At 40.2% G+C, this 72,089-nt stretch overlaps 1 protein-coding gene across 1 annotated transcript; it reads right to left on the bottom strand.

Annotated features, from left to right (window-relative positions):
• Positions 1–13,912: 13,912 nt before the first annotated feature.
• GAL (galanin and GMAP prepropeptide) lies at positions 13,913–24,378 on the bottom strand. The gene is made up of 6 exons (XM_073350611.1): positions 24,228–24,378; positions 23,708–23,788; positions 22,902–22,956; positions 21,072–21,158; positions 17,690–17,767; positions 13,913–14,118 (listed from the first exon to the last, which is right to left on the bottom strand). Exons 2-6 carry the CDS (start codon positions 23,786–23,788, stop codon positions 14,066–14,068), a joined length of 354 nt encoding a protein of 117 aa, XP_073206712.1. The 5' UTR covers positions 24,228–24,378; the 3' UTR covers positions 13,913–14,065.
• Between the last annotated feature and the right edge of the window lie 47,711 nt (positions 24,379–72,089).

The raw sequence follows: 72,089 nt of genomic DNA on the forward strand, positions 1-72,089 counted from the left end.
AAAGGCTTTCCCTACCTCCCCCCCCCCCCGCCCAACCCCAAAACATCTCTTGTTTTGTGTAGCTTAATGAAGATACAATTATTCTAAATGAGGTTAATGAGTCATCATATTAATTAAAAGAGTGAGCTAATAATGGCTGGAAACCAACAACTATTCCTAGTAGTTTTTACATTGTTGTGGAAAGAATGTGGAGACAAATTGTCTGCCAGCAATACATCATCTTAATGTATGTGTTAGAGCTGTGGAAATCACCAGTTGACAAGACCACTTTTTGTAGAAGCAATACATCTCCCTAGGATCTCTGCTTTGGTAAGTGAAAAAGTTCACTGATGACAAGGGTCATCATCAACTCTAATCTCTGCTGGCATTCCTTATTTCCATCAGCTTCAACAGTGAGATTTGTGCCTAGTTTTAAAATAGTCATTTTCTCATATATTCTACTATCCCTGCCCTTAAAAATGGCTTTTCACATAAATCAAGGTGAAACATGAGCTACACTGGCATTCATAGAGTGGTAGGGACTGTGACACTATACCTGCACGCTCTCTGCAGATTGAGCAATAAGAGTGAGGCTGGCTGGCGGTAGACAGTAGAAGTGTCATGTGGTTACATTACACTGATACCCACAGAGGAATTTTAGACACTTCATAAATATTTCAGAAAGACAATCTAAAGTCTTTTCATCTCAAAGAGTATCACAATTTTTAGCTAAAAAAGGAATCAAAATTAGCCTGAATCATTGTATAAGTAGGGGCATAGCGAGCAGATCGAGGGATGTGATCATTCCCCTCTATTCGACATTGGTGAGGCCTCATCTGGAGTACTGTGTCCAGTTTTGGGCCCCACACTTCAAGAAGGATGTGGATAAATTGGAGAGAGTCCAGCGAAGGGCAACAAAAATGATTAGGGGACTGGAACACATGAGTTATGAGGAGAGGCTGAGGGAGCTGGGATTGTTTAGCCTGCAGAAGAGAAGAATGAGGGGGGATTTGATAGCTGCTTTCAACTACCTGAAAGGGGGTTCCAAAGAGGATGGCTCTAGACTGTTCTCAATGGTAGCAGATGACAGAACGAGGAGTAATGGTCTCAAGTTGCAGTGGGGGAGGTTTAGATTGGATATTAGGAAAAACTTTTTCACTAAGAGGGTGGTGAAACACTGGAATGCATTACCTAGGGAGGTGGTAGAATCTCCTTCCTTAGAGGTTTTTAAGGTCAGGCTTGACAAAGCCCTGGCTGGGATGATTTAACTGGGAATTGGTCCTGCTTCGAGGTGGGGGTTGGACTAGATGACCTTCTGGGGTCCCTTCCAACCCTGATATTCTATGATTCTATGATTCTATGGAAATGTTAGCACTAGAAAGGGTCAAAAAACAGTACAGTAACCCATGAAAAATTGTGAACAAACATTTTTCATGGGAAATTTCTCAGCAGATTTTTTTGTTTTGATTGAGTTTTCAAAAACTGGAAAAAAAATCAGGTCCTTATTTTTAATCTTTTTGGATGTGGGTCTTCCCCTCCGCCCTTTCTCTTCCATTTTTACTTTACCCTCTCTTTTTTCACACTGGAAAAAGATTTTTAAAAAAACAGAGAAAGTAGGGAAAACCCACGTCCTTTCCATTTTAATTTTTTTCCCTCCAATTGAAAAATTTGAAGAAATTTTTTTTCCTGAAAGTGGGATAAAGTGGGGAAAAAGCCACATTCACACTTTTTTACCTTTTTCATCCTGAAAATTCTGAAAAATAAGATTTAAAAAATGTTTAAAAACTGACATAAAATAACACTTCATCTCACTTTTCCACACTTTTCCAGTTGAAAAAAGTAAACAAAAAGTGTGAGATTATTGTCCCCCCACTTTATTGCACATTTAAAAAAATCTTCACCTTTTACCAGTGGGGAAAAAAGGTTTACAAAAAGAAAAAGTGTGTTTTCAACACTTTCTTCCAGTGTTTTCCCCTTTTCCCTTCTTTTTCTAGTGGAAAAAGGGGTAAGGTGAGAAAAGGTGGGGAAAAATCCAGAATAAATTTTTAAAAATGAAAACAGAAATTTTTTTTATAACTAAACTGAAATGGACAAAATGCAATTTAAAACAAAATATTTCTTTTGATGTGGAAATATCTCAATTAAAAAACAATTAAAATTCTCTCATGATTTTTTTTTTAACTAAACTCCATTTTTCACCAGGAAAATGTTTTAGTTGAAAAACTTTCATAAATTACCCCTCCCTGCTGCCACCTAGCAACACACAGCTCTGGAAACACTGACCTGTACTTTGTGAGCTAAATGACAGTCTTCATTAGCTACTGCTTATAGAGGATCCTTTTGGTCAATCTAAGCTGCAACCAGTATACTGAGAAAAACATAAAAATATATAGTGCCCAGTCCTGCCACCCTTGACATCAATGGGAAAAAAAACTTCACACTGACATCAGTGAAAGCAGAATTGAGGCCAAAACTTTACAACAACAAATCATTAAAAACTTTGCTTAATTGCCGCTCATTTTCTTTTAAAATACACTGCACGTATATTTTCAAGATTTAAAGGAATACGCTGTTTTGAGTTAGAAGAACACAGAGATACTAGACGAGTGATATTCTCTAATCAGCTAATTTTTTAATGATCTGAAACTCAAACAGAGTTTGACCAGTTTTCTCTATACTTTGCAGAAACATTCTCCTTTGCCTTACAAGCCAAACCAGTTTTCCAAATGAAAGTTTTTTAGCTGGCAGAGGCTAATATACGACTTTATAATACTAATAATAAAGGAAACTGGCTGCAACCTTAACTACAGGGAACCTAATGCCTCTCCATAATATTACTGGAATGCTTATTGTTCCTTAGTTATTTTACTATAGTGGGATCATATGGATGCCTTTGTTATTATTATGAACATTAGATTCTTGAGTGGTCCTGACTGAAGATAACTAGGTCTGTTGTCTATAAATTATTGTTCCTGGACATTACGGTACTACAAGAGTACATTTTTTTCAATTAAAAAATAAATAAGATGAACCCCAGGATTCTCGCTGGTTGGATATTGACCCTTATCTCAGATCATAAACATAACCTGCAGAAGCAGAATCTTTCTGGGATTCTGATTCTAAAGGAGATATTGTTTAGGTACCTTGTTGTACGTGTCCTCCCCAGCACCACCTTTGGATGAATGGAGGAGAAAAGGCTGCCAGCTAGAAGACCCAACATATAATCATTGCATTGCTGCCGTCAGTCACACCATCTGCAGCAGCCAGTGGTGGTGGCCACAAATGCAGCGCAACAGCAATGGCAGGTGGTAATGCTCACCTCTGCAGCAGAAGCCTGGAGCAATACGCAGTGACGACACAAAGCAGCATCAGCGGGCAGGGCTCAATGACACAGAGCAGCAGCAGCAGTCAGCGGTGCCCAAGGAGACAGAGTGACATAGCAGTACAGGGCGATGGTGCCCAATGATGTAGAATAGCAGCAGTCGGTGCCAAAGTCCATCAGTGAAGCACATCATCACCCAGTAACTGTGTGCAGAAATCAGCAGGAGGATACAGAAGAGGGGGAGCAACAGCAGCACCCATGAGAGGAAGAATGGAAGCAGCGATAGCAGTTGGCAGCACTCAACAGAATAAAGGAGGGGCAGTAGCACCAGGAAGATGCAGATTATGGTCTGGTATGTTGTGCCTCAGCTCATATATATTAGTCTAAAGTTGCTCTTAATACCTACATATGTTTTAATCCCTACATAGCCTTCTGATAATATGTCTTCCAAAATCCAATCACCCCATTATGCCTTTTAATACAGATTACAGTGACTTTAATGAATCAGCAAAACAACAACAAAATAAGTAACAGCAGAATAATCCTGTTAGCCAAGTGAGAAGTCCTTGTTTATAAGCAACACTCAGTCCTCTCCATTCTTATGTTCACTCTTCAGGTTGGATACTCAACTAGTGCAAATCAGTAATGCTCCACTGAAGTCAACTGAGTTTTGCAATTTATGTTAGGTGAAGCTCTGGCCTTCAGCTGCAACAACTTCCAGCTTGTCTTTTAAACTCTGCCATGCAACTGTTCCTGTCCTTAAAGCGGCAGTAACAACACACAGGTGCCAGAGTTCTTAAATCTCAATACACTACTAATATCAGTGTGGATTAGGCAAATGAATTAAGCGTGACTTGTGACTCTAAATTTTTATATTGCCTCTATGGTGACACTTTTCAGAGTAGCAGACGTGTTAGTCTGTATTCACAAAAAGAAAAGGAGTACTTGTGGCACCTTAGAGACTAGCCAATTTATTTGAGCATAAGCTTTCGTGAGCTACAGCTCACTTCATGGTGACACTGAACATCAAAAGTCCAACATTCATGGTGAAAGCTGACACCTGCCCTGAAGTGGGGCTATTTTGAGAAGAGATGTTAGGGTGAATAGGAAAGCCGTGCAGTGCTGTCAGTTAAGGATGGAACGTCCACATCCACTGTGAGTTGCCTGGCTTTTGTCACAGTGTTAACATAAATTAAACGTGCATTTTTGTATTTCTGTTTTTAAAGGGAAATATTTCTCTAAAGGTTATTCTTAAGTGATTGCTATAAACTGCAGCTGTGTCTGGTTCTTTGTTTGGGATTTTTTTTGGCCTTAGTCTAAATAGAAACAGGCCCCGAAAGAAGTTTTCTTTCTAAAGTAGTTTGGCAAAGAGTACAATTTTCAAAAACACCTAAGTGAGTTGGAAGCATGTCTCATTTTCTAAAGTGACATAGGCTCCTAATTCGCATTAACTATTAATGAAACTTGGACTCTTAGGATGCATCCATGAAGCAACTCTCCACCCTACCCTTAGAGTTCCTATGGGTACTGCTCCCCTGTCCAGGGTTAGAGTTCCTGTGGTTAGGGTACTTGGATCTAAGATTAGGGTTCCTATGCTTAGGGTACTTGGATTTAGGGTAAGGTTTCCTATGGGTAGGGCTCCCCAACATATGGTTAGCATTCCATTCTGGATAAATGCTTCATTGTTGGGCCAGAGAGTGGGCAAGTATGTGAGGATGACTCTTTTGCCCAGTGGTTAGGGCACCAAGGTGGGATACCCTGGGTCCTCCTGCTCCAAATCACTCTTTCATTATTTATATCCCAAGGAACAGTTAGGTTCCCAGTGGGATTTACAAAGCAAGTAAGCAGACTAGGTGCCTAATTCTCATAGAAGTTCAATACCTTTGAAAATCTGGGCCTAAGTCATTTTTGAAACCTCTTATGTCACTTCAGTCTTCTGAAAATGGTACCCTAAATCTGTATTCCACAAGCAAGGTGAAATTGTATAGGGAGATTATCTTAGTTTTCCGATGTAAGCTGCCTTTCTGCTTGGCTGACAAAATGTGGAAAGCATAGGCGTAGTAGCTATTGTAGATCAGAGAAGGGGAAATGTATTTATATTTTTAACACTACTCCCTCCACCTAAAAAGTCTGAATTACCAACACTGGCATGAGTCACCAGTTGTTGGGAGCTACTGATGTTATAGGCTAACAGAGTGCTAGACCCAGAACATAATAGTAATAAAATAATGGTCACCATGACAAAAGAGCTATGTCCTGTCAATGTGACTTTTGAGGACAGATGTTTGAGGCCTGTGGGGGGAGATAAAGAATTGTCTATAATGTGTGGTGTAAAAGAAATGCAAATGACTATAGAACAAAAGCAGTGAGAGGATCTGCTTATTTTGGTTGAAATAACTTCTTATGTATGGTTTGTACTGCATAACAATAATTAAGGTTGTATAGATTTGGGAGTAGTAGTGTAATAATACAGAGAAATAGAATAATTTCTCTAATGGCTTTCTTGATACAGAAGAGGATACTTAAAGCACAAAATGACAGAAGGAGTTCATGAATAATGTACTTTGTAGCAGGGGAGAAGGAGGAAAACAATTTACGGAATGAGGGTGACTGTAATTTTTTTTTCTAAAATTATATTGAATGCAAAATCTGGGATTACAAAATTGAAGTGTTGTGATGGCAATGCTGTAAATAAAGTGGGAACTCAGATGTGAAATGTAAGAGAAGAAATGAAAATATAGGGCCAGATCTTCAGCTAGTATAAATATCCATAGCGCCAGTGACTTCAGTTTAACTATGCCAGTTTACACCAACTGAGGATCTGACCCATAACATTTAGCTGTAAAGAACTACATTTTCAAACACTGCTATGTACAAGTGTAAGCAAGTGCCAATACAAAATGTGCATGTGTAATTTCTGAGGCTTTGTTTGAAAATTAAATAAAAAATAACACAACTATAAACAATTATATTCTCTCTCTCTGATCCCACTGGTTTGTTAGACACTCAATTTGTACATACAAATACCAGTTTGCATACACAAATGAGTGTACACACAATTTTTCATATACAGTTTTGGAGACCAGTCAGAGGCTGTTTAAAAATTTAGCTGTGAATAGGATATAGGAGAATATACTATATAATAATTCCAAATGAGATCACCTCTCTAGGGTGAAACATGGCAGCTGCCACATTGCACCTCAAACACTACATAACAGGACAAATAGTGGAAAGGAATATCCTATCCAATTGAACCTACAGAAAGAATGTAGAGAGGCAAGAAATAATTACCTTACACTGGAATTTGAATAGGTAACTAAGTGAACAACACATATTTGGGGGGGTTATCGATCTAAGACACGCAACTTCAGCTACAAGAATAGCGTAGCTGAATCTGACATATCTTAGATCGACTTAGAATCACTTACTTCGCGTCCTCACGGCGCGGGATCGACAGCCACCGCTACCCCATCGACTCCGCTTCCGCCTCTCGCCGTGGTGGAGTTCCGGAGTCGACGGCAGAGCGATCGGGGATAGAGCCCTGATAGATCGATCACTACCCGCCTATCCAGTGGGTAGTGGAGACATGGCCTAAGTATCTAATACTCATGATTAAAATTCAGATACCCAATTAATGAGTACAAGTATCTATGAAATCTTTTAGGCACAATTCTTCCCTGGGTGGTGCAACTAGGGCCAGCTCCAGGCACCAGGGTTCCAAGCAGGTGCTTGGGGCGGCAGCGAGAAAGGGGCGGCAGTGTTTCCGCGGCAGCAGCAGTTCAGGGGGAGCTCCTCCATTCAGCCAAATTGGTGGCAGCTTCTCCCTTTTGCCGTCCGTGGCGGCAGGTTTTTTCCACTGCTTGGGGCGGCAAAAACTGTAGAGCCGGCCCTGGGTGCAACTATGTACTGCCCCTTACCCAAAGCACTGAGCAAACACTCATTCTTAACCTAAGTAACAAATACTTTGTTTTGTGAATTTGCAAAGAAGTGGTCAAACACACACACACACACAAAAGTCAAACTGGCATTAATGTGTTAATGTATTAGTGAAAATACATTCTCAATGGTAGCAGATGACAGAACGAGGAGTAATGGTCTCAAGTTGCAGTGGGGGAGGTTTAGATTGGATATTAGGAAAAACTTTTTCACTAAGAGGGTGGTGAAACACTGGAATGCATTACCTAGGGAGGTGGTAGAATCTCCTTCCTTAGAGGTTTTTAAGGTCAGGCTTGACAAAGCCCTGGCTGGGATGATTTAACTGGGAATTGGTCCTGCTTCGAGGTGGGGGTTGGACTAGATGACCTTCTGGGGTCCCTTCCAACTCTGATATTCTATGATTCTATGAAAATGCAATGTCTGTACTTATAGCTAACCCTTTGAATCCTATCACCTCAATAGCCTCCTGACATAATATGTGTTCTGGCTTAATTCTAAACTAGTATTTCCTTGTGCCTAATTCTAATTTGTTGCTTTTTAATTTAATTTAGTTGCCACTTGTTCTTGTATTATGAAATTAGATAAAAATATTGATTGGCCTTCACTTTACAGTATCAGTCATTCATTTTCTAAACCTTATTATATCATATCTTCTTTAGAAAGATGAATAGCAAATGAGCTGTCAGAATAGTTTCTGAGATAATTCATGCTGGGGTACTTTGTTATCTTGTGAAATTACACTGTGCTAGTCTGAGAAAAAGGGGTGCACTTTCTCTTTAACTATTGTAACATTAAACTTGAAAGCAGAATTATGTCTCTCCCAATTTGCCAACAATTTTTAAAATGAAATTTCAAGCCTTCAGCATGTTGCAAATCCTTGTTCTGTACTTTGGTACTAATGTTAGTAATATGACCTTTACATTAGTAGACAGGTGGGAAAATACATGTATTCTATCATCTGCCTAACAACTCCCTATCCGAGTAGGCTGTTTTTATGTCAGTTGTGCCACCTGAACATTGGAATAACTGTTTCTACATTGAACTGATCTGCATTTAAACCAGTCGCTGGATGGGAAAATTCTGGTTGCTAGAGCACTGTGTTAAAACAATCCCTTTTTGGTCAAATCTGTTCATTTCTGGACATTCATTAGCCCAAACATGGAAGATCTGTGGATCCCTTGAAAAATGATTGTGTGCTGACATGTGAAAGAATCCTAGAGATATCTCAATGGAGTTATAATTGCAATTATACCACTTACTTGAGATGTAATTTGCTGGTCAGGTGATAGGCCCTATTTGCTTGAATTTTGTACGTGTACATGGCTGTGTAATATACTCTGCACAACAGTGCAGAAGCAATAGGGAATGCAGAATGTAGTGCCTCGTGTAGCTCAGTGATGTGAGTCTTGGGGAACATACTACATCCATTTTCTAACAACTGTATCTAGTGCCTATTTACTTTTTGGTGAAACTGAGCTTGAGTCTGATCTCTGAAGCCTTTATGATTTGGTTCTTTTCAACCAGAGAAATGATGTTCCTCTCCAGGTATCATCATGGCAACTGACATACGGTCTACACTGGGGTGGGGTGGGGTGGGGTGGGGGATCAATCTAAGTTATGCAACTTCAGCTACGTGAATAACGTAGCTGAAGTTGACGTACTTAGATCGATTTACCGTGATGTCTTCACCATGGTGAGTCGACTGCTGCCGCTCCCCTGTCGACTCTGCCTGTGCCTCTTGCCGCGGTGGAGTACAGGAGTCGACGAGAGACCTCTTGGGGATCAATTTATCGCATCTAGACTAGACACGATAAATTGACCCCTGCTGGATTGATCGCTGCCCGCTGATCCGGCAGTTAGTGAAGACATACCATGAGTGCAGGTAGGGCACTCAAGTAGTATTCTCTAGATTTTCATGTCTAAACCAGTGATGCAGCATTCTCGGTAGGGCCCTTGGCCCTGGAACTTGTTCTCTCCACTGTTCTACCAGATCCTGAGTCTGTTTGTGGAGTTAAGTTCAACTCAGAGTTCTTGGGCGTCCTCTTCTGAGAGGGGACCATGATGTGTTGTATGGAGGAGGGAATTAATAAACTGAGGGACTTTGGGGTAGAAGGAAATTCTCTAGTTCTCTGAAGAAGCACATTGGATGTGTGTCTGTTCTCTCTGTGTCTTCCATCAATAGGATTGGTCCTCAGGGCATGGTATAAGGACTACCTTGTTTATCTGTTTTTGCCTGTGGGATTGATTGTGGTGGTGGTATAGTTTTAAAACTGGACAAAATCTCTAATATTGACATTGTTCAACAAGCTAGGTGGATAAATAATATTTTGCTAAATTTATCTCTAAGATGTAGAGATGGAAGAATTTTTGAATAATATAAAAACTAGGGCTGTCGATTAATCACAGTTAACTCATGCGATTAACTCAAAAAATTAATTGTGATTAAAAAAATTTATCGCAATTAATCGCAGTTTTAATTGCATGGTTAAACAATAGAATACCAATTGAAATTTATTAAATATTTTGGATGTTTTTCTACATTTTCAAATATATTGGTTTCAGTTACAACACAGAATACAAAATGTACAGTGCTCACTTTATATTATTTTTATTACAAATATTTGCACTGTAAAAATGATAATAAAAAGAAACAGTATTTTTCAGTTCACCTTATACAAGTACCATAGTGCAAGCTCTTTGTTGTGAAAGCACAACTTTCAAATGTAGATTTTTTTTATTACATAACTGCTCTCAAAACCAAAACAATGTAAAACTTTAGAGCCTACAAGTCCACTCAGTCCTACTTCTTGTTCAGCCAATCGCTCAGACAAACAACTTTGTTTATATTTGCAGGAGATAATGCTGCCCGCTTCTTATTTACAGTGTCACCTGAAAGTGAGAACAGACATTCGCATGGCACTTTTGTAGCCGGTATTTACATGCCAGATCTGCTAAACATTCGTATGCTCCTTCACGCTTTGGCCACCATTCCAGAGGACATGCTTCCATGCCGATGATGCTTATTTTAAAAATAATGCGTTAATTAAATTTGTGACTGAACTCCTTGTGGGAGAATTGTATGTCTCCTTCTCTGTTTTACACCCGCATTCTGCCATATATTTCATATTGTAGAAGTCTCGGATGATGACCCAGCATGTTGTTATTTTAAGAACACTTTCACTGCAGATTTGACAAAATGCAAAGAAGGTACCAGTGCGTGATTTCTAAAGATAACTACAGTACTCGACCCAAGGTTTAAGAATTTGAATTGATCGCTTCCAAAATCTGAGAGGGACAAGGTGTGAAGCAGGCTTTCAGAAATCTTAAAAGAACAACACTCTGATGTGGAAACTACAGAACCCAAACCACCAAAAAAGAAAATCAACCTTCTGCTGGTGGCATTTGACTCAGATAATGAAAATGAACTTGTGTTGGTCTGCACTGCTTTGTATTGTTATCGAGCAGAACCCGTCATCATCATGGATGCATGTCCCCTGGAATGGTGCTTGAAGCATGAAGGGACATATGAATGGCGCATCTGGCACATAAATATCTTGCGATGCTGGCTACAACAGTGCCATGCAAACGCATGTTCTCACTTTCAGGTGACATTATAAACAAGAAGTGGGCAGCATTATCTCCCAAATGTAAGCAAATTTGTTTAACTGAGTGATTGCCTGAACAAGAAGTAGGACTGAGTGGACTTGTAGGCTTTAAAGCTTTACATTGTTTTAATTTTGAATGCAGTTATTTTTTGTACATAATTCTACATTTGTAAGTTCAACTTTCATGATAAAGAGATTATACTACAGTACTTGTTTTAATTAATTGAAAAATACTATTTCTTTTATTTTTACGGTGCAAATATTTATAATAAAAAATAAATATAAAGTGAGCACTGTGCACTTTGTATTCTGTGTTGTAATTGAAATCAATATATTTGAAAACATGGAAAACATCCAAAATATTTTATATAAATAGTATTCTATTATTATTTAATCACGATTAATTTTTTGAATGGCTTGACAGCCCTAATAAAAACCTACACACATTTTGGTCAAGATTTTTTTTAATGGTTTGCAAAGATTAAAGTTGGGGGGGCACTTAGTGGGGAGGGAGGGATACCTTGAAAAAATGTGCCTTTCTATATCTTTATTTTGGAATTGTAAATCCTGAAATATGTACTGATAGGAATTCTTATCGTGCTCATTACTGAGTAAAATTATATGGCCTGTGTTATGCAGCAGATCAGACTAGATGATCATAATGATCCTTTCTAGTCTTAGAATCTGTGAATCAACGTAGTATCTGAGGAATAATACCATAATCAGAGCTGGTCTTGTGGGACTATCAGCTCAGACAAAGTCAGGCAGCACGGGAAATCTTCCAAAAAAACTTGAGCTCATGAGACTTCCAGTATAAAGAATTTCAAACAAACATCCCAACAAAACCTTATGAAATTTATCCATCACTACTTAGGAACATTTTAACTGGAATCAGTTTAGCAGCGGTACTAATTTGATTACAGTAATTTAGCTCACTTTATTTTAAACTGAATTTCTCATTCTATTTGAAAAGAAAACAAAATCATACTGAATTAAAGTTCTTTGAACTTGATATTGGAATCAACTGTTTTTCCAGAGAAAGAGTAGAATCCTTATGGTTGAGTACTACAGAGAGGTCCATTAATCCTAAACATACATAATGCACCAGATCCAAAACCCATGGAAGTAGGTGGAAAGACTTCTGTTGACTTCAGTAAGTCCTGGATCAGGTCATTAGGTGGCAGTGTGGAAAATATTAGCGGAATAAGGGTTAAAATTTGTTATTTCTTCTTTTTTGCTAGTCTTGGAATCTCATGCATTTCTCAAATATTTCTAGCAGCTCAGATGGTGAAAACTTTTTGCACTACTTCCCAATACATCCTAGTGACACCTGCTCTTTATGGACCTGATCAAAAACCCATTGAAGTTGAGGGAAGGCTTCCATTGATTTTGGTGGTCGTCAGATCAGACTCTGAGCAACCATCCGAGAAACAACATATGTTGATCAACTTTAAAGTGGCCACAAGGACAGGGGTTTGGTTACTGGAGGTAGCTACTAGAATAGATTTAACTATAATAAAAGTGAATATCAGATTATGTAGTAATTCCTCTGGAATTTCCGACAATCTGCTTGCTCTGATCAGCAACATTTTAAAGTGCCAATGCTTCATAGCACTGTAAGCACATAGCATAAAATTCACCTAAGTGGAGGACCCATCCAAAGCTCTCTGGCTCGCCCAAGTACAGTAGAACCCTATAAGGAATTTTTTTTTAATTCTACTCTTGCCCCGCAATTTCCACTCCCACCTGCTCCTGCATTGTTTCTTGAATTTTTATCTCATTCCTGCTGTTATGGCAGTTGGTCCTATGGGAACCCAGTCCCACTGCAGGACTCTAAAATTGTCCCAGTAATGGCTGGATGAGCTGCTCTCAGCAGATGTCTCCCCACTCCCTGCACCCCTGTGCAATAGGATGGGAACTCCCTGACCCTGCCAACTCACTCATGCAGAAGGATCCGAATTCTTATACACCTCTATTAGGGGATGAGCAGCCCCGGTGTCTTCCCCTTCCCCATGCAAAGGAATTAGAAACTTCCAACTCTCCCTGCAAATAGCTGGAGAAACCCTGCATCATCATGCACGGGCAGGGAGACCCCCCCATTGCCATCCTTACTTCTGCACTGTTGCTGATGGTGCTGCTGCCTTCAGAGTTGGGTGGCTGGAGAGCGTTGGCTGCTGAATGGGACGTTCATGTTGTTTTCAGTGCAGGAGGACTGGTTTTTAAATCCTGCTTCTGCCACAATACCCATTCCCACTCTTGAATTTTTAATCCTGTTCCCGCTATTATGGCAGCAGGTCCTGTGGGACCCACAGGATCCCAGTCCCACTGCAGGGTTCTACTCCCAAGGCTCATGGTGAGTCTATGCAGCAGGTTGGTTGGTGGGTGTAGATGCAGTGGCCATGCAGGGGTTGTAGAAGGAGATTCTACCCTGGCCCTTATCAGTGCACTTGGAGAAGAGACCACATGATCTAGGAAACCAAGTCTACTCCAGAGGTATGTGTAGTGATTGAGTTGCAGTCCTATAGCCTGCATCCATCCTGGAGAGGATTACATCTTCTCTAACTTAGTTCCATAGTTCCTTCTGAAGGGCTTGATTCTGTAAGGGCTGGGCATTCTGACCTTGATCCAAAAAAGCTCTTTAAGCATATGAATAGTCTTATTGACGACAATAGGGCCATGTCTACCCTATGGGCACCACAGTTATGGAACTGTAGTGCTACACTCTAGAAGATTCCTTCAGCAACAGAAGGGGTTTTTTCCAATCACTGTAGAGCTCCATCCGATCGAGCGATGGTAACTAGACTGACAGAAGCATTCTTCCCTTGATCTAGCTGCATCTACACAGGGGGTTAAGCTGACACAGCGACAGTGCTCAGGCTTAGGATGGTTCTTATACTTAAAGTTAAGCATGCATTTAATATACTACATTTTGTGCATTATATGTATGTAATTTTAAAACACTAGTGTAAGGAAAACGAAACAAAATGCAGCTGTTCTTTTTTTATTTTACCACTTACCTAAAGAAACTTTTTTATCAAGGCAAAAATCTTACATTGTAACAGCACAGAAAAAAAACAAAACAAAAAGGGCAGAAAGTAGTTTACCATGTGTAACTGTGTATAAGAGTAATGTAAACAATAATCACCATCTTCTGTTCATTTAAAGCTCTGTTTAGAGTTCAGTCTTAAATTTACAATACAACAAAGTATAAATACATTATTTTTCAGGACAGATTTGTTTCTTCTGATGAAAGTAGATTATCTAGTGCCCCAGCCTCTGCAAAGGGGAAAAAGAAAAAACACAGTCATTATTTTCAGCAACAAATAGTTAAGTGCAAAGTTTAGTATTAACAATTGATTCCTAAAAATCAGCCTTAGGATTGCTAAACTTTCTTACTTTGCTTCCCTTCAACCACAGATGAGGCAACAGGCTCATGCTTTTCATGGCTCATTTCTAGGCTATTAATAAGTAATAACTTCCTGTTATAATTTACACTATTTTTAAAAACCTTCCACATCAACCTTGATGTTTTGATTCATATCATAAGATTTATTATTGTTTGATCCTGCAACTGGCTCAGGCTGGGCAGACCCCCGCACCGAGCCAGTTTCAGAATTGGGGCCTAAAAGGCCAACTGTGATAGTGACCTTCAAGAAATCACTTGTGAGGGTGTTGTTATAAATATGCCCCTTCTCTTTAAGATGAAAGTATATGAATTATCTGAATCATTATTGTTTAAAACATTTCTCTAAAATGGATTATTTTGAGAAAGAAAATGCATAAATCAATATATTTATTGTAATAAACTGACATTTGAGTAGATGTGTAAAAAGCATTACATTATTATTGGCCTGAAAATATATCTATATATTTTTAAATCAAATAATGATTGGCCTACATATTCATGTCAAGATTTCGCTGGTAGCCATTGTTAGCTAAAAACATAGCATCACTTGCTAATATTCTGTGTTTTGTAGCTTTGAGTACCAGTTCTGCATCACAGAAAAGCCATTGTGCATGATCCAGGGAATTTGGTTTTTGTGTAGTCTCAAGGTTGATTGTAACAGTAAGGAGGAGTATGTAACTGTGTGATCCAAAGAGCAGACTGGTTAATTTTTACTCAGAAAGTCACAGTTCAGCCCCTGGTTGATGCTTGACCCCTGGGGCAAGTAATTGGTGTCATCTCTTTACTAGGTGCATATTACTTATCCCTCCATGCTGGCTCAGTTTGCAGAGGTCAGGGCTCAGCCTATTCCCCAGCCATTCCTGTTCACCTGCCCAGGAGGGTGCTCCAACCCCCACACTGGGACATAGCTTACTCATGGGAGTACAGAAATGTCTGTATTGCACTGGTATATAAACACCAGCTGGCCAAATATTAAAATCAGGATCTCGGTGAGCTTCCATTTAGCACTTAGTCACTGAGGCCCAAATAATCCTCTGGATGGGAACCCTAACTCATTTGCAATAAGCTTGCATTTTCCTTCACATGATTTGTTGGGAGAAGAGGATCAATACCACTGATCATGGATGTCTCAAGAGCTACCCTCCCTGAGCCATTTATGCTCTCAAGCTGTTCATGCAGTGACTACTGTTCCCAAGTTTTGGGTGGATTCACCGATACCGACTTTCCACTCACCCATACATAGGCTATTCAAGTGAGGAAGTAGGGTCCTCAAAAAGTTATTTCAAGTGTCTACCCTGTAAATATGGGTTTGGGCAGATGCTCAATGTTCAGTTAACTGAGAGGAACAGCACTGAAAGATTGGAGATTTTTAGAGCATTGTATGAATGTTTGGAAATGTTATTTTAGATCCATGTAATCTATCAGATGAGTAAAAATGTTGAATGGAAAAATACTTGTACTCCACCCAGTGACTAAGTAAACATGCTCTGCAGGAAGTGGGAAGAGAAATGGAGCCACCCTCGCCCAGCTGCGTAATAAGCCTCCAGAGACCAGTAACTCACCTTGCAAGCAGATCCATCGATTTTAATAGGTTACCCTCTGAAAGCTACTTCTCAAAATTAGGATAGAAGATTTGGGCCCCAGTTTTGCCTATTTGACATTTCTGTAAAAATGTCGATTGTTTTTACAAAAAAAGGAGGGGTTTTTGTGCAGTTAATCCACATTAATGTTATTATACAGCAAAACCAGGGTTATCTGGAAAACTCTTATCCCAAACATGGTCATGTCCTACTGTGACCTCTCAGATCTTGAAAATCCCTTCAGTTTTCCCAAAGTTTGATTGAGTTAACTTATTCAAACATGCTCCATGAGATTCAGGTAAACTGGGATGTGCTGTGTTTGAAAAACGTTTGAGAAAGTCCAAAAGCAAACCTAAGATTTTGTGCCAGAGGCAGGACAGTTGAATTATTCTCAATCCCTGGAAAGGACAGTTCTGCTCAAAGATCCTTAACTATATCATTCAGACACACACATTCTCTGTAGACTGTGCAATGTAATTTAGTCAACATTGTGGTTGTATTTTAGTATTTACAGTATTCTCAGGAGTGAATATTTTTCTGAGCCAACATAGATCATTTTAGAAAAGGATGCCAAAACTGTCCAGAGTTTAATTTATAAAATCCATATAATCTTGAGGTTAGACTGTGAATCTCTTTTCACAAGTGAAAATAAATGACAAATGTATCATTCCAGTGCATTAATTAACACAGCATCTGTAATTTTATCTAACAGTAAATTCATTGTTATGAAAGTGTCTATAATTCATTATAGTCAAAGGTAGGGATTTATAGAGAAGGTATGTGACAGAATTGGTGACTTTTGAATGAAAGATCCATAATGCTTGCAATTACAATACATGCCTTTAATGTTCCTGTTATTTTTTCCTCCTAATGCAAATCACTTTCTAAATATTTTGAATGTAGCAGAGTTCAAAGGAGCAATTCTATATTGGCTGAAAAGTTGAAAAAAGGTATATTTACGTAAATCAATTTACTTTGCCTGAAATTTTCTGAAAAATGCACGAAGACCTTCAAAGTGAGAATAGAGGTTTAGTAACCACCCAGGTTTTCCCTTTGCTTGATGCTATAATAAAGGCATAATCCTTAGTTAGGCATCCTTAGAGTTCTCAGTCTTGCAGGTCCTATAGATAGTTCTCCAGTATTTCACAGGGAGTTTCGCCTCTGTTTGAACTGTTGCCACACAGGTGAGTGATGTCACAATTTCAGGGAATATGACTTCACCACTGTGTCCCAATGGAGGGAAAATTTGTTTTCTTTGTCACTGTCTTCCACAAATGTAAAAACAACTTGATGATAACTTTGAAACATCTCCTTTTATTCAGTCTTTTGAGTAAAAACATTGACCCTATTGAAAGATAGTTCAAACAGTTTTAGCAGTTGTCATCATTTTGATGGTACCTACAGGACCCCTCTGTGCTAGGCACTGTACACATGCATAATGAAAAGATGGTTCCTGCACCAAGGAGCTTATAGTCAACATCTCAATCCTGCGGCCACTTAGTCATATACTTAATGTCTTGCACTTCTGTGACACTACTTGTATGCTGAACTTTAAGCATCTCCATAAGTTTTGTGGGAGCAGGCTTTAAGTAGTTTCTTTCAGATATCAATTTATTAATATGCATATTCAGTGATATTGTTTCAGCACATTTTGTCCTAGGAGTTATATCAATCATCATCAAGACCATTCTCCAGTGATGCTCAACAAAGTCACACAATTTAAACATGAATCTACAATTATACATTTAATCCCAGTCCTGCAGCTCTTATTCAAGAGTTTTGTCCAAGTAAGGATTACAGAATTAGATCCGCAGTGACTGAAATAAAACTGTACTTTTAAATGATTGAGAACTTTACTAACCTTTAAGATGCAAGTAAGTCAAAAATTCAATTACTGTGCGTACAACATTGTCGTCAACCGCTGGTTTCCCAAAATTACCTAGAAAACATTTATGGGATATTATTTAATGTACAGATAATAGTGAATGTATCAGCAAATATTCATACTGTGACTAAAGTTGTAAGAGTTCAGAAAAAATCTGTGAAACTACATTTCATTTTAAAAGTTCAGTGGAAAAACAGCCAGATTCTCTTCTGCACTGAAATATGTTTGGTGCAAGAATTGGGTGACATCAGGGAGCTTGTTCCAGCTCCCTGATTCTGGAGCTTCTGTACTGATGTAAATTAAAGCAGCCTTCAGGTTATTTGGTTTACAGTGCTTGTAAGGTCCTCCAGGGCTGTCTGTGGAACTTGTAAATTCTGCAACACCAGTCAAGATGTTTATATCTGAAGGGACCTCAGAGGCTCAGATTTCCAGAGAAAATGGGTGAATAAATTTGGACATAATTTTATTAAAAAAGATAGTCCACTGCATTAGTACCCCTTGAACATGTAAACAATTATCATTTTAAGATACTTTATAAGAAGCCACTACATTCCACAAGTGAAAGATATGTTTTTCAAAATACCCGATTCAATTCCAGTGAAACTTAAAAACAAAGTCTTCATTGACTAGGGTCTGCATGAGACATTTCAGGTGCAAAGGAGATTTTCAGAGATGATGGAAGGAGTGTGCTTAAATGAAGTTTATAACAAAGATTGTAACTTAGTTTAGGTCCCATTCTGCAAAGTGCTGAGCACTATCAACTTGGGGTAGCTTCACTGGGAATTGAGGGCACGCAGCAGCACCTAAGAAGCAACGTGTGCAGCTCCACGATGTATAGTTTCCAGATCACATATTTACAAAAGAACGGTCTACATGTCCACAGCTGGAAAACACAGTGAGTCAGTCAGAAGTATTACTAGATCAGAGTGCACTAACTGTCCCTTTCATCAATATTTTAGAGTAGCAAAGTATTATACCTGCTTTGCTAGGCACCAATATTTCAGGAAAGAATTTGAATTTTTTTTTCTGTACAACCATAACCATAAATGAACTAATAGTCTTCAACAGAATTTTACAACTTATGGGAGGCCTATCAATGTTCTCCTATTAATAAGTAATAAGCAAAGAACCTTATCTGAATTTTGGACCTTTGTTGACTATCAGACGTGTCTCTATTGTACTGTCAGGGTTTGAGTTAGATTGTAAGTTCCTTGGAGCAGGACTATCTTCCCCTGTTAGTACAATGCTGAGCACAGGAATAACTATCAGCCTTCTCTGGATTGGAGTGAGAAATGGATCTCATTTTGAGATTCCCTAACAGAGGACTAGATCATGTCTTTTGATCCATGTATAGGGCTCTTTCCATGTGTGGATCACTCCCTCACTATACAGAGGAGAGTCACAACAGCTCCCAAGGCTTCTTCTGGACCTCATAAATAGCTATCTGTGTGTTTGGAGATCTGTGTAGATTAGAAGGAAGCAAGTAGTGGGTGGAACAGGCAAAAAAAAAAAAAAGGTAGATCAAGAGAAGGTCCTGAGGAGACCTGTAGGTTATACTTAAAAATTCACACACCTCCACCCACCTACCCCTAACTCAGTGGGGAACCCCCTCCTTTAAGGGACGCCTCAGCTGTGCTACCAAGTAGCAAGGCTAGAGATTCTGTAGTAGCACAGAGCCTCCATATGTATGGCCAGGGAGGAGAGTCTGGTATATCCTGCTCTCCCAATGGAAGACGTCAGAGGAAATGCTGATGGAAATTTTACAACATTTGCTGCCTTAACATGGTGTTACCATGTAGGTGTGATCTAGATATGAAACTGCAATTCTATAAAGCAAAAGCTACCTGCTGCTAAGCTGTAATTCTGTTTAATGATGAATCAAGAGAGAAAGTTGGTTGTTATATCAATGTTTAGAAGTGGTGTGTTCCTGTTAATAATATCCAGCTGAGTACCTGCTTTAACTCATTGACTGTCACATCACTTTTTATATGTATTTTTTTATTATTACAAATTGATATTCAAAATTCTATACAAAGTATTTAAAATAAAACCTCAATAAATGGCAACTAAAAAACAACATTTGCCTCTGTAGAAGCTCCTCAGCTGCCTCTAGCATCATTCATCCTTTCTCTAGGCATGCAAGCTGAGTATTTGTTAGTTCAATAAAAAAGTTTCAGATATACCAAGAAAAGGAAATGGCTTTTGTATTGGTCTAAATATTTGCTTAAAGAAAAATAAGGTGTTTTGAACAAAGTAACATTTTTGCATACCAATACATAGGAATTAGAGGAATAAAATTAAATGATTTAGGATGTACAATTTGAATTTTGAACCATTACCCTCACCATAAAGTAGAAAAAAAATGTACAATACAAACAAGGGTTATAAAAACAGGAAGGTTTCAGAGTAACAGCCGTGTTAGTCTGTATTCGCAAAAAGAAAAGGAGTACTTGTGGCACCTTAGACTAACCAATTTATTTGAGCATAAGCTTTCATGAGCTCATGAAAGCTTATGCTCAAATAAATTGGTTAGTTTCTAAGGTGCCACAAGTACTCCTTTTCTTTTTGCGAAAAACAGGAAGATATACCACAGGGATCTGATCCTGAGAAGTACAGAGCACTTAACTCCCATTGAGCTCAGAGTTGTGAATGTTCAGCACCTCTCAGGATTAAGGGCCTGTTCTAAAACCCATTGCATTAAATGGAAAGACTCCTACGGACTTCATTAAGCTTTGGATCAGGACCTACGTCTTCTAACTGAAAGAATCTGTATAATTTTTCCATAATTAAACAATTATACTTGCGATGGGGTTATGAAAAAATCCATTTCTCAAATCCAGCTCTATACAGCTTTCAGCTCTATGTTGGTATGATAAAAGGGGTCTCCTGTTTCTATACCTTTCCCTAATCTATGATCTCCCCAATATTGTCTTTACTGATCACACTCCTGGGCTAATCAGTTAGGACTAAGTGTCCAAAAGGACTTGAAAGCTTTGTTTTGAACATAAAGAAAAAAAAAGGTAGGTTTTAATAGTAAAACGTGTTAAATTTAGATAAAATTAAGGAAACTCAAAAGCTTTTGTCCTGCCAGTCAAATGTATGACTCTGCATTTTGAAATATTGGAGGCAGAATACACATAATTCAGGTCATGATCTCCAAACTCTGGAGACAAATTTTGCTTTCCTTTCTCATATGAATACTCTCATTGACTTCAATGGGACTACTCATGTATGTTAAGTACATTGTCCCCTTAAATGGAAGCTTAAGCTTGCTTGCAGGCAGTACAAATAACTCAAACGTAGTAAATAAAATGCTGTATACAGAAGCACAAACTCTTGGGTTTCATAATTTCATTACCTATTTTTATGTCCTCTTCAGGCTGTATGTCACGTTTACCAGCTAGGCCATGTTTGTCATTAAAAGATCTGTGATTATCTACTGCATCTGTTAAATAAATTAGAGATGAAGAGTTAATTTCATTTACAATCTCCAGCCTGGTTTTCATGGATTTTATTGAGATGGCTATAAAAAAAAGTCTCTTCTTGAGCTTTCTTTTCATTCGTGCACGAGAACATGATGGGATTGTTAATGGAATGATGTACAATTAGTGAATCAAAAGAATAATTCCTTAATAAGCTTTTTTTTAAAATTGTGTGTATGTAGTTTATATCCATTAAGGGCCCATTCCTATATTGCTTGCACTCCCAAACTCTTCCTGAATTGAGTGGGAGTTTTGGGTGTACAAGGAATGCAGAGTTGGACCATTCATGGGTAATTTAGGAATGTAGTTTTGCTATTCTTGCCTCTTTAAAACAAAAAAAAAGGTGCTAAGTAATTTGTTTAAAAGTAAACTGCTATTAGTTTACATGAATAACCTCCAAAAGCTCTCTTCTCTCCCCCTTGCAGTGGGCATTTCCTTTATCAGTAAAAGCTGATCAATACAACCGGCAACAGAGGATGATGCCTATTATCCAGTCTTAGAGAAATGGCACTCGGCAAATATATGCCCTCATTACAGAATGTCATGTATGTCTTTCAACACAGTCTATTCTGGCATTGCTGCTTTAACACAAATATACTTACAAAACATTTACAGAATCAATAAATACATCAAAGATGCATACATTTGTATCCCAAGGTCAGTTACAAAAGGTGAATAAAGGAAAAAAAATATGATCCTTATATGGACAGCAGTATTAATTATCTGTAATGTTTATCATAGACTATAGAGGGTGAAACTAGGCAACCCCCAGTAATATTTAACATAAAAAGTAGTAAAGGTAGGTATAGATGTCTGTATGTTTTATGCCTCTCAGCATCTTGAAAACCTTGGGTAAAAATAAATGACATTTATTAAATCAGCTACAAATAGTTTTAAAGGAAGGCTTTTTGGCCTATTTGGGACACCTTCACTTTTCATCTCCATATTTTTTTGGAAACCTGAACTTTACATTTTCAGCCTCTCAGACATTGGTGTTTGTTTTTATTTACAAAATGGAATTAATTATTTTCCTCTTGTAAGTTACTGATATTTACAATCTCAGAGAAAGAAAAGGAGTACTTGTGGCACCTTAGAGACTAACAAATTTATGTGAGCATAAGTTTTAGGAGAGTTTGTTTTGTCCAAGAATAGTATCAGAAGGCTATGCATCTGGGCATTTTTATGTAGATTTAGGGTGAAATCTTGGCCCCACTGAGTTCAGTGGCAAAGCTGCCACTGATTTCAATGGGGCCCCAATTTCACCCATAGTATTTCCCCCTTGATTGACCTCCAAAATTCCATAAAATGTTATAACTACTTAGCAAGGCAAATGCTCTTAGATTCTATACAGTTAGTGATCATTATTGTATAATTGGAGGTAAAGCTACTATTTTAGAGTAATAAGATGTTTGCCATCTAAGAATTACAACTCACTATCACTAAGGAACTCCAAGAGTACCCAAATGTGTAATTCCATATAATTTAGTGCTTTTACATGGCATTGCTTTTAAAGAGGAAGCTTAAATTCTATTTGTTTCTATCCCAGGCTTCAGATGTGTAACTAATTGAAGGTTCTCTGAAATAACACTCTTTAGTTTTATGTAATAGCCAGATTAGTGGGTAGCACACTCTTAGCAGATAATAGGGTCAAGTGACCATTTTTAATAGAATTTTAAAAATATAGAAAAATTAAATATTTGACTTACGTGGCCCAAGCAGGTAACCAGCACTATTCAAAGTCCAGCCCCGTTTTTCTTTTGCCTTACAGAGGGAAAAGTGCAGGTAGGTTATTTATTGCATGATTTACATAATACTTTCTGAAAAAAAAACCAAACACAAACATGAATCTGGGAGGTTGGTTTGTGCAAACAGATTCATTAGGGTTTCTAATGAGCTGATATGTTTTATTCATCAAAAAAAGTGTTATTTCAGTTTGGGTGAAACCCTGGCCTCACTGGAGTCAATGGGAGTTTTGCCATTGACTTCAGCATGATCGGGATTTTGACCCTATATAGACGAAAGTGCAAATCACACATTAAAATTTCTAATGCAAACTTTACAAGTTAAAATAAATGTGACCTGCTCCCAATCTGCTTTACTGAAAAGTATAACTATTTCCCTCTAGATACTTGTTTGGATTTACACAATTTGTCATTGTATCTCAGCTGTTTATATTTTGTAAGCTTTATGTAAAAAAAAAAAAAAAAGCATTCCTTGTTTTTTTCTAAGTTAAGATGGCCATTCATTGAACTTTACTGTATAAAACTAATAGCCCTTGTTTTGTTTAACTACTCTGTAGTACATTTGTCATAATTAGATGAGTATTCAAATGTCCAATATTCCCAATTGTTCATCCACCATCCAAAATATTCTCGGGCACTTGCTTTGTTTTGCTCAGCCCTGTGTCTAACCAGAGTGCCCGTCAGCGTAGCGTGCACTGGTACTTGTCAGCGGAGACGCTGAGTGAGCGTGTCTAATGGATAGAGCCCCTGTAAATGAAGTTTATACTTACTGATAAAACGAGTCCAAATGTCTCCGAGAGGGTGGCGCAAAGGATTAAAGAGAGCAACAGGAGACTAGTCCACCTCCTCATCTGAAAGGAGACCACAAACGCTCGGGGTTATTTGCTTTGCCTTCCAGTTTGGGATCCTAGGTGTGGGGGTTAAAATGGACTTAGGTTCCCACAGGGACCTGACGCCTTAAGAAACATCGAGACAGGAGGAACTTATGAGAAGGAAGGGGGAGTCCCGTGCATCTGAAAGTTCAGGAAGGAACGGCAGAGAATGTCAAATCCTAAAAAAGCAGGAACACCCCCGAAGTTGGAGACGGAACCTGACCTCACAGGGGCATGGAGACAGGAGATCAGCCTTTACAATACCTGCCCCTTTCCCCACTTCTACACACAAGTCATTGCAGTCACTAATATGGGGGGGGGGGGTCAGAAGGGAGGGCGTCCACGGTCTAAGATTTCATGTACCTGAAAGTTAAATACCTTTCAGAAGGCAAAGAGGCTAAAAATAAGGGGAAAGTACCTTGAGTTGGGGTGCGCTGGTCTGTTCTTCACTGCGCGGGTTCAGTCCTGGCTGGCAGTGGGGCAGGGAGCTGTCCGCAGGCTGCTCTGGGGAATGGATGTTCACAGCTGGGACTCCTCACTGCATGGCCCCGGTGCGCTCACGGAGTAGGGGATGCAATGGAGGGGGGGGGGCTGCAGTGCCTGTGAGCCCAAGACCGCTCCCCCTCCGCTATTTATGGGTTGCAGCGCAACTTTGCAGGCGCGGCTCTCTCCCGGGGGAGAATCGAGAGCCGCCCACATCCCCGGGTCATTTCCCCTCGCCAAGTCATTGCATTAGGAAGGGCAAAAATTACAGCAATTCAATTAGAGGCATTTGGAAGCAAGATGTGGGCTGCAGATAGATAACAGCCTAGCCAATTACCTTTCATTACGCTTGGGTTGGACACTGGCTAGCAGTTGAAAAGAGCTCTGTTCTACTAGACAGCCTGGCCTGACTTCTGTCTTTCTCCTGAAACTTCAGAAGTTCTTTGTTGTTGTTTGAGAATAAGGAAAGGTAAATTGAACACAGCTCCCTCTTTGGAGAATCGGGTACAGAAGCAGAGCTAAATGGAAAAGGCTCTGTATTATGCTGGCTAATAACACTCGTATCCTTGTCAATTACAGTATTTGTTATTACATTCAAGAACACAGAATCGTCGTCTGCCCTTCTCTGCGAGCCCCATGAGTCTCTCTTCAGTCCAGCCACTATCGGTTTCTTTTAAAATTCCTTTGAATCAGTCTGTTTACTCTAGCATCAGAGCAAAAGGAACTGGAGGAAAACTGGGTTATTTTACTTACTTACAACTTCAAAGTGTTAAAGGGGGAGCCCTTTTGAAATATATTCTGTTTGTTTCTTGTCTGGACTACAGCTTGGTGACATTTTGCATCTAAAATGTAAGCATTCTTTTTCTCAAGTTTTTGTGAAAAAGTAACACAAACTCACCCCACTATCTATAATACCCCACATGTTCACTTTTGGACATTTTAGTTCGATTGTTTTTTTCTTATCTTAAATAGGGTTATAGTCAGTAAAGTGATGATAAAAGTAACACAACAGGGATTCCAAATTTTGTTTCCCTCAATGATTGACAGATCATTTAATCATCATTGATTAAAAGGCATAAACTGAGTTTTCTAACTAGTGGTCCTGCAAACTCCTTTTGAGAACTGAAAATGACATGGGGAGCTTTCTACTTTACCACAATTTTGCTGGTAATTTAATTGTATTGTACAAGATAGACTAGACACTACCTCACTCTTCTACAGCTCCTAGGATATGCTGTGCCAAAGGAATAAATATGTGGAAGGAAGGGGTTTGAACAGTGTGAGATACAGTATCCCTCATAGGTTTAAAGGCAGGTAGTGTTTTTACTAGAGTGTAGCAAAACTCAGGATAGAGGAAGAGGTCATATCTTGGTCTAGGTCTCCCCCCTACCTGCCATTATGTTCTCCCTGTGGCAGGAAAAGCAGGGCTATATTAGTTTAAACATGTCACTAGAACCCTGATGTAAAAATGCAGCTCTACAGTCTTATGTGGATAATTTGGGTGTAGTTTATTTCTCGCAGTATTTAAATATGAATGCACATCAATGTGAAGAGTAAACTTTGCAAATCTTATTCAACACTTCATGTCATTTACTGGGGATATTCTGTCAGCCAGGACCTGCATGACCCTTAGAATTCAGACTAGATAGATGTGTAAAAGCATCTGGGAAATAGCAAGATAATTTTTGCAAAGTGCCTTTTATTTTAACTTCTCCAGTGAAGCATTTTTTATGAAATTGTCTAGCCTTCATCAGTTACTTTCATTTCTAACTTTGAGGCTATTGTATTACACGAAATGTTTTCTTTGTGTATTAAAATAAAAGGACAAAGGTGTGAAAAATTAGATTTAAGCAGCATTATAATAAAAATGCATTAATTTTGCTATCTTTGGCTGCATTTGTTCTACATGTCCCTCTCAAATGTATTTGGAACAATATATTTTTAACTTGTGACTCTTATTCTCTTTTATCAGCATAATTCTTGCATCAATTTGTCAAATCATGTCATAAAGTAATCTCATCTTTGTTGGAATCAGAAGTAGATGAAAGCCTCTTTATACTCTCAAAGGTTTAATCCATCATTTCGCCATTATACATTTTGTCTAAACCTATATCTTCAGGTTAGTGTCAATTACATAATTTTACCAGTCATTCCTGCAACTGCTGTTCTTATTTTCTCAATTTTCCCTGTCAAGAATGTTATTAGTCTTTATTATTATTTATTATTATTCTGTAGGAATTATAAACCTTACTCCTCCGGCAGAAGAACTGGAAATTAGACTTAAACCTGCTTTTCTATATAAGCTTAAAAAACAGCCATTTGTCTGGGTAAATGATCACTTTTATCACTGGGGTGATCTTCTCACATGTCCATTTATTTATTTACTTACTTATTTATTGGGTGGAAAGGGCTTCATATAGTTTGCAGTGACTGTCAAAATTATGTCTGGTACTGAGCAGAATTTTGCCATCAGACAACACTCTAATGGGCCTGATCCAAACCCCACTTAAGTCAATGGGAGTCTCTCCATTGAGTTCTGTGGGTTTTGGATTAGGTCCAACAGCACAAATTTGGAAATAAAACGGCATCTAAAAATCTGTAATTCTATACATGAGGGATTGGATGCTTCTAATTTATTGTACAACTGTCTCTCACAAAAAAATACATAGCTACAGTATTCTATAATATATTGCATCTTAAGATATTACTTTTTAAATAAGTGGTATTTCATATGTCAGAAGAAAAATGAGCTGATATTTTTGGAACAGTGAAAAAAATTCAACCATTTTTCCTCAGCAAGTCTTAGAATTGTGAAACAAAAACATGACTTGGTCTAGTGAATTGTAGTGGCTGCACTTTGTACTGGAAGCAAGGGAGGTGCGTTCAGGCTTCTTGTTTCTCAAATTAGCAGGTTAGCCGGGCTTGTAGCAGAAAAACAGAATGCTCTGTCCCTAGGAAAAGTCAGCTCCTTGTATTGCTTGAGTCACCTGTTTTTCGCTAGCACTCTGTAATACTAACCTTGAGATATTCCACTCTTTATTTTTCACCAATCCGAGGAACAGCCATTTATTGTTACTCCATTTCCTATAACTAGTTTTCAATATATTGTAATGGTGGGAATCACCAGATGGCACTGTTACACATAATTTTATACATTCTTCTTACTGTCATGTTAGCAGTTTTTGAATACCAGCTGTGCAGTTGTTCGTTTTGTGATGTAATTTCTTGTGTGGGGAGCTGTTGCACACAGCAAGAGAGTCTGCTTTCTGCTTTAATCTAACTAGAATCAGTTCTTTGTACAAAGTTGGCTCTGGTGTTTGGGCTGAGATTTCTGAAAGGGAGGTTTGCCAGCATGCTCTTTATGACCACCTGTATTCAAGGACTGCTGTACATAATGTAAAATAAACAACATGTACTAAGGAAACACCCAAACTCTGCATAACTGATTTGTCCTCCAACCAGAAACCAATTTGCTAGGCCCCAAAATATATTACCATTAAGGAGAGGGGCTGCAATATGATACGACTTTGCCCCTTATCCTGCGGTGATATGTTTCTCTTAATAGAGTCTTGTGCAGGTTAGGAGTTTTACAAAGCCATTAAAGGGAAAATTTGTAGGCCTACTTCCTGTTTCACCACCGGTATTCCAGTTTTTGTCAGTATATTGCCTTTGATTTCAAGAGAGTTACACCATCAGAAAACTAGAATAACAGTGTTGAATCAAGCCCTTGATGTGAAAAGTTCTGGCGAGTTTAATGATAAAGTCACAGGGATGGCAGGAGGAGGCAAGCTAGTCAGGGATAAAACAGAAGAGGGGCCCAGAAGTTGGGAAGAAGTAATAGAAGTGAACCTTGCAAATGTGATTGGGGCCCAGGAGCTGGGATGGCATGGCAAAAGGGAGTTAGGTCAGCAGGAAAGGTGAAGGGAAGGAGTTGGGCCAATGGGAGGTGGCATTTATACCTTTTGGGAACATTTTGTAGACATGGATGAAATGGAGCCAAATTCAGGACCAGATGCTGACTCGATTATTCCAAAAGTAGTCCCATGAAAATCAATGGGACTACTTGGGGAGTAAGATACTAGTTAATGTGAATAAGGGTATCAGAATGTGGTTCTTAGACGTTATACCTGCAAGACAGCTGCTTAAAATATCCAGCCCTATAAGGGACACTTTTAACATCTTTATGAAACTCCAAGTACATTACACCCAGTGAATCCTCTTTTATTCAGTATTTTACTAAGTTGTTCAAAGAATCCCTGCAAGTGAAAGAAACACAATTTAATCTTGGAGGAGATGGGCTGATTTGATTGCAGCAAAATATACTTATCTAAACGTTGAAAGAGTAATTAATTACATTGAATTTTATTTCTGGAACAAAGGGGAGGGTCAACCGTTTAATTCACATGATCAGGCCTAGGTCCTGTGTTGAAGGTAGGTCAAATCTTCTTCCAAGCATCCAGTACAAGTAACTGAAATAGGTACTGAGGAACTCTGCAAGGAGAAATTTTCTTCCCCCAGGCTGCAGAGCTGCTCTGTAGTGGTTATTTGAACCTGAAGGATAACTGGGTGACTGGCAACTTGATAATACATGAAAGTCATGTCGAACAAGTGCAAAGCAGGGCACATTGAAAGGAGCCATTTGAACTACTCATAGATATTGCTGGGTTGTAAATTAACTGCAACCACTCAGGGAAAAGAGTTGCAGATGGGAGGGGCAGTCATTGTGGACAGCTCAATGAATGTATCTGCACAGTAGTAGTCAAAAAAGGACTCAAAATGTTAGAATGATTTAAGAATCTGTTTGAGGGTGCCTGAATTACTGAGTTTGATGTACATGATGATGCATTTCCTAGAAGGGATGTGAAGTATAAGGTAATTTGTGGGTTGAAAACAGGGATAAAGTTGTGGCGAAGGGGAGGGGGTAAAAGTTGTGATTATGAATGGAGTGGCTTGTTGAGGTGGGATGGCTGGGATGAGGATGGTTTATTGGGTATTATCAGTTGGATCCGGTTTGGTTGTGTGTATCTGATCTCCATTATAAGTACAATGGTGTTTGTTGTTTCTCCTTATTTTAAGGGTATTTGTATGTGGCGGAGGATTTTCTGGATTTTAAAGTTAATCTGCACTGTGTGGCAGGAGAACCAAAGGGGTTGAGCACTATCCCTGAGGCAGACCTTTCCACTTGCCTAGTCTTGGCAGCTGGATCACTGACATAAGGGGGTATAGTTCCTATGTATGTGGAAGTGGGATTGAAGTTTTTCTCTCATCTGATTGGGGGCCTTTTGATGTGGAGTGTTTACATGTTCTGTAAAGCCTTCTGGATCTTGTGCCTTGTCCTGGAGGTGCTTCCTTGAGAACCCAGCTGTGATATCTCTATCTTTTCAATTGTTGAGAAGACTAAGCAATGCAGTGGTGAGTTGGGGATGTGAAGGGAGGATGAGATAATTGTTTCCGACCTTTGGCTGTCTGGTTCCTGTGATGTCTACTGAAATTTCACCAGCCAATCACTCTTCTTTTGTCAACTCCTGTTCTCTCCTCCTGGGTCTGTATGTTGTCAGTATGGATCATAAACTTTTTGGGGCAGGAAACTTACCTTTGTACATGCTTATAAACCTCCAGACACCTTGCTGGCATCATACAAATAATAAATAAGATAAAAATAATGATAATATGGAATAGACAAGGGGAAAGTCTTCAGACATAGGGCTTTAGTAAAACAATTATCAATTCAATCCGTCTCTCTGGAGGTTTCATCGTGAGAGCTCAAGGCATTAGCTTTCAGACTCTCTGCTTCATACTTCTTAATGCAAGGCTAGTGGCAAAAGTTTCTGCCATACATTATTTAATCACGGAAGAGATGCCCAACTTCATGTATGATCATTGACTGCTTCCTCTTGCGATATACAGGTAAGACCCTGAATAAGGCAGGATTCTGTAGTAAATGAGGTAGGTTTCTGGAGGTATAGTGCCTCCTTCACCATAGAATTTGACTGGTATGCAATGACTGAGCCAGGAAGGAGGAACCCTACCTCATTCTGTTTGGGACTTGCATAGTGTCCAATGTATTTGACATGAGGCCACAATTGAACAATGAAGATTAAAAACAGATATTAAAAGCTACCTCATTCATACAGCACTGTCCATCCTCACACAGAATGAGTTATAGGTACTGTAGATAAGTAGTATGTGATCATATAATGGAAGCCTGTCATAATGCCTGTACACAGGGGTAAAGGTTGTGTAAGAAGCATTAACTTTGGCATTTCTAGACTTGAAAATCTCTACCTATGTACCTACTCATATGGACCCGCAACATCATATCTGAACACCTCCCAAAATTACAATGTATACATAAAGATATTTATTTTTCTCTTTCTCTCTTTTGTCAAGTCAATTAGAGAGAGACTAGTTATTTTTAATGTGGTACTGTTGTGGAAAAATTTGTTCAAAACAGCACATTTTTCATTTTGCCTTGAGGATACTCTGGTTTATGATTATCCTGTAATCTTCTGGGAGTGAATGCTAGATTTGTGGGCTAGTGGCCAAGAAAGTTCTGTCTACTGCACGTCTGAGGTTAAATTTGTAGTAGAACATAGTTATGGGAAGTCATGATCTCATAGTGTGAATCAGCCCTTCAGGTAATTTGGGTCCATTCCATATAGGACCAAAACGTTGAATCCATCACAGTATTCATCAGGCAGCCAGTGCGGACAGCATTGAAGTACTGAGGTGATGTACTCTCTGCAGCCTGTGTTGCTAAGCAGCCTGGCAGCTAGGCTGCTGTGTTCTGAAACTGTAGTTACCTTTTTATTAGGTTGGTGGTTTAACAACTAGGCACAGAGAATTACAGTAATCAAGCCTGGAGATCAAAAATGAATGAGTTACTGTCAATAGGTCTAAATCTGCAAGGAGGAGGCACAGGCTTCTTGTCAGAAAGATGGAAAATGGTGTATTTAGTAGCCACAACTATTTGATTATCTGTGATGTTCTGTTCAGGACACCCAAAACTGTAACCCACTGTGACACTTCTGCCTCAGCAAGTGAGATCTTTTCTGGAGATTAGACTGTGTGTCAACTCCCTGCCTCTATCCCAGACTAATCTGTCTGTTTCACCAGCAAACTCTTGGAGACTCTGCCAATCTGAATCTTGCCTTGCAGGTAATTGACAGTGAACCTCAGCTCCCAAGTTCCTCCAGAGACGTCTGTATGCAGTGTCCTGTTCCTCTCACAGAAATTATGAAGTTTGCCACCTGCAAAGAGATAGGGCACATACCAGCCTGTTAGGTTAGCTGAAAACTCACACTTTGCTGTAATAACACAGCACTGAGATAGTTTTGTAATAAAACTAAGAGTAAGTTTATTAATAAAAACCAGAGATTTAAGTGTTACTAAGCAAGAGAAAAAGATACAGATATGGTTACAAACAAAACATTTTTTTCTAGTGACAAACTTAATCCTAGCAAGGTATACCTTTGTCTAAACCAGTTTCTCACTGTTTCTCACAGCAAGTTATCAGCACTTTTTTTCCCTTCAGGCCAAGAGGACCCAACTTTCACAGGCTCAGAGGATGCTGTTCCATATGCCCCTTAAGTGATGGATAATTAGAATGTCTTTCTGCTCCCCTTTTTATTTTCCAAAGTCCATTGTCTTTGGCTCAAGAGCCAGGAAGACTTCCTGGGGTGCAAACTCTGTCCCCTGATGTGCTCATCAAGCTGCAGTTTGTTACCTTTGTTTACCTTATAAATAAACATACTTTCATTGTCCTCTGGCTTACAAAGCTTGTCCCAGACAGGTACATCCACATTCCTTTGTATAATGCAGGCTGGTTTATCAACACTCCACAACATATTTTAGGAACATATTTCCAGCACACATACATAACTCTTTATACACCACTCATAGATGCATCACACAATGATATTTGTAACCAGTATGTCACCAGCTTTCAGAGAAGACCTTGCTTGATACACTTTTATAGTACAATAATATTGTATACAATCAGCTGATTTAATTGCTTAATATTTGGGAATAAGAGCCCCTGCTTTCCCTCTGTGGTGTCTGGACCCTAATTGTCACAGTATCCAGAAGCAGTAAGGAGGCCAATGTGGCCACAAGGCTGTGGACTGTCTTAATGATCTAAGGACTTACACTCAATGGAGGATAACATTATAGAGGTGGCAAATTCTTTACCTTCCCTACCAACATCATACCAGGCTTTTCAGTTTTCAGCTTCATCCAGCTGCCCTTCATGATTATCTTGACTATTTTAGTCAAGATGCTGGACATGTTGGAGTTGGCACTGTTCGCATCTGATATGAAGATGATATAGAACTTCAGTTTGCAACCTCATAATTTCTTTTTGTGTAGTTTATTGAATGGAATATTTATTCCATAGGTCTCCCACAAAACCTCTAGATTATTTTACATTTTTTCACCTCTGTAGAGGCTGTTTTTTCTTTAACAAACCAAGAAAAGAGAAAATGGATGGAAAAACATGAAAATGGATAGTAATAAGAGAAAGGTAATTTTCTTTGTCCTTCCAAAGCCTTTGCCACTGTTTTCTTATTTCTACATTTTGTACTTCTGGTCTAATGCAGTGAAGCAGGGTGAATGTGCTCAATTTTGGCTCAGTGAATCATCTGTCCATTTAGCTTCTGCAGCTCAATGTCAAATAGAGCTAAATATTACAAATTTTTACTAAATAAAGGGCTATTTTCTCATTCAAGTTAAACTTATATCAACTAATAATTTCTAGCTGTTATCTGAATCAGATTTGTACTAGGTCTGTTATGTATACTACATATACTATTACAATACATCTATTCACTACACCAGGCCATGTTACATAATTTAAAAAAAATGACATTTGGTACATGGGACACATTAATTTACACTAATTTTATAAAAAAAAGGAGTAACAGAATAAAAGATCAAGAGGAATATGATTAAAATAAATTACAGTACACAGTAATGTATCCCGAGAAACGATCAAAACAGAGTCTTGCATATTCTTACATATTTCTCAAGAAAAAGTTGAGGGGTGCAGTCTGAAATTAAGCTGGAGGTCTGCATGGTCTAAAGTCTCCTATCATCACTCATTCTGGAGAAAAGAAACAACGAATAGTCTGTATTATGTTCTAGAAATAAAATAGTGTTGAAGCTCCTCAATTCAAACTATGATTTGACAGAAGCACGAAGAGTCTGAAGTATTTTGAGGAATTATGTTTACTGGGGTACCCATGTGAATAATTCTTTGTATACATTTGCATGATATTCTTAGATGCTTCATCATACTCTATTATATTCTTTCTGTACATCAGATAAAGTAATATTTACTTCCTATTTGATGAATTTTAATATTAAACAATCTGAAGATTGACTGCTTTTAATAATTCTTGTCTGTGTTACAAAGAATATTAGTTTATTTGAAAACAACAGCATACTAACTCAATTGAAATTTCTGTAGCTGCTTAGAAAACTCTTAAACTGTGCTCATGACTCATGATGCAATAGGTTCCTATGATTGAATTATAGCTTTGCATTTAGATGAGAACCAAACTATTATTCTACAGATGCTGTGATTTTTGCAGAGACTTTATTTCAGTTATTCTGAATTAATGACGTCTATTTAGCATACTTTTTCTTAGATGCTTTATTTTAAAGTTGAGAATAGAGTTGATAAATCTAAATATTATCCGTTTCAAAATAAGTTTTAAATTACAATCAACCATAGTAAAACTGTAGCATCATCAGTAACCATCTTTAATTCAAACATAAAACCCATTCAAAGTAATACAAAATGAGCTTTAAAATACAAGTTGATATTTAAATCAAGTACAATGCATTTTTGATATTGAGGTATATTAGAATTATACACAACATAAAAAGGAGATATATACAAGGAAGATATACAGTTATGAAATATAAAGGGCAGATTCAGTACCTTGAAGAGTTAAAAAAAAATCAGCAATATGAAATGGAATTAGCATGATATTTTGACATATGAGCCTCAATTCAATCCTGGAGTAACTTAGTTGATTTCTTATCTAAGTGGGATGTCACTGAATCAAACAGTTCAGTTTTAGGGGATTACTTCACATCTTGAGTACTGATTTTGGGAAAAGTTGGTATTTTGTATTCCCTTCAGAAAAGTCATGGTTGGGCTCAGTCTGATTTCCTTTAAGCATGGAGTTTCACAGAATTTTTGATTATTGAAATGGTGGAGTCCATGAAATTTTGACAAGCATTACTCAACAGAAGTTGTACAAATCCAGAATTACTTTGAAGTTATAATTGTCCTATCACCATTGTAGTCAAGAGGAGATTTGCTTACTTAAGTACCACAGTTGGACACTATGAACTTGACCTTCGTGTGCTGAGTACCAACAACTTCTACAACTTTCAGTGGAAAATGAGGTGCTCAACAGCTTTCAGGATCATAACCTACATTGACACTTTTGATATATAATGTGGCATATTGCCCTTTTTTCTTTTTGAAAATCTGGCCGTAATACGTTAGAGTATTTTCAGTAGATTAAGGGGGAAGAAGGCCAGTATGCCGACTCTGCACCTGATCTTTTCCTGGAGCTTTGCAGAGTAAAAATGTCAACAATACCAAAGCTCTGTCCTATGCAGAGTAAAAAAGACACCACTACAGTAGTTTTGTGTTGTCTTCTTGAATATTCATATAATATTAATTCAAAGAAAGACCATCATGAATTCAACAGAGAAAACAGTTCTGCTATCAAGTGGCCTGGAAACTTTTTTATTTTTTGGCAAAGTAAAAATAAAATCTTCACCGTGTATTTGGTCTTTTAAAATGTCTAAAGTGCTTAAGCAAATGAAGCATCCTTTCCCCTTGGAATAAAACAAGATTTTACATTTCAGCTTGTTTGGAACAGTTCCAGATAGCAGCAGTGGAAAAAAGCCAATTTGGTCTTATTCAGTATCTGACTAAAATCAGTGTTGCAGAATATTTTTCCGGCTGAAGTGCTTTGCTGGCAATTTACAAAAAGCCTCAGGTACAGATCTATTCCCCCAAGAGCCCTGGGGCTGTTCTATCTTGCATCAGCAGCAATGATCCTCCAGAGCTTTCATGAGAGCCAGGGATTGCCATACTGCAGCATGCTCTGACCATGCCCCCTGCTCTCCCAACAGGGCCAGGCAGAAGCATTTACATTGGCATTAAACCACCCAGAGATTTCCCTGCACCGAGGAAATCCTCAGCTACCCAGTTAAGGTGGCCTTTTTGCATTGCTGGATGGAGTAGGTTGCAGCCTCCCTCATCATTAGCAGGGAGGTGTGACTCATGGACACAACAGGACTCCATGGCCTGTTCATCTGCAGCCAACTGGCCAACCCACCTACTTGATGGTGATTTTAGCACTGGGTGAAAATTTTTCCGTAAAAGTTTTAGCTGAAAACGTGGTTTTGAATAAAACTAAGATTTTGTGGAAACTTTGTTTTTCTGACAAAAACAAAACAAAACATGTCAGTTATTTGGTTTCTCCCTTTATTGGAGTGGAAAAAGGGGAGGAGGGAGTGGAAGTGTGTGTGGGGGGGAACAAAACACACTTTCTCACACGTTTTTACTCCATCTCACCCTCTTTTCCATTGGGAAAGTGGGATTTTTAAAAATTAGGTTTAAAAAGTGAAAGTGGAGTAGTCTCTTTTCACACCCCCTGCCCCCAATTTTTCCCAGCGGAGAACACATAAAATGTGAGTTGCAGGGGGGTGAAAAAACGTTTCTCAAAATGTTTGACACAATGGGGAAGAGTCTGGGTTGTTTTTCAGTTTGGAGGGAGGGGAAATCGACCAGCTCTACTTAATATTGCCCTCCTCCTCTCACCAGCCCTGCTCTAAAGGGGGAGAGCGGCGGCCACAGGGGGTTCATAACCCTAGGGCTGGAGGGGACACGGGGTAGAAGCCCCTGCCCCCAGCCTGGGAGGGAGTCACGGCGAGTCCTGGAGCCACAAGGTTCTGCCTAAGCTGGTCCCCTTCGCCGCGCGCTGGTTGCCTCCTACAGGATGACCCGCTCCGCTCGGGGAAAACTGGCAGCGCGTGCTGGAGGCGCTTCGAACCCAACGGCGGCTAGAGCCGGTGAACCCGGCGCCCACGCCGCTGAGGGGAGGCGCCCACCCGGCCGGCCAGGGGCAGCTTCGACAGCCGCCTTCTAATTCCCAGGGTTCGCGCGCGCCGACGGGCGAAAGGGAGGGAGGGAGGGAGGGCGGCGCGCGCGCGCCGGAGGACTTTCAAACCCTAACGGCCGCCGCGGCGGGCGGGGGCTTGCGTTGGCTCTGGCGCCACGCCCGCGACCCCGACCGGCGCAGCAGTCGGCGGTGGCGCAGCTGCAGAGGCTTCCTCGCGCGAACACGGCCACGCTGAGCACCTGAAAGGGCGGGCGAGGCCGGGCCTGAAACTAGCCGAGAGAGGGCTCGGGTGGACCCTGTGGGAACGGGAAAAGTTGAGCCTGGGCGCTGCCTGGCAGAGGGATCCGGCTCCTGGGGCCGCCAGCTGTGAGCCAGCCCCTCACCACCCACCTTCTGAGGACTCGGTGGGAAAAGGGCTCCCAGGACCCTGCGCTGAGCCTTTGCAGTGGGCCAGGGGGAATCCCTCCTTGCAGTGAGGAGAAGGCCCCGCTAGGCGTTAGGCCAGAGCTGTGGTGCCCCTTCTCTCCCCCCCGGGGGTGGTGATGGCTGTTGGGCTGGGTCCCCGTCTGTGAGCCCAGTGAGTTGCTCAGGCAGGATGAGCTCCATAAACAGCAGCTATGTCTGGGTCACACCCTCTCTGCCTCAGGGCCCCTTAAGCAGGAGGTACTCAGAGGACTCCCAGTTCTTTGGACAATACCATATCATATGGAAGAAGCGGCCATTTGTTGTGCTGCTGGTATTTGTGAGCTGTGCTGTGGGAGGTAAGACACTTATGGGCTCCTAATATTGAAATGATAGCAAGCAGGCACAGTCCCGTATTGGATGGATGTAGCACAGCTTGTTCCTCTCAACCCAAGAGAACCTTGCAGGCCTCTGGGAATAGAAAATCACCTGCTTGGCCTGTGTGATACCAGTCCATCTCAGCATGTGTGTCAGTGAAGTCTGTGGTTAATTATTGGAAATGGATCAGGCCTAAATGCATTATGACATCATCTAGACTTTAACTTTTCACTTTGACTAGTTTCACCTTTTATCTCTAACCTTTTGCCCTCTCGCTGTGACCTTCACTGCCCAACTTCATGCACAAGCTGTATCATTGGGTTTCTCGGCTCCTTTTGTTACCTCTCTCCTCCTACCTCAACTTCCTTCTGCACTCTTCTTCCTCATCATTGTTCATCTCCTTCCTTTTATGTGTCTCGCTTGACTTCCACAAGCACCACTTTTCTTTCTTCTGTTATCTCCCTGCTCACATCCCCTCAACAATCCTCCACTTCTAGCCCTCCTGGTAAAAAAAAAATGATCATACATTTTTATATAATGAAGAGGTTCCAAAAACAGCAGGAATCAAGCCACTAATTGGAACCTGAATCTGGAACCAAATGCAGTTCTGCTTGAGCTATGTTAACCTTTTCAATTATTAAAAAAAAACAAACAAAAATGAGGAGTCCTTGTGGCACCTTAGAGACTAACAAATTTATTTGGGCATAGGCTTTTGTGGGCTATTCACCCTAATGTGTAATCATCATAAAGAGAGAAAATAACCAAAATTAGATGTAAAATGAGCTCTACATATTTGGTTGAAGAGAACTAAACCATACAGAAGAACTCGGTTCCAGTGTAATTCCAGATAAAGAAAGAAAAAAGTTAAAAGAGAGAGGAGGCACCATCATATAATGTATAAAGGAACTACATCGCAAGATTTTTAAAGATCTCAGAAACAGAACGTACTCAGGACACTTTGGGTACGCTCTTCCTGATCTCCTGCTACTTCGTGGTCTGTGCAGTCCTCTGTATGATCATCTTAAATCTGCAAGTTTACTTACCTTTACAAAGCACTAGAAGCTGAACGTTTCAAGCTTCTGCTGATGAGGTATTGAATAGAAAGGTACTCCATGCTGTAGTATATCCCTGCTCTTTAAACTTTTTCTCCTTAAATTCTGGCTTTCCTTATTTTTTACATAGTTTTTCTGTTAATTGTTTTCCACCTTTACAGGACCAACAGACTTAGTGATATCAGGAAGAGAGAAAATTAAGTTCTTAGCTGTCCATTTCTTTTGTCTGAGGTATATGGTTTGCTGATCTAACCCATCATTGCTTAAAGGTTACAGAGGTCTTACCATAGAAGAGAATAAAGGAATAGATCCAAACTGGCTGAGAAGAGTTTTGAATGCCAGTGAAGCAAGACTTGCTCCAACCCCCAGCTCTAGGATGGGCAAAGGCCAGGGTCTGTATTTTTTTTCATCAGCAATGGATGCAGATCTCAAAGACCACTGACTGCAGGGCTAGCCTTAGGGAAAATGGCACTCTGAGCAAATTTGGTGTGCCTGGTGCCCATGGGCTCCCCTCTGTTGCCCCTAGGTTCCCCTCCATCACCCCAGCCCCCATAAGCTTCTCGGGTTCCCCATTTCCCCCATTACCAGCAGGAAGGACTGCAGAGGGAGGAGTTTCTGAGCCCCGAGGGCTCGCTTAGGCATACACTTCTGACCACCCTGCCTGTGGGAAGGGGGGACCCAGGGGCTGGTCCTGCTGCCTGCACCTCCCCGCCAGGTTGGCAGCCCCGAGTTCAGCTGCATGCACACCCACTCCTGCAGCCCAAGCCTGTCAGCTTGCCACACTCAGCACCCTTGTGATCATCCTGGGCAGTCACCCATGTCACCCATCCCTGAGGCTGGCCCTGACTGATTTCTACCTGCACATACATGTTGTATCTAAAATACTTCCACTTAACCAGGGGTGGGCAAACTATGGCCCGTGGACTGGATCCGGACCGCGGGATTGCCACCTGTGCTATAATTAGTAGCACCCCGGTGAACCTTGGACAGGCTTACTAAGATTACGGAACTAGGTAGTGCCTGGGATCATGGTCCCGAGACCCTTTCTCCAAAGAGCCAAGTCTGCTGATATGTTGACATTGACTGTGAAACGGCAAGTAAAAGAATAGACTGAATGCCAGGTTTTTGCATGGCAGATCACCTCCACAGAAGCTGAATTTTTCCACCAATGAAGTAGTGATGACTGTAAAGGAATGAGCCCTTATACCCAGAAAATAAAAAGCACCTTAGACCATGCAGTCTTCCTTAACTTAAATAACATTGGCATTTTTCTATGACCAAAAGGGAGCCCTTTCTTCCCCTCTTCTTTGCAACCTGAACAGCAAAAAGGGGAGCCTGATTAGCATAAATCCACCATGTCGGTGAACTTTATGAAGACTCTGAATGCTGGCATAAAGCTGAAAGTTAAAGTGATTACTGAAACTACGATTGTCCTATAGTTAAGTGCAGGGGTGGGCAAACTTTTTGGCCTGAGGACCACATCTGGGTGGGGAAATTGCATGCAGGGCCATGAATGTAGGGCTGAGGCAGGGAGTTGGGTTGCAGGAGGGAGTGCAGGGTGTGGGAGGGGGTGCGGTGTGTAGGAAAGGGCTCAGGGCAAGGGGTTGGGGCAGAGGGGTGTGGGGTGTATGAGGGGGCTCAGGGCAGGAGGTTAGGTGCAGGGGGGGCATGTCAGGGGGCTCAGGGCAGAGAGCTGGGGTGCAGGAGGGGTTCAGGGTGTGGGCTCTGGCCTGGTGCTGCTTACCTGGAGTGGCTCTGGGGTGGCAGCAACGTGCACCGTGTGCACCGGGTCCCTGCATGCCTGCCCTGGCCCTGCACCGCTCTCAGCCAGTGGGAGCTGGGGGGAGCGGTGCCTGCAGGTGAGGGCAGTGCACGGAGCCCTCTGCCCCTCCTCCTCCAGGGGCTGCAGGGAGGTGCACGGAGCCCTCTGCCCCTCCTCCTCCAGGGGCTGCAGGGAGGTGGTGTCAGCCGCTTCCAGGAATAGGGGTAGCAATCCCGCGGGCTAGATCCAAAGCCCTGATGGGCCGGATCTGGCCTGCAGGCCGTAGTTTGCCTACCCCTGCTCAAAAAGGTATTAGGTGCCCATGATACCTACAAAACTTTTGCCTGTATTACCATGCTCATTTTGAAGATGTCCAGGGGAACTTTTTTGTGTTGTTGCAGTACTATATAATGCTTAACTTGTATCTTGTGCTATTTGTTTTTAGTGCTTCACTGTTAGGAATGCAGCACATGAACTAAATAAGAATATACTCAGATGCTACAGTAGAAGGCTATTGGGAATTTGGATACATGTAACTTTGGCAAATGTTTTTGGGGAGGTGATAATATGGCTCTTGTTGGCTAGATTTTTTACTGGTATATTTTCATTGGTGTATTTTCAACTAGACTTGATATTGAAAATAGGAAAAAGAAGCAAGTAATTGGCTTTATTGTACAATTAAATGCTGAATAACACTATCCTGGTTAACTGGAACACTTCTTCAGAACTTGCCTCTGTAGAGTCCCATTACAGAATTTGCATAATCTGCCTCCACTATATACCTCCCCTATGGTGAATTCACACTTTGGATTGTTTTGCTGTTTATTCAAAACCCCATTTGGTTAAGCTCTTTCAGATGTCCATAAAACATTTTGGTGGTGGTGCATTGAGGTAATCAGTTCGAGATATAGAAAATGGAAGGGGGAAGGAAGAAAATATAAAATATCATTGGCAGATATAGTGAGTGCTATTTGTTATGTTTGTTTCACTTTGTACATTTGAGCTGAAGGGAAATACGGATGCTGATGAGTGCTTACCAGCCAGACCAAGACCTGGAACTAGGAACATTCATGCAGTTGTGCCCTGGATATGAAAATAAGTACTGGTTGAACATTAATTTTATGTATATTAAATGTAAATTTCCACAGCCCTTATGTTAGCATGTTTGTAAACCTAAAATCAGGTAGCACGTACAGGAGAATGTCAGGTCAGATCTGTTGGGCTGCTTCTGATCAGAAATGCATGTTTATATACAATGATACTGTTTCTGTATATAATAATCTCTCTTTATTTCCAGCTCTGTTGAGAACCATTCTGAAGGAATCAAACATTCCTATTATTGTAATTCTTTGTTTGTTTGGAATTCTCCTTGGATTATTGGGCTACTTTATAAAGGAGGTACTGTATATTTAGTAACTATAACCGTTATTAAAGTGGGCCATAAGGCAACACATGGGTTTTTGCTTGGTTTGTTGGTTTTTTTCACCCCACAGGGTTATAAATAAAGAGGGAGTTTAGTTTTGTGCAGGGGTTCCCAAATGATGGACCACAGAACACTATCCTATCATATGGCTATCCTTGTTTCCAGATACTAAACAACATTCAGAGGCAGCTAAAAATACATGAAATACATCCTTAATACTAACAAATTTATTTGAGCATAAGCTTTTGTGAGCTACAGCTCATTTCATAGCTCACGAAAGCTTATGCTCAAATAAATGTTAGTCTCTAAGGTGTCACAAGTACTCTTTTTCTTTTTGCGGATACAGACTAACACGGCTGTTACTCTGAAACCTATCCTTAATACTAGTTTTCCATATAAGATATTTCTGTAGCTGGCACAGGGATGCTATGAGATTGTCAATGAAAGGGGAGGTAGACCTTATAATTGTGAATTGGATGGGTTTGCAAGAACACTCTCTCTATTAAGAAGTAGTTCATGCTATCAAAATATTTGAGAACTGTTGGTCTGGAGGTTAAAATTCCAATCTAGGCTTAGAGATCTGGCTTTCGCCCACAATTGTCCCAATTTCCTCATTTGTGGAATAAGGATAATAATTACTTAATTCATAGGGTCTTCTATGGTTTACTTAATATTTATAAATCATTTTGATGGTAGGCACTGTAATTGCAAAGTATGGTTTTTGGACTGTCTGTGGAAAAAATCATTTTGGTAAAACCTCACTTTTTATTAATGCACATAAACAGTCGATTATGTGTTTAGTGTTACACATTTGGGGGCCTATTCATGAATAGTTTATTGAAGAAATGTCGGTGGAATAAAAGTGATGAGACACTAATTATTTCTTATCTCTCAACCTGAAAACTGAAGTAAAACAGGAATAAGTCAATAATATTTTTTTAAAGTAAATAAAACTGGGGGTGATCCAATTGAATTACTAGAAATTATTCTTGTCGTGTGTGGTAGAATGATGGTTGTTGACTTTACTATTATTAAAAACTTAATTCAGATTGATTCAGACAAAACGTGTTCCTTACTTGTGCTAAAGAGAAATCAGCCTATTAATAAAAAAAAAAATTGAAATCCCTATTTGGAAAGCTGTGTATAAAGCACTTGTGTAGTGATTTACCTTTTTCATCATGTCATAAAGATAGTAATCCTCCCAACAGCTCTACAAGGTACTGTAGATATGTAACTAAAGATAGAGGAACTGAAAAGCAGTGAGGCTGTGACAAGTTTGAGGCTACACAGTGGGGTGGATAAAAATGATTTCATTAAAAAAAAAAAAAGAAACTTTATATAATTGGATTTTTTTAAAATTAAATATGGTTAATAATATTGTTATATAATATAATATAAATATTGTTAATAATAATAAATATTGTTATAATTTCAAAGAGGCTTACTTAAAAAAATAAACCTCTTTGAAATTATAACAACATATGTTATGGCCTAAACTTACAATAAACAATTAAATCTTTTAAATTAAATTAAAATATTAAGCAGTACATGTTTGATGTTAAAGTTTCAATGAAAGTCAAACCACTGAATTGGTGGAAGTTACTAACTAAGCGCTTGTAACCAGAGTTTGTTGAAGTGCTGAACCAGTTTTTGAGCCTCTTCTGTAGGTGCAGAGAGAACATTTGGGTTTATTCATCTAGCTCAGTTCAATGACTAGTTCATTTAAAGTTAAGAAACCAGCTGAAGAAAAAAGTAGAAAAGCTTGTTTTCTTCTTCCAATCAGTGAATAAAAACTAGATGTAAAAGGATGAGACTTACTAGATCTAAAATCCTGAAGGAATTGGTGACCAGAAATATTCAGTTCATTTAACTTAACTACAGATAATACTTTGTGTAATAAATCAGTTAGTTTTAAATTTAAACCAGGATTTGATAGGGTAAGGTAGTTTTATTTAACTACTAAAAACATTGTAAAATGCCTTTTTTGTTCATTTTTAATTGAATTCAAATTTCCAAATAGAGCTTGACACAAATCACAAGTAAAAAATGAATCATCATCTAGTAAGTAAGAAATGTGAATAAATGTAAGATAAGATATATAATTGCTTAAATGTATATGGGTATAGTGTGTCCTTGTGTTTAGCAAAAAGAAGCACCAAATGTAGTTTAAAGGCTATATTTACTTGCAAATCAACATGTTTTAATGGTTACCAACTAATGAGAATTATTGTTTCTTTAGGAAAATAATTAAAAAGTACATATGCAGAAGAAGATTACAATCAATGATTAAATCAAGGTTTCCTGCTTGCTGATTTAAATTGTGATTAAAAGTGATGATTTAAATCATTTCACTCTGCCACACAGAAAATTACTGGTAGAGATGGGATTTATTACGCAACAGTTGCTCAGTCTTAAATTTATGTTTAGTCCACAGTAACACACTAAACCATTGCTGCATCTCTGCATATGCATCAACAGAACAAAAATCTTGTATGATGTGGAATAAGTAATGCAATGATTTGTTAGTATTTTAAAAATTTTGTTGTGATAGAATGGTGGATTTTTTAAATTAGGTATTTAGAGTCAATAGGCCATTACCTACTGTGCTTTAACACTTTTAAGTGAAATTTTAGACCTAAAAGATTTGGTGCTTCTTTTATGATTATAATTCTAGTGTAATTACTTACATTTATAATTAGAAATCTTGAAAAGTTATATACAACATTCTGTTCTAATAGTTTTTTCACTACAGTTAAGCAGAGTGACCACTCACTAGCTTCCAAGGTATTTTCTTCCTGCCCAGCTTCAGTTTCTGCAGACTCTCTCCTTTGCTTTTCTCATTTTGTTTTCTACCTTGACTCCTGTGGCTCTTTGTTGAGCAATCAGCTAGTTGGTTAGGCAGAAAATGCGACAGGCATGGCTGAACACAAATTTCCTTACCAGCAGGCTCATAGTGTCATCATTTTTTATCCCCTTCTTGCTCTCTCTTGCAAACAGTTGGAGCAGTCTTGGAAGTTCTTTCTCACAGGGCAGGCAGAAGAGTTTCTAACAGCAAGACCCATGGTAGCAGTCACAAACCAGGAGGTTCTCTCTCCCCTTCATTTCAGGCTTCCAGTGGTAAGACCACTACCTTTGTCAACATTAGGAATTCAGCCTCCCCCTTAACTTCTCAGGATAGGTGGCATATTTTGAAAAATCTTCCACACTGTGCACCAGTGGTCCCACTTTTGCCATTTGTGCTCCTCTAGAGCCGGCAGCACTTTAAAGAGGGCCTCTTACTTTTCTGGAAGTTTGCCTTACTGGACTGAATGCTCCAGCCCCTCCTTTCATCGCAAAGGCCAACCTGACTCTATGGAGTACCACAGCATTTCAACCCCTCTTCCCTTCGAAAGTCCCAGGAAATTCAGGGCACACATCAGAGAGTTTTGTTTGCTGAGGCTGGGGGCACCACAGTTCTCAGCACTGTAGTTTTCCCTCTTCCCACAGGAGTGCCAGGGGATGTTCCTATCAGACTCTTACCATAAAACATGGGCTTTAGGATGCCAAAGGGCTTATTAATCATGTAAGAAATGTTTTATGGAGGTGATTTATCCAGAGATCCTCTCCTTAGTGGGTCAGGTTATTCATCAATCCAAAGTCACACTCAATGTTAAGGCTACTTCAGTTTCCTATGCAGGTCTGCTTACCTCCTTTCTGTGTCCTCTCAATTCTCTATTTCTCCATCCACACACTGTAATGTAGGTTAAGATTGAGAGGAAAAGCTTTAAAAGGTCCAAGGTCTCTGAGAGGAAGATTAAACCACCTTCTCTTCCTTCTCTTATATCCTCTTTTTCCTCAGAGGAGGCATACTTCATCAGACATTTCAGTTTTGATAAAGGATTCATTAATGAAGCAAATATCTAGAACCACTAGACTTTAGTAATCCCCTACTGAGCTCCCAGAACCCTGCAGGGGACTATTAGAACAAGGATTGACAGAAGGATGGGAAGGAGTATTTGTCTTTTCCTGAATCTGCCCAAACATTGCTGCTCCCAAAGTATTTGGCTCAGATAATCACAGAAACAGGGAGGGATCGAGATGTTGGAATAGATGCTTTGCTAAAACTGAGGGGTATGTAGCTTAGGGGTGGATGAAGGGATGCAAAGATGCCCTTTGTGCTTCGTTGAACCGGGGCCTATTGTGTACTAGTCTAGTTCTCCAACATAACTTAGAACAGCCTTTAGGCTTCTGTAAGGTTTACCAGCTGCCAAAGGCTGGGGATCATGCCAAAAGCAGGTGCTGAGGGGTGTGTGTTGGGCTACTAAATCAGTTCTCCACCATGAGAGGATCTCCCTACACTGGGGTAATTCTCTTGTGATTGACCAGTTTTTCACTTATTCTTCACTCAGTGGGATCAACCATTCCATCCTCTTTCACATCCCAGCCATCTATCCCTAGCAATTAAGGAGTTATTACAGTAGGAGGAGGACTCTGACAACCTATTCAGGAATGTGCATTCCCTTGACCAACCTGCAGTAGATAAATTGCCACAGATGCCAATCTGAAGGGATGGTGTGCCACCTCAGTGTGGACCAAGTGGGTCAAAATGGCACAACAGCAGATTGGAGCTGTGTACTGTTAGATACATTCTGTTATTTCATCAAAGGGTTGAAAACCCAGTTATTTTTTAATTTGAATTGACATTGTATCTGTGGTAGTCTATGTAAATAAACAAGCAAGCATAAGACAAGAGGTAAGGCTATTTGCCTCAAAGTCATGCTGAATCAAGCAGAGAGAAGATTTGAATTCATATCTCCTACTGCTGAGGTGAATGCCTTAAATACCAGGCTACAGAATATTTCGTGTTCTTTCTCTTTGTCTCAGTGAATATTTAAGTATTTACACAAAGTGGAACAGCTTCAACAGGAGAGACTGAGAACAGAGTAGCCGTGTAGCCCAATGGTTATGATACCCACGTGGCAGGTGGGAGACCTGAGTTCAAGTCCCTGCTCCAGAGTGAGGATTCAAACCTGAATCTCCCACATCCTAAGCAAGTGACCTAACCATTAGGCAAAAGGTTATAGGGTAGACACGTACACACACGGTGGTCTGAAATCATAGAAATTTGGGGCTGGAAGGGGCCTTTAGAAGTTATTGAGTCCAGCTCTCTGTGCTAGGGCAGGATCAAATAAACCTAGACCATCCCTGAGAGGTGTTTGTCCAACATCCAATGATGGGGATTCCACAACCTCCCTTGGAAGCCTATTCCAGAGCTCAACTACCTTATAGTTAGAAAGTTTTTCCTGATATCTCACAAATTTCCTTTGCTGCAGAATTAAGCCCATTACTTCTTGTTCTACCTTCAGTAGACATGGAGAAGAATTGATCAAATTTTATTACAGCCCTTAACATATTCAAAGACTGTTATCAGATCCCTCTCAGTCTTTCTTTTCTCAAGACTAAATGTGTCCAGTGTTTTTAACCTTTTCTCATAGGTCAGGTTTTCTAAACCTTTTATCATTTTTGTTCATAGAATATCAGGGTTGGAAGGGACCTCAGGAGGTCTTCTAGTCCAACCCCCTGCTCAAAGCAGGGCCAATCCCCAATTTTTTCCCCAGATCCCTAAATGGCCCTCTCAAGGATTGAACTCACAACCCTGGGTTTAGCAGGCCAATGCTCAAACCACTGAGCAAACCCTAGTTTGCTTATGAGATTAGCATGTGGGAATGTCTCAAAAGCCTTACTAAAATCAATATATTTCATGCTTACTGCTTCCCCCTATCCACTAGGCCTGTAACCCTGTCAAAGAAAGAAATTAGTTTGGTTGGACATGATTTGTTCATGACAAATCCGTGTTGTCTGTTCCTTATAATCCTATTATCCTTTAGGTACACACAGATTGAAATGGACTTTTCCAATCTGCTGAGAAGTTCTGCAAATGTTCACAACCAAATATTTTCCCCAATTTTTTTGTTTTGCTGCCCAAACCCAAAAGTCAATTATGTACTGAACTGTGTGTGGTCACTTCCAAAGCCTCTTAGTAGTTTGTGGGCAGCTTCTTCTCAGTTCTGCTCAGTTATAAAAATTTCACCTAAGACAATCTCAAATGTCTCAATTTTAAGAGTTTCTTCAAGCAGGATTGGATTTTGTATTGTCTGCCCGCAACTTTCAGGGACAAATTTCCACTTTAAGGGTGATTAAAGTGGCACATACTTGGTCCCATTCCCTTGTCACATGTTTTTTTTTATGGTTGTAATCTCACCTGAAACTAACATTTTGCTCTGTAAACCCTTTGTGTAGCCTAAGGATATTTGTAGAGTTTTGCGCTATAAGTTTCACCGGTGATAGGGAACCGGTGAAAGTAGAGCGCTGGTTTGTGTACCCACTCAATTCCTTAGGCGTCAGAAAGTGTTTACGCTAGCAGCACTTCCATCGCCGATGAGAGCAGCACTGTAGGGCAGCTATCCCACAGTGCAGCTCTCTCGATAAGTCTTGTGGGAAGTGGGGGGGTGAGCGAAAGGCATTCTGGGTCCCTGCTCAGTGCCCTGTGCTGCCCTAGCATGTCCCAGCAGTCGTATTACTTCCTTATTTCTTTTGTGGCATTTTTTAAAAAACCCCTGCCATATCTACAAGCAAAGGGAAAGAGAGTTTCAAACTTCCCGGGGCTTACAGAAGGAGGGGCGAATGTCCGTTTACCTTGTGTCAGAGCAGCGGAGATGCTGGCCAGAGTGGCCACTTTGGAACTGTGGGATATCCTTTGGAGGCCAAAAGGAGTTTACACTGGTAGAATGTGTCTTCACTTTCACAGCAGCTCAAAAACAACAGCGGTAAGAGCTATATGTCTCTCGTGAAAGTGGTTTTCTTTTTGCAGTGAAACTTCTGAGTTTCATCACAAAAAGTCATTAACAAATATAGACGCTCCCACGGTTTTAGCCCAAAAAAGGGACTTTTTGCGCTTTAAATGGTAAGTGTAGACATACCCTAAATCTTTTGGTCCTCCTCCCTTCTAGTCCATGGTATGGCCACTTGTCCCATAGGCTCTTTTTCAAAAAATCTTCTTTCATTGTGATTATTATTGCCAGGCAGAGGTAGAGAGAGCTCTTCTCTCCTGTAAAGAACTTCCTGATTTTTCTGCAAGAATAAAGAAATTTTGAAAATAGTTCTATAGTTTTACGCTCGACTCCAGGTCTTCCTTACATATCAATCAGAAAATTGTCTTCCTGGATTTTCCCCTTCTTTTAAATCCCCGATAAGAGATTTGGCACACTTTGGATGTGGTCAGCCTGAGCCCTCTTCTCTTTACATACATAAAATTAATCTATTCATACTCGTTATTTGTACTCTGGAAGGGCCTCAGAAGTTCTGAAAGTTTCTAGATTCATCATAGCTAGCTGGATAAAGTCTTGTTTTCTATGAGTATCCTCTGCATTTTCATACTCTTGGGTTATGTTCATTGATGTAGCTTGGATGGTGGAACCACCTGGTAGCAGTACTTGAGTTCCTTTCCCTTAGCATTCAAAGCCCAGGGTATGAAAAGGGGTGCATGGCATCACCTGCCACTTTAGTTCAGACTGCTGCAGACAGTTCAGACTGCAGGAGATAGACAGACAGAGACCTCCCTTGATCTCTTCGATTGTAGCTTTCCGATACGTATCTTACTATTTCAGCATTCATTAAGGTTAATTAGTTAGCTAATAGTTCATCGTTTTAGTGTGAATTTAGATTTTAGAATTGTTTTAAGATATTAGTAGGATTTAGTACTGGTGTTGATCGCAGATCCAAAGACAAAGAATTATGCTTTAAAAGATGTGTGTCATGCTCTGCAGTCTTCCCAGCATCTGCCACCCATTCCAGATGCTTCAAGAGCCTAGGGGAAGAACATTTTTATTATTGTGCTATTTGTAGCACATTTACTCCTTAGGACTATAAAGGAGAGACAGAATAGATTCCAGACTCTCCTATTGTAGGAGGCTCTGACTGCTAGAACTTTTGGATCACAGGTATTTAACAGATTTGAAGAAAGAGAAGGGAGGCCTGAATCAGCACCTAGTACTTCTGGATTCAAGATTGCCACTGTGATAAATCATTCAGCCTTAGCACCAAGCTCCAGTTCCAACTTTACTGAGCTCTCAGTAGCTAAATCCTCTGATCTGTCTCCGTCACACTAAAGCCTTTGTTGGAGAGGGTTCCAGATAAGACACCCAAACCACCAGATACCATTCTGGAACCAAATACTTTGGTTCTGAGAAAAAGAGACGCTAAACTGGACCAGGGAAGCCTTCTTATTCATTGGATCCTTTGGATTGAGAACATAGTATGGTTCTGAGCTCTAAGAACAAGAGAGCTCCAAATTGTAGTAATATTACAGATCTGAAGAAGTCCTCAGAACCAAGTACTTCAACTCATCTGGTTCCTACTATTACAGTTATGGCACAGGTCATGCGGATTCACAACAAATCTTGGACCCAATTACCTCCTTAATTAAAATAATAAAGTGGCCAACAGAGGAACGTCCATTTCAATTTTCTCCTCCTGACAAAAGACTGAGATGGGATATTGTACCGGACATCCTGTGCCCAACACCTTAGACTCCAACTGGTTCTCCAAGAAATTCTGTTTTGCTGCTATCCCTTCTTCAAGTTTCAGCTTCTGTTATATCACGTGGTGTCTTGTTATCTGCTCTGGGGGTGGATCTGCATTCCGAAGAAGAGCCCGATCTGACAGTGATTTTGGCCTATTCTTTTGAAGCAGGGCTTTCCTCCTCGATTTGAGTCTCAAAGAGGCATCCTATTCTGTGGGTTGAGATCCCAAAGCGAGTCGTGACCCTGTTTTAATGGAGTCGCCAGGGCTGGTGTTATACTTGCTGGGGCCCAGGGCTGAAGCTGAAGCCAGAGCCGCACTGCCCAGGGCCAAAGCTGAAGCCCGAAACCCAAGGGCTTCAGTCCTGGGCAGTGGGGCTCAGGTTACATGCCCCCTGTCCAGGACTGAAGCCTTTGGGCTTCAGATTTGGCCCTCTGCCTAGAGTGGGTGGACTTGGGCTTTGGTCCCTCCTCCTGGGGTAGTGTAATAATTTTTGCTGTCAGAAGCATGTCACGGTGCAAAGAAGTTTGTGAACCACTGCACTAGGATTATTAGATGATGCTGGATTGGCATAATTGGCAGTATTGGTATATCCCACCTGAAATGAACAGGGTATGGGCATTCAGGCTTAGTGGTCATTGCAGGAAGTCAAAAACAAAGACAGCGCCTGAGTCCGGTGCCAAGCCAGAGATCAGAGCTGGAGACAAAGTTGGATGCCCGCTAGGTGTCAGACCTGAAGATAGCATCAGGGGTAAGGCAGAGGAGCAGGGACCTGGAATAGGGCAGGACAGCAGGAACTGGGAGTAGACAGAGGTCTGGGATGGAAAGAAAGGAACCAAGAGCAGGCAGGAATGCAGGGCTCAGGAGCCAGGTAAGGAGGAGGGATCTGTAGTCGCAGAGAGCCAAGGATTCCTCTGGTTCAGTGGTTTTCAACCTTTTTTAATGTGTGGAAATGTTGAATGGAGGTGCAGACCCCTTTGGAAATCTTAAGTCCACAGACCACAGTTTGAAAACCACTGGTCTAGTTGCTAGGGCAACTTCCTCTTGTTATTTCCTGGTTCATATAGTACTCCTTAGCCAATTGGAGGGTTGAATGTTTCCCACAATTGGGAGCTTTGGGAACAGGGTCCTCTGTGAACTAGCCCGTCCCATTGACCCTTCCCTAGTTACTTGGGTGAACTGCTGTGTGGCAGTCGTGTCCTGAGTGCAGCCTGTGGCCCTGGGTTTGAGGCCTGTGATCCCTCCCACCACCATGGATGCCTTCAGCATATTGACCATCTCCCAGCTACCCTTATCACCCTTGGAAATCTGGCTCCCCTATTCCAGGCAGAGAAACCCTGTGTCTACAGATCTGAGACATTTGGATCCTAAATATTAAGAACGGACAGTCAAGGAACATTCACCTACTGTGGTACCTCATAAACGCTTTCACTGTCCAACATAAAAACAGTGATACAAAGAGGTTTTGTTTTTTTGGATTTTTTTTGGAGACATTGGTTTACTTGATTTTTGGCAAACACCCAAAAGCACTCACCCTAAAATTGAAAATTTAATGATCAAACACAAGGGAAAAAAAAAAGTAAAACAAGCATTTATACTGAAAATGAAAGTGAATGATTCTGCATTGCAAACTTGATCAAAACCTTTAAAATCTTTACCTCCTTTTGGAGGTAAACTATGAGAGTCTCATTTTCAGAAAAACTTTTTTGATGAAAAGGAAAGGGTTAACTTTACTCTCATTCCTCATGTATAAAGGGTCTTTACTGGGGCTGTCAATTAATCACAGTTAACGCCTGCAATTAGCTGAAAACAAAATTAACACATTAATTTTTTTAACGTGTGTTGTTATTTGATTAATATATGACAATGGTTGCAACCACTGTTCTATATTTGCAACAAATCTTGTACAAAATGTGGCATGTAAGATGTCTATGAAAAGGTTATGATTTGCTGGTTATGATTGTGCTAACTGTATGCATGTATCGTTTTTGTATTTGAAGTTATGAATATTGGCTCTATAGCTGGATTTCAAATGTTTGCTTCTGGGGTAACGCCCACAAGATAGTTAGCCACCATATCTTGGAGGAACTATTCAAATTGAATGGCCCGTCAGAAGGACAATTAACTCATAATGGACTATGGGAGACGCCTATCTACAGAAAATGGGCTTTCCTGCTGTGACAAAGCAAAATTATGCATGGACATGTGACTTGCCCATGTGATTCCAAACTCCCATCTTTTATCTGTAATTTTCCGCTGTGCTGAGGGCTATTTTTTAAACAATGGGTTTCCCTCCACATAGCAGAGCTATAAAAGGCCCTGGAAACACCTCCATTTTGCCTCTATCTTGCTCCAGCCTCTTTCCTGCTCAAACCTGTGGACTTTGAACTTCTACTAATGGGAGCATTATAAGCAATGGACTGAGGACCTTCCACTGATTTGGAAGCAAGCAGGGACTTATCAAGCCAGCAGTTTATTCCATTACTTCTACAAGCCTGAACCAAGAACTTTGCAATTACAGTATGTATTTGATTCCTTTAATCAATTTTAACTCACCCTTTTCTTTCTTTTTATGAATAAACGTTTATCAGTGAGATTTTTGGGTAAGATCTAAGTTATATTTTGACCTGGGTGTGTGGCTGGTCCTTTGGGATCAGAAGAACCTTTTATTTTAAGAGATTGGTCTTAAAGAACCACTTATCTCTAAGACTAAGTCTAATGTTTTCGGTGGTAATACAAGGACTGGAATGCCTAAGGAAACTGCTTTCATGACTTCTTATTAGCCAGTGTGGTGAAACAGAAGTTTACTTTTGTTGCTGGTTTGGTATATCCTATGGGGGATTAGCCACCAGTCTTGGAGCAATGAAGCGATGAAGTGAGCTGTAGCTCACGGAAGCTTATGCTCAAATAAATTGGTTAGTCTCTAAGGTGCCACAAGTACTCCTTTTCTTTTTGCGAATACAGACTAACACGGTGACTACTCTGAAACCAGTCTTGGAGCGTATCTGCCCGATTTCTCAGCAGTTTTTCCTGAATTTGGTATTCTCAGTTGTGACCTACTGAGGCATGGTTACAACATGTTAATAACATACCTCTGGGCAGGGAGGGAGGCATCAGCTGCGGAGGGATCTGACAGCATCCAGTCAGGCGCAGTAACCAAGCTGCCACCAGAGGGTGGGAAGAGAAGAGGAAGTGGCTCCCATCCCAGCTACAGCGGAGAAGTAGGGATCCTGACCCCGCTTTGCCCCATTGCCTCTGGCTGGCCTCTTCCTATCCCCTCACTGTGCCCCATTGCTCCTGGCTGATTCCTCGCTATGGCGACTGACCACCCACTTGCCCCCAGCCAGCCCCTCACTCCAGGAACCGCCCCATGCCCCATTGTCCCTGGCTGGCCCCTCGTTCCCGTGACCTTCCCCTTGCTCTGGGGACCAGTCCCCACCCCACGCCATGTCCCAGTGCCCCCAGCTGGCTCCTTGCTCTGGAGGTATCCTATAGAGAATAGGGATCTGGCAAGTTCAGTCTCCCTGCACTAGCCTCTCTTCCCCTCCTGCATGCGGAGTCCCTAAGATAAAATCCACCCTCCCTTGCAAACAAGGGCTCGCTCAGCTGAAGGTAACTCACCTAGTTTAGTAAAAGGAGTTTAACAGGAGTTTAATTGCACTGTTTAACAGTGTGATTAAAACTGCGATTAATCATGATTAACTATTTTAGTCACTTGACAGCCCTAGTATTTACTTCTCCTGTTTCCAACAAATAGAAGCACATAAGAGAAGAGATAGGATAGAAAAGGTGGGGGAAATACAGCTTTTGTTGATGTTTTTTGGAGTACTGGGTGGCTCATCAGTTATGAATGGATGCTTTGGCTGGCAGATCAACTGTGGCACCTGTTGCTTGGACTCTGGTTTACATTCTGTTCAGGGATGTCATCTGCTTGGGTCTTTTCTCCTTAGGGCAGGATTGCGGTCATCTCATTTCACTGTGCTGATGCAGTGCAGCTGATTTCAGGATTTGATGAAAGGCAGAGAGAATGAGATATAGGATAGGAGTAAGTAAGTGGCAAAAGAAGCAGATGGTAACACAAGGAAGAGAGGCAGAACAGGATCTTATGTTCTTCTGTGATGCTAGCAATTAGGTATCCCCACTGATGGGTTGAGGACTGGATGTCACGATATGATTTTCAGGACTCACAAGTGAGAAACAAAGTTCCTTAAGTAAGGCCTAATGGCCTTCCTCACAGGAAGAAAGTCTTTCAGTCTGGTCTGCTTCTTTTTCTTGGGGGTCAAGGAAGATGAGATGAGTCGTGCTGATGAGATGGTTTGTGCAGGGACACGGGATGATTTTTTTTTCAAGAACACCCAGAAGGGGAAAAGTGGGCTGAATAGTTCCTTCTGATTATTTTGTCCACCAGTTAAGCCTAATATCCAAAACACTAATTTTGATTCATTAATTTCTGGTTCTACATCTTCTGTTTTTACCAAACATGATTTCTCTGTAGTCCTTGAAGTACATCAACATGACCTTTTTTTCATTTGGACTAATTTAGTGTCTGTCTGGTTCTCTTGCACCTGTTTATACTATTCATTATTAATTTGACCTATTTCCCATCAGCATTTGTTGTTATAGGTTATTGTGGCATCTTACGAACTTTCAGATATTTTTTATATTTGAGCTCACAATTGGGGTAAACTTGTAAACCCAGTTATCACAGCAGAGACTTCTCTGAGCAATCTATTCATTTGAGGTCTCTGGAATCACCAAGACTCTCATTTTCCCATATATGTGTTAGAACTGAGGGCCATACATTTAGCTCTCAAGTCATTTCTCCCACAAATACAGAACACAGTAGATCAAGTTGCCACAAATGATAGGTCAGCAATGTTTTATATGAGCAAAGGGGGAGGACTTGTTCATAACAACTGAGCAAATAGGGAGGACTTGTTCATAACAACTTTGCAAAAAGTCTATATAGCTACGAGTCGGGTGTATTTTACAGAGTCCATCCGATCGCCCTACATGGTAGCGAGAATTCACAATGAGATCATGGGTTAGCTGAGCAGGGATTCTACTCCGATGCCCAAGTGGTCACTAAAGGATTCATTGACTTAGGACGTTTTCAACCTTTGGGATTTTCTGAACATAGGTCCTTTCACAACAAGATTCAACACCATGTGCCCCCACTTCTGTTCAAGAGCAGGCTCAGACATTTAGTTGACAGATGTGTTCTTTGTCAGTTGGAGGATTGATCTAATGTATTCTTTTTCTTCTTTGCTATTAATATTAAATGTGTTGGCAAAGATCAGACTGGACTCAGTCAAAATGATACTAGTTGCCCTTGTAGGGCAGAAGCAGCAATGGTACACTATGATGGGATCCCTGGGATACAGCCTGGAACTGTGGGACCACTGTGACTCCTTAACTCACAAAGCTATGACAAGCAACCAACCCCTTCCAGGTGCTGTGATCACTCAGCCTTCAGCACGTGGAGACTCACACCCTGCGAAATTGCATGGATGCTCTCTAAGCCATTCATGAATCATACAGAGAGAAGCACCAGCCAATTCCGCCCAAGCCTTGCACCCCAGAAATATACCTTGGACAGTGCAAGCTCATTAATTAGTTTGCTGCTTCCTCAAAGGAAAGTGAATATGCACCAGTCTTTGTAATCAGATCTGAGATTCCCTGAACACCTCAACCAAAGACATAGTTTTAAATAAAATATAAAACAGATTTATTAACTAAAGAGAGATAGATTTTAAGTGATTAGAAATAGCAGGCATAGAGATCAAAGTAGGTTACAAAGGAAATAAAAATAAATTCACAGTCTGAATTCCACAGACTAAGAAGTCTTTCCCCCTAAGAGATGTTACAGGCAGCTCACAGTTCTCAATACACAGGCTGGATTCCCTTCCCAGCTTGGGACCAATTTCCCCAGTTCAAAGTCTTTGTCTTCCAAACAATCTTCCAGGTGTTGAGATGGGGGAGGAGAGAGGCCAAGTGATGATGTCACTGTCGCTCTTTTATACTTTCTTCCAGCTGCTAGAAGGATCTTTGCTGAGGAGTCTCTGAGATAGTGGATTCTTCTTGATTGGCCATCAACGCCTGTCTGGCCAGTGATAGTTGCTCCTTTGTCGTTACTGAAAAGAGCAGCTGTGGGCATCTCCCAACCTCACAACATATTTCAGTAACACATATAGAAATACTTCATAACTTCACATACAATGATAGTACGTACAATTCAACAGGATATTAAGGTTCAACAGATCAAGACTTTTAAAATGATACCTCACAAGACATGCATTGTACAAAACATATGATCATATGACAGTGTTGAATACGGGGGTTTCAGAGTTCCTATTTTGAGGTACAGAGTGTCACATACACAGACTTATTTCTCTTATACAAAGGAAATTACAACTTCTACCAGTAACACCAGACATGCTGTTCCAGCAGCAAGGGAGAGTCTTTCATCCAGATCCTTAACTGTTACATCTAGCAGATTGGGGAATAGGACTTTAACATATTTAAAGAAATCTTGCTCCTTAGCTGCGCAATGTGTTTTAATTCAAGAACAGTCGACTAGAAAATGTTATGATTTGATATAGAAAAGATTTGGTGTATAATTGTTTGATTAAAAAATTGGGTTTGTTTAGTCTGGAGAAGAGAAGACTGAGAGGGGACATGAGAGTTTTCAAGCACATAAAAGGTTGTTACTAGGAGAAGGGAGAAAAATTATTCTCCTTAACCTCAGGATAGGACAAGAAGCAGTGGGCTTAAATTGCAACAAGGGTGTTTTAGGTTGGACATTAGGAAAAACATCCTAACTGTCGGGGTGTTTAAACCCTGGAATTAATTGCCCAGGGAGGTTGTGTAATCTCCATCATTGGGGATTGTTAAGAGTAGGTTAGACAAACATCTGTCAGGGATGGTCTAGATCAGCAGTTGTCAACCAGGGGTTTGGGCCCCCCTGGGGGGCCATGGGCAGGTTTCAGGGGGTCCACCAAGCAGGGCCAGTGTTAGACTCATTGAAGCCCAGGGCAGAAAGCCGAAGCCCCGCTGTGCAGATCTGAAGCCCAGAGCCCTGAGCTCTGCTACCCCCTAACGCTAGCCTTGCCTTTTATGTGCAGAAAACCAGTTGTGGCAGCACAGGTGGACCATGTAGTTTTTATAGCATACTGGGGGGGCACAGAAAGAAAAAAGGTTGAGAACCCCATGTCTAGATAATACTTAGTCCTGCCATGAGTGCAGGAGACTGGACTAGATGACCTTTTGAGGTCCTCTCCATTCCTACGATTCTACAATTCTATGATAAGGATATTGATCTTGCGTCAGTTCCTATTCAATGTATTTTAGAATATTTATTTAATTTTAAAAATGTGTGTTTGCGCCTCACGTAAAGTACATCTAGCAGCAATAGCAGCTTTCATACACCTATTAATAGTAAATCTATCATTTCACATGACTCTTAAAAAGGTTTTGAAGGGTTTATTAAACTTGTATCTGCCAGTAAAAAATCCAGTTCCTCCATGGAATTTAAATTGGGTATTAACAAAACGTACGTTTCCACCATTTGAACTCTGTCAGAGTATTCTTTATTTCATCTTTACATTAAAACGGCTTTTATAATAGCTGTCACATCTGTTAGAAGAATTTGTGAACTGCATGCATTGATTGCTGACCCTCCTTACACTCTTACTCATAAAGTCAAAGTTGTTCTTAGACATCAGCCCATATTTTGTCCTAAAGTAATTTTGGACTATCATGTTAATCTGTTAATTTATGGGTCTTCTTTCCTTGACCTCATGCTCATAAGGGGAGTCTAGATTACATTGTTTAGATGCCACAAGTTTTGTCATATTATGTGAATAGGACTGAGGAGTTTTGGGCTTCTCCCAAATTATTCATTTCATATGCTGGAAATTTTAAAGGTCAAGCTATCACTACACAGTCCTCGTCTAGATGAGTTAGGCAGTATATAGAGGAGAGTTATAAGATCTCTTCTGTTTCTCCTCCTGGGGGGTACTCACTGCACTCAGGCAATTGCTACCCCTGTTATATGTGCTAGACGTGTTCCCTTTACTGAAATTTCAAAGCTAGCACTTCGAGTTCTAGTCAGTCTTTAATTTAACATTATGCTTTAGATTTTGCAGCTAGACTTCAGGCTCAGTTTGGCAGAGTGGTGCTTCAGTCTTTAATTAGGGGGAACCTGTGTCCCTCCACCTTTTTATTTACTGCTTGCCAAATGATCCCAAAAATAGAAATATGCAGAGGACACTTGAAGGAGAAATGAAGATTACTTACATGTAGGTGGAGTTGTTTGAAGTAGACTCTGCATATTCATACTCCCAGTCTGCCTTCCCCTTTTCTGCTGAGTTCTAGTCAATTTTGTACTCTATATTAGCAGTGTCAGGATCTGAGGTAGCAGGTGGCACCATGGCCCCTTTTATTGCCTCCCCCTCAGAATGTGCTTGAATGATGAGGGAAGGAGTAGGAGGGGTGTATAAGTGCTCTAATGGACACTATATCAGCAGGTTCTACCATCCAAACTGCACTGGTTGGTGCATCCCAAGAATGTAAATATGCAGAGTCCATCTCAAAGAACTCTAGTTACAGGTAAGTAACCTTCATTTATTTCTGTATATAAATCTGCAATGTTTTCTTCCCAAGTATCTTTCATACTAGGGTCCTGGGTTTAGAGGGAAAGGCCTTCTGTGAAAGAGTTGTGTAAGGCTGTTATCTGGCAGTCCACATATATTTGTTACAAGGCACTACTGACTTTTCCTGTCAGCCTCACAGATGCCTGGCCTGAGGTGGGTGCTGAGCATTGTCATTTTGTAATGGTCATTTCCTCCCTAGGTGGGGAGCCTGTGGGCACTGTTACTTGGAGCCCATTGGTCCAAATTGTTGAAAGAGGCAATGCAGTTTGGTGAAAGGAGAATGACAAATATTTAGAAGTTGGTGATTGATCACACTGTCTTGACAGTTTGAACAGCAAAGGGAAACCAATTGGTCTAGAATGATGATTACTTAATATCATTGCAGATTTACAGATAGGAAAAAAACTTTTATTTTTCCCCCATTCCATAACATATATTACTTTTTTCAAGAAATCACTTAATAAGTGTACTTATCTTTCTTTTGTATTGTCAGTTTAGCATTTTGACAGAATACATTGCAGAAATTGATCCGCTCCTGTTTCTTCATATGTTCACACCTGTTATAATATTTACTGCTGCTTTTGAAATGGATTTTTATATATTTCGGAAATCATTTTGGCAGGTAAGATGTGATTTCAGAAACTTCCTATTAGAGTTCATTATATGGAAAAGGTAAGAGGTAATTGTGTCCTTGTTTTTCTTTGTGACTGTAAAGTGGTTGCAATGGTTTGGTATACATTATAAACTTTAAAAAGAAAAGGAAAAGCTTCATTGGAGCAATAAGACTTTAGAAACCTTTTTACCTTTTAAAATGTAGTGACACCTCATCTGTGAGTTGGGAGTTTGCCTAGCTCAACCTGGAGTGAAGAAGAGAGAGGTCTTGGGGAGAGAGAACTGGGGTGGGTCACAGCCCTCAGTGTCTCTATCTTACCAGTGCTGATCTTAAGGCCTGTGAAGGAGGGTGTGATGGTTCGGTCACAGAGACCCCCTTGGGACTGTTACCTGATGTGCTGAGACTACCTCTGAGCCCATTTTCTCTGCCAGTTTGGGCCTCCAGAACTCTGCCTTCTTGAGCCAGATATGCCAGTCTGCTCCAACACAGACCCAGGGTCTGAACCACACGCCTCAAAGCTGCAGACTTAACTGAAAACAGCTTAAGAAGTGCTCCTGTCTCTAGCATCCAGACACCCAGCCCCCAATGAGATCGAAACCCTGAATAAATCCATTTTACTCTGTATAAAGCTTATACAGGGTAAACTCAAATTGTCTGCCCTCTATAACACTGATAGAGAGAGAAGCACAGCTGTTTGCTCCCCCAGGTATTAATTATTTACTCTGGGTTAATTAATTAACAAAAGTGATTTTATTAAGTATAAAAAGTAGGATATAAGTGGTTCCAAGTAATAACAGACAGAACAAAGTAAGTTACCAAGCAAAATAAAACAAAACATGCAAGTCTAAGCCTAATACATTTAAGAAACTGAATACAGGTAAATCTCACCCTCAGAGATGTTCTGATAAGCTTCTTTCACAGACTAGACTCCTTTCTAGTCTAGGCCCAATCCTTTCCCCTGGTACAGTCCTTGTTCCAGATCAGGTGGTAGCTAGGGGATTTTTCATGACTGCAGCCCCCTTTTTTCTGTTCCACCCCCTTCTATAGCTTTGGCACAAGGCGGGAATCTTTTCTCTCTCTGGCCTCCTTCTAAATGGAAAGCACCAGGTTTAAGATGCATTCCAGTACCAGATGACATGGTCACACATCCTGTGAGACCCCAAACCTTCATTCTTCCTCACCTGACTCACAGGAAGGCTTGCAAGTAAACAGAGCCATTTACAACCAATTGTCCTAGTTGATGGGAGCCATCAAGATCCCAAACCACCAATAATGACCCATACTTTGCATAATTACAATAGGACCTCAGAGTTACATTTCATATTTATAGTTTCAGATACAAGAGTGATACCTTTATACAAATAGGATGACCATACTCAGTAGATTATAAGCTTTGTAATGATACCTTACAAGAGACCTTTTGCATGAAGCATATTCCAGTTACATTATATTCACACTCATTAGCATATTTTCATAAAATCATATGGAGTGCAGCATCACAGATGGTATTAAAAAAGGTCTGCTCAGCAGAGAGCTTTGAGGCAACTTCACTGTAAAAGACACAGTATACTCCTCAGGAGACTTCTGCCAAACCTTGTTTTCTCCTTCACCACTCTGTCAGATGTCCATCCCAATCTCTTCAGGGAGATTTGTCCCATGGTTACCCAGGCTGTCACAAATTTTTGTGGAGTGAGTGCTACTTTCAGCACCTCCAGCTAATTCTATCTTTGAGCATGAAGAGTTTCTTCTTTAGCATGCCCCCATCCCTCAACATCCAGAATTGCTCCACAATCTTGAGAGGGGGCACAGGTGCGCCTTTGTCCACTGCAGTTCCAGTACTTCTTCGACAGCTGCTCTTTTAAACCAGTTATTTAAAAGATGCTGATTTGGCTGGCACTGCCTGCTGCTGATAAACAAAGCTAACTGAACAGCGAGTAAGGCTTCTACCTATGAAAAAACATAAATGGATGAGGATTAATTAGTTGCTCCTAAATATATAAAAATAATAAACCTAACATAGATGTCTCAGAAAGTGATACCAGTAGTTAAGGTTGCATGTGTTTTCCATTATAAGATTGTGTTTCAGTTGCTTATAACTTTGACAAAGTTAAACTGTTTGGGATGAAAAATTCCATGCTAGAGGTCTGCATGAGTTGGAATGTTTCTGGCAAGTTTCAGCTAAAATGATAAAGCTGTTTCCAAGAACAAGGTTATGGAAAAACACATTGTTTTGTCCATGTAAAAGAATAATTGTTTTCATCGAAAAACTTAGCACCTCTCTGCTGTGGAACAAGATACTTGACATTTGTCATTGGGGCAGGGTTGCCCTGGTGTCAGAGTTGTGCCTTTTACTTTGTCTGTGAAAATTTGCCCAAATTTGGCACGTGCTCAGTGGAGTCTAGTTAGAATTTGACAGCTAAATTCTCCAAAGAGTCAGTCTGCACTGAGCATGCCCTGTCCCCTTGCAACTCCTATATGCTAACTTTGGATTGTGCATGCACTATCCCAGCGTTGGAAAGGATGAGCAGGACTTTCCCTGCAACTGCTCCTCTTGGCTGCTGGATGCTGTTTGGCATTGGGTATGTGGACAGAGAGCAGGCAGACTGTCTTTCCCGTGCTCTCAGTGCTCCTGGTGCTGGCATCTAGTCAGTGAGGAGGAGGAAACAGACAGACTTGAATGGAAAAGGATCAGGAGTGTGGGTGGAGGGAGTGAGATATGCAGGGCAGGGACACACAGGAGCTCAGGGGTGGATTTAGGAACATGGGGGGAGGGGAATAGGAGCAGGACAGCGAGGGACAGATGATGTGGGAATTGATAAGGGAAAGAGATGCGGTGAAGGAGTAGAGGAGAGGGGCAGGAGCAAAGGATAAGAGCAATAGGCGCAATGAGTGGGGACAGAGGCAGCAGTTAAGCTGGGGGAAAATGGACAATGCCAGAGAGGGGCAGGAATTGAGGTGGTGGGGATGGAGTAGAAGGGGCCAGGGAAAGGCTTGTGGGGGACAGGAGCAGAAGAGTCTGTAACCACTAGTTACTACGTTCCCTGACAGAATTTAGATTTTAACATATTATTCTCGAGTCTGAACATTCTTTTGCTTTCTAGCAAATAGTTGTGAAACCCTTTGGGTCAAGTGTGTCTCCATCCCCCTCTAGTGGCAGGTTCACTTGGAAAAGTCTTATACTACTACCAGTGACTACAATAACTCAAGTGAAAGAGGACTGTGCTGTGGCTCTAGAGATCATCCCAATCCTGCTGAAGACTGCGTTGGGGATTATTATGGTTCCACAGAATGGAATTTTTGTTTTTTTCAGTTTTACGGGTTCTTAAAAAGGAAATTGCATCCAGAAATTTTAAAAGAATATTAAGATTGCAAAGCCCAGTATGCAAAGTTAGGAAATTACAGAATTAGGTGTGCTCATGCAACCTTAATTGGCCCTCAGTCTTTAGTTACATGATCTGACAGCATATTTTCTGCAGGACCCCTACCTCATTTCGTGCACCTGATGCACTGTGCTTTGGGAACTCATTCGGGTTGTTAGGTGAATGAGGATCTTGTATGTAGGATTCCTGCCTCATTTGTTGCAGAGGTTGGAAAGTGTGTGATGAATGAGGAAGGGAACTGCAGGAAGAGAAGGGATTGCCTCATGGTTAAGACAGTTAAATGCCACACTGGAGAACTGGATTCTGTCCCTGCGTATGCCCCAGAGCTTCTTTGTGATGCAGGGCAAGTCACTTAAACCAAAACTTTCATAGATGTCCATGGTGTGTTCATCATTTTATGAGTACCCAGCATGAGACAAAGGAGTCTGATTTGCTGAAGTGCTGAGAACTCGCAAGTGAGGTCAATGGGACCTCTGCTCTGAACATATAAGTGCTATAAAATACTAAGTACACTGAAAAAAATAAAGCTCTAGGCATCTCATTGGGCACCCAAAATTAGGTGACATTTTTGACAATTTAATTTTTAATCTCTGTCCCTGAGTTCCCCATGTGTAAAATGGGGATAATATTCACCTCATATCATGGGTTTTGTGAAGATACGTTCATTAACATTTGTAAAATGCTAAGATACTATGATGACAGCACTGTAGAAAAGCCCATGAGAAAATTAATAATTATATTTAATGCAGGGTTTGGATGGTGTGTAGCAAACAATGGATAGCGTTACACATGGAATGATGAGGATAGAAAAGAAATATTGACTAGCTACCGATTCAGTGAACAACTGTCCATCCTGTGCACTGAATGAGGTAGTGTCTTATGGACAATATTGGCTGTAATCATATAGATTCATACATTTGAAGGCCGGAAGGGACCACTATGATCATCTAGTCTGTCCTCCTGTATAATACAGCCATAGAATGTCTCTGAAATAATTCCTGTTTGAACTAGAGCATATCTTTAAAAAAAAAACATTCTTGAGTTAAAAATTTCCAGTGATAGAGAATCCACCACAACCTTTGGTAAATTGTTTCAATGATTAATTATCCTCACTGTTAACAGTTTACACCTTATTTCCAGTCTCAATTTGTCTAGACTCAAATTCCAGCCATAGTATCATGTTATGCCTTTGTTTGCTAGTTTGAAGAACCCATTATCAAATATTTGTTCCTCTGCAATCAAGTCATCCCGAGACCTTCTCTTTGCCAAGCTAAATAGATTGAGATCCTTGAGTCTATCATTAAAGGATTAGAAAACCGTATCTTACAATCATTTTTGTGGCATTTCTCAGAACCCTTTAGAATTTATCATCATGCTTCTTGAATTGCGGACACACTGTCATCATTGTGGCAGATCCCAAGGGGATTTAGCCTCCTTGCAGATAGCGCACTACCCAAATGGATCTCTAGCTAGGTCCTTAAGGTGGTCATGCTTGATATTCAGTTTATGTCCATTGTTGGCAATCTTAGCATGCCACCGAACCTTTTGACTGCCCCTTGATTGCTGGTGGTATAGCTGCATTTCCTTGGTATAAACACTTTGGTCTTCGATCCTAATAATATGTCTACACCAAGAAAGCTGCCGAAACTGAATCAGTGCTGATGGGTATGGTTGCTGGGTTCAGCTTCGAATATCCTCATTTCTGATCTTGAACTGCCATTTGATATGAAATAGCTGATGAAGACAACAAGAATCAAAAATGTCAATTTAGTGCTCTATGGCGTTCCTCGGTGCTTACATTTCATCGCCATACAACAGAGTTGGTATAGCTATGATTCTGTAGATCTGCTGCTTGGTGTCCAGACTTCCCCACAGAGTCCACAGAAAGGACAGAAATATGACAATAGCTGCTGATTTGCAGGTATCCACATCTTTCAAGCATCCTCTAGCATTGTTAATGATGCTTCCTAGGTATATTACAGTTGCCACCTGCTTTATGTCTCACGTGGAATGGTAAATACTAAGCTGGTTGTAATCCGTACCTGGAGGCTTCCTGATGGTGTTTTTTGAATTGTGGACACTAGAGCTGGTAAATAAAGACTGTATTGTAATATGTATGCACAAGGGAGCTGAATTAGGATTCCATGGGTAACTTTAATTTTGGCATTTCCTAACTCTTGAGTGTAATCTTAATGTTCTTATAACAGAAGGTATTTTTAATGTAATTGTTATATAGATCAAAGATATCATAGATATGTTCCCCAACTCTCACTTAAAAAAAAGTGATCAGTATGTGTATCAGCACTTCAATATTTGCTTTTTCAGTTCAGATATGAACTGTTCTGTGCAAGCTGCCAGTTAGAAACTGGCTGAAGAAATTGTACAGAAATGTTTAAATTAGAGAAAACAAAATGAAAACTGAACAAAAACTTTTATCCAGCCCCTGATGAAAAAAAAACAACTTTGGTTCCTGCAGTTTGGTGGTGGTTGGGAAAATATTTTAATGCCCTTTCAATTTTCAGTAGCTGAAAGCGTGTGCAGACCAAATTGGCATTGTACATGACAGAACCCAATATGTCATCTCCTGAGAAGCACATGTATCTCCTCATGGACGTCTGCAAGTCCTAAAAGAGCACACAGTGATGAACACACGTGCTCTGCATGACTTTCAGTGTGGGGGTAGGGTTGGAAAAAGCACCTGTTCCTCTTAAAGCAAGAGCTTCAGTTTCTGGAAGATAAGTGAGAAAGTTAATCTGTCATTTAAGTATTGTATAAAAAGAAAAGCCCGTGTATATGACACAAAGTCAGCATAAAACAAAGAAGGGATAGCAAACATAGTCTTCCAGGCTGAATGTTGCTTTGCGTAATGTTGATGTCACCCAAGTAACTCAATATGAGTACTTGGACAGATGAACCTCTAATTATTATTGTTTGTTTATAGCACTGTACCACTTAGTTGCTTTAGTCATGGACCTGGACCATGTTGTGCTAGATGCTGTACTAACACAGAACAAAAATATGGTTCCTGCTCTGAAGAGCTTACAATCTAAATAGACAAGACAGCTGAAGGGTAGGGAAAGGGTATAACACACAATCAGAGTGAACAATGTGATGGCAGCAAACATCATGTTAGTTCTATTATTTTTTTCTTTTGCTGGGTTTAGTTAGGAGGAAGGATAAGCTCAAGGGAAGGGAAGAGGATAAGGGGAACAGGGGAGAAGAGGGTAAGAGGAGTGATACTGAGGTGAAGAGCTTGTGGAGGAGGGCTGGAACAATAGCACAGGGCAAAAAAAAAATGTTCAGTCAAAACTGTAGAAAGTTCTCCAAAAAACTAAAGGGGTGCTTTAACTGATTCTGCCCTACTAGCTGGAGTCTCTGGCTGTCCCCGTTGCCCTTTTCTCTCAAACCTACATGGCAGGGTGAAGGAGAAGACACCACCTGGGTTCTAGTGCACAGTTCAGGGTCTGAGGGATGTTTTGGGGAAGGTACCAGACTGGGTATAGGAAGTGCCACTTAAATACATCAGACTGTAGGCTGAATATTGGTAATTTGTTAGCGAGGCTAGTTGTTTTTGTAAACTCCTGCCATAGCACTAGGAAGTTGAGGGTTCTTCATATTGACATCCAGATTATTGCTTCAAATCTTAGTGCAGGTGTGCTTGCAAGTCTGGTAAAGAAATTAAAGCTTCCAGCTTTACAATATTTTTTTAAACTACTATAGGTGACTAAAGGATAGTTAAAACAGCCCCCATTAACAATTTACTTGATGGGAAACCTCTTTGAACAGTTAAAAGAATAAGCAGGTGATAGGTGATACCATTTGAAGTGGCCAGAATAACACAAAAAGCAATTCACAATTCAGCCACCCATGCAGCCGCAACTCTGTCCTGTAGTGATGCCATGAGTTTAAAAAAAAATCTACTGTTTTAAAAAAATCAGTTAAATTTAATCCAGCGCTATAAGCAGTGATATTATGCACTTGTGATTATATGGTTATTGCAAGGTGTCGGCACAAAGAGGAAATAAGGTTGTTCACATGTCTTAACTGTTTGTTTTAATTTCTTAACATGTTTGGGTTTTTATTAATTTAACCTTAACTCTGAATTTCCTAGGGTTTGCGATGCTTATTTATGGGATAATTATAATATCTCAATAATATTTGTACCTTTAAATTACTTATATACATTCAACCTTAAATCCAATTTAACATAGTTTTTGTCTGGGAATATAAAATGAATAATCTTGTGATACAATAGGATCTATGAATATTTTAAAATCTAATAATACATTTATGAATTGTCTTCACAGATATTGCTACTTTCAGTTCCTGGCTTTTTGCTGAATTGTACTTTAATTGGATGGTTAACTTATAAAATCAATAAGTATAACTGGAACTGGCACGTTAGCATGTTGTTTGGAATCATTCTTAGCACAACAGATCCTATCCTTTCTGTGGCTTCTGTGAAAAACATTGGTATGTCAATTTTTCCAACAGTTTGGAAAGTATGAATATTTTTAGATTTAAATAATCCTGCACACAATACAGAAATTGGGGCATGCTGTATTTCATCACTCTTGCTATTTTTTGAGCTTATTGCATTCTTGAAAACAAAAATGGGGAGGAGGACTGGGAAAAATGAAGTGCTAATATTTGTGAATAAACGAGGAAAACTCCCAAAAATAATAAAACAGAAGTTATAAATTATGTTATGAATGTGGTGGACAGCAACAAAAAATTATCAAAACACTCCATCATATATACATATATATATCCAAATATCACTGGTGCTATTAGTTATGGAGGTCTGCTTTGGATTCAGACAAGTTAATGTGAGCTAAAACAAAAGCCTCTGCCAGAATGTCATTGAAGCCAAAGTATATTTAGGGCAAGAGCAAACTTAAAAAAAACCCAACTATTCTTTACTGACCTTTTTCTTTAGAACCCATAGTGAGTGTTACAGTGACAATCTAACTAAAACAAATATTTCAATATATATAACATAGATGGAGACCAAATGTTTTATAAGGGAAGCTTTTGTCCTTTTCGTTCTGAGGTGGAACTAAAAGAGTAGTTTGCGATATTTTGCCAAAGCCCTTAAAATTCTTAACCTTGAAGTAAAAGTGACTGTCCCTTATCTCTCTGAGCATAGGGAACATGCTAAGATTCTGAAACTTTTTCTTTTCGCAGCTGTAGCTAAAGCGTCCCCCAAAAACTTCTGACAAAAGAGGCCTGGATTTGAATGGTTCTAGAGATGACATTCTGATCTCAGGACTGGAACCACATGTTCCTTCTGGCCACTGTGTAAGAGAGAAGAAGGGCATGAGAAGTGAATCTTGTGATGTTACAAAAAGCATAATAAATAAGGAAGAGCCTTATACATGTTTTGAAGTTTCTCATACGTGATTCTGTTATTCTTAGATTTTAATTTGAGAGCATCTTAATAGTTTGCATCCAGGAGAGTCAAGCTGTAGAGATGACCAAGCCACAGCAGCACATAAAGCTAAAAAGGAGGTGTCATGGTCTATTTTGAGAGATATTTATATTATTATAGGATCCTTACATAAAATTACCGCTTCCACAAGGTTTGCCATCTTTTTGGTATGGGAAGACATTTCTGAGTCCACCTTAGAAATAAAATTTTGACCTTTTATTCCTTAAGAGATTTGTATAATGGGGAGGCAGAGCTTACAAATATTCTTCCAACTTGTAGGCAGTCATTCTGAATTAATATCTTTTAAACATTTAGGAATAGAAAAATATTGATCCTTACATTTTTCACTTGAAAGGGATTTCTTTTGAGGGTTTCTGGGGATTTAGAGTCTGCATCTTCAATCTTGAGGGTCTTGCTAATTTTAGGAGTTAATTTGATTAAATTGGTCTACTACTCACAAAGTCAAATTAATATGGTTGAGGAGCCTAAGATGGAGAAAAAACCCACACTCAGGAGGATTATGATGTTAACCCTTGTAGGGCTTGTGTTCACTAGCAAATTAGGCTCTTAGAATACAGCCTTGAGGAGTCCTGTTAACTGGCATGATGATAAATGTGAATTTGAAAGTCAAAATGGACAGGAACAAGATGTGTTTAACATTATGTCAGCTGTTCAAGGGTAAACCTTGGTTCCAGTAGGGGTTTTTCCCTTTTTTGCTTTATGCTGTCTAAAAAAGGCCTGAGAAAATTGAAAAACCCCTCCCCACTTTTTGCTGTTTTTAAATATGAAGAAGTCTTGTCTTCCCTGTTTTGCTTGAGGTTTCCTAGAAGGTTTGAAGAACTGGAATTCTGTATTTTAGAATGTTTATTTTAAAAGTGGGCTATTAACTTTGAATTTCTAAGATTTCTAATGTGTATGTTTTGCATCTTTATTTGAAAATAGTGTTTTCTTAAGACAGTGCTTTGTCTGGAGAAAGAGACCCCATTCACAACTCCTCAGATTCTAGAAATGATTCAAACCCAGTAGCTGTTCATAATCAAGATGACTATTTAGAGCCCAGCACAGAGAATCACTCCTCTAAGGGTCAAAATAGGCATGGCTTTGGCCATAATTTTATCGCTATGGTTAAGATTTGCAGTGAGGCAAAAATTTATTGCATGAATGGTGTCCCAGTAGCATTCATCAATTGCCAATTCTCTCTAGTGGCTAGAATTGCTTGTGCTATGCCTTGATATCCCCTGGGTAGAATTGCACACAGTGTATCTCAAGAAATTCTTTCCGAGTGCATGGAACCACTCACTGGATGCAAAGCGAAATAAGGCATAATTCTTGCATCTTATCCAAATGTCCCTTTGAGGTAAGATAAGACTAAAGAACATGCTGAAAGCCTGCTTAGTTTTCACTATAGAGGGTGGTGAACTGTCACAGATTCACAGAATCAGTGCTACGCCCCCAGATTTGGAGGAACCCCTTCAGTGTGCCAGACCCCAAGTAGTCTCACTCTTCCTTCAGGGTAGGCTACGCAGCCTCACTGCCTTCTTAGACTGAACCTCTGTGGCTCCAGCACTCCTGCTTCATACTGTGAGCTCTGTTCAGTGAGTCATACTGAGATAGACTCCTGGTAGACACTTATGCACTCTTCAGGGATTAATGCACCTCACCAAGTATTTGCAGTGACACTTTAACAGCACTATCAAAAGAGTAGGGTTTATTAGGTGGACCACAGAATAGTAAATCTGTAGTTTGGCATAGAGAAATGGAGATTAAAGCAGAGTCCAAGTCCAGTCTGGTTAGCTGAAAGCCCAGCTAAGCTGTACTCAACCCCCATACTCAGGTCAGGCTCTGCCTTTCTGTCTGACCTTGTTCAGCTCCCATGTGAAAGCCCCGGACTCCTTCCAGCAACTAACTGTTATCCCTTACCAGTCCTTTGTTTTTGAGCTGGGGCATTGGGCTCAGCTTCCCTGCTGAGAGATGACAAAATCCATCTCTCCCTTGATCATGGATTGCTAGGTGTCAATGTCCTGATGATTGGCTTTTCCATTGTCTTCTTGGATGCCCCACTGATATGGGGTTGACCTCAGACAGTCCTTTTATAACGAACCAGTCAGGCTCAGACAGTTAGGGCAACATTCATACCTGTTTCTCTTAGCCTGCGCTGAGAGCAAACAGTCCTTTTTCTCACTGGGTAACCATGCAAAATATAGGGGAAATGGAGGCACACATAGGTTTCATAAAAATATTACAGAAAATTGCCACTTCATCACCAGAGCATACCCAGAGAACAAGATAATTCAGGATTTACAGGCCCTTGCCCGGGAAAGTGAAAGCAACTCTTTTGAGGTCCCACTTCAGGCTATTTTCCACACATCCTCTTAATTCACTTTGATTGCACTACCAGTGTTGTGTCTTATCAAAAACATGAGAATTGCCATATGTGATCAGAGCAAAAGTCTATTGAGGCTACACCACTGTATTGTCTTTTATTAGACTTCTCACAGGAATGGAGATCTACGTAGGATAGGGTAAATTAAACAGAGTTTTTATCAACTAGCATTTTCCAGTATTAATACTCTGTTCTCAGCAGCATAGCTCAGCACATATATACAGGTTCTCTCTCTGTCTCTAAGTCACTTCCTGAGCCTCTCTTAAATTAACAGTGTACCAAATATATGTATCATATGTACAATACACCCCCCCCATAAATAAAAGAAGTTTGGAGATGCCATTACCAATGTTCCTGATTCATAACAGCATTAGGACATGCCATAGTCCTTCTATTCTGGGTTTAAATCTTTATCGGGAGTGACACAGATGTGGTGTCATCTGGTGATTGTATTTGTGTTGATTGTTGTCAAGGTTCCTCCCCCACTCTGAACTCTAGGGTACAGATGTGGGGACCTGCATGAAAACCTCCTAAGCTTACTTTTACCAGCTTAGGTTAAAACTTCCCCTAGGTACAAATTAATTTTATCCTTTGTCCTTGGAATATCCACTGCCACCACCAAACTCTAACTGGGTTTACTGGGAAACGTAGTTTGGACACGTCTTTCCCCCCAAAATCCTCCCAACCCTTGCACCCCACTTCCTGGGAAAGGTTTGGTAAAAATCCTCACCAATTTGCATAGGTGACCACAGACCCAACCCCTTGGATCTGAGAACAATGAAAAAGCATTCAGTTTTTTTACAAGAAGACTTCTAATAGAAATAGAAGTAAACAGAAATAAAGGAATCACCCCTGTAAAATCAGGATGGTAGATACCTTACAGGGTAATTAGATTCAAAACATAGAGAATCCCTCTAGGCAAAACCTTAAGTTACAAAAAAGACACACAGACAGAAATAGTCATTCTATTCAGCACAGTTCTTTTCTCAGCCATTTAAAGAAATCATAATCTAACACATACCTAGCTAGATTACTTACTAAAAGTTCTAAGACTCCATTCCTGTTCTATCCCCGGCAAAAGCTGCACACCGACAGACACAGACCCTTTGTTTCTCTGCCTCCTCCCAGCTTTTGAAAGTATCTTGTCTCCTCATTGGTCATTTTGGTCAGGTGCCAGCGAGGTTACCTTTAGCTTCTTAACCCTTTATAGGTGAGAGGATTTTTTCCTCTGGCCAGGAGGGATTTTAAACGGGTTTACCCTTCCCTTTATATTTATGACACGCCCCCCAAATCTCAGCTAGGGTGAAACACTGGCTGGGATTTCTTCCTGGAGCTCTAGGAAAAACAGAGTTAATAAGACACATGCATCTCTAAATATACTACCAAGTACATAAAGACTAACAATATTTTCCACGTCTCAAGGACGATTTTAACCAGTTGATTCTGGGAAACTTTCACGGGAGAGTGCATCAGCCACTTTGTTAGAAGCTCCTGAGATGTGCTGGATGTCGAAATCAAAATCTTGGAGAGCTAAACTCCACCAAAGAAGTTTTTTGTTATTTTCTTTGACGCTGTGAAGCCACTTCAGTGCAGCATGGTCGGTTTGCAGGT

This window comes from Lepidochelys kempii, chromosome 6, assembly GCF_965140265.1.
Source record: "Lepidochelys kempii isolate rLepKem1 chromosome 6, rLepKem1.hap2, whole genome shotgun sequence".
Lineage (NCBI taxonomy): Eukaryota > Metazoa > Chordata > Testudines > Cheloniidae > Lepidochelys > Lepidochelys kempii.

Coding starts and splice junctions, on each gene's coding strand:
- GAL (XM_073350611.1), bottom strand. CDS start 23,788: ATGAGGAGGTGGACTAGTCTCCTGTTGCTCTCTTTAATCCTTTGCGCC. Junction 22,957..23,707: donor CATTTGGACTCGTTTTATCA/GTAAGTATAAAC, acceptor TCCCTCTGTAAG/GCAAAAGAAAAACGGGGCTG. Junction 21,159..22,901: donor TGGTTACCTGCTTGGGCCAC/GTAAGTCAAATA, acceptor TTTATTTAACAG/ATGCAGTAGATAATCACAGA.